Source organism: Indicator indicator, chromosome 9 (genome assembly GCF_027791375.1).
Source record: "Indicator indicator isolate 239-I01 chromosome 9, UM_Iind_1.1, whole genome shotgun sequence".
NCBI classification, from domain to species: domain Eukaryota; kingdom Metazoa; phylum Chordata; class Aves; order Piciformes; family Indicatoridae; genus Indicator; species Indicator indicator.
The window spans coordinates 28,019,717-28,091,805 of NC_072018.1; positions in this window are offsets into that span (position 1 = coordinate 28,019,717).

Below are 72,089 nucleotides of genomic sequence, written 5' to 3' on the forward strand. Positions count from 1 at the left end.
AGGCATGCATGACCTGGAACTCTGTCACAGACAGCGTTGTAAAAGTCTTTAGGGCTCCTTTCCATCATGTTTGGGCACCAGTATTTCTATGAAACCTAAACTTCACTGTTCAGGAACAAACCCCACAAACACCCCTCCCTTTTCTGCTTGTAGCTTAGTCCTTGACAGTTCATGGCCCTCATAGTAACAAGAAAGAAACACTAAAAGAAGAAATATGCCTCATCTCCAGGTGTGTGCATGTCTCCTGGACAGTGCATGTTATTAATTAATATTTTATAAGGAATGGGTATCATGGTTAAACATGTTTGGGGGTTTTCTATGGTACAGCTGTGATTAAAAGCAGTCAGATTTTTATTACTTACTATTAAAGATTTATTTATCGTTCTGGTTTTGCCTATAATGTATGATGAGGTTTATTTCACAGTAAATGTTGTGTACCCAGGGATAAATGCACCCTACTACTCCTGTTAGAGAATTAAAATAACTTGAACATCTGTAAACTGGGATCTCAGGCATTTTTTCAAGAGATGGTATTCAGTTCCCTAGGCTGCTGCAGTTGTACATCTTTCTATGGTCTGTTTTCTAAAGTAAGGGTATTCCTATTTTTCTCCTACACAGCAGACTTCATTTTTCCACAATATGGGATTACATTGTCTGAGGGATTGTCTCTAGCCCTTTAAACATATCAGCCAAGAGATATATTTCTCTCTGTACTTCTAACTTACCCTCTAAGGCAGTCCTTGCACATTGATAAAAAACACACTCTAATCCCTGAATTTTAGGGGAAGTTACAGGTACTCAAAGGACATGTCTGCCAAGAACAGAACATGCTGTGGTGTAGTCTATCAAATTCCTCTAAGATTAATCTACTGGCTTTAATGGACACAAGACATTTTATTGCATTATGGCAAAGGGTTACATTTTCATTTAACACAACCCTGAACAAATCACTAAAAAAAAAAAAGTATGGTATGTTTTGGGGGGGGGTTGTTTGTTTTTGAGTAATTGAGATGGTTTGGAACAACTAAGGACCTGTACTCTCTTAGGCTTTATGTCCCTGGTGAATTTTTGAAATTATCCATATGTGCTTTTGTCTTTCTGGAATTGCCCTCCCTTGCCAAGCTTGCCTTCTGATCCTCCTCCACTGGAAGTTAGTCTTATGAAGTGAGACAGGATAGTACTGTTCAACTTGTCATCTTGTAATCTTGCCCATGTCTGAAAGTCTCTGAATTAGATTTCTTCCTTTCTCCCTGATTCTTTGCACTGGACTTTTCTCATCTTCTTTTTTGAAGAATGATCTTCTTTTTCTTTAATGATCTGAGGCAAGAGCCCATTGGATGATCTGAATGAAGCATTCTGGGGTTTTCTGGAGGTGGAGATGTCACAACAGATCCAAGTTTTCTTCCAAACTGTCTAAATTATGCACTGAAAGGAGTATTCACTATATAAAGTATTCATTATATATGGATCTTGCCAAATTCGTATTTCCTATTTTGTTATACCTTCTTCTTAGAAATAGCATATGACATAGCAACAATTTAAAATTTGACACTTAGACCACTTTTTACATTACTCTTTCCCTCTCTCTTTCTTTCCCTTATTTCCAAAGGAAGAGCCAAGAAACCTTGAAATAGCCTAATCAGTTTCTAGGGAAGACTCCAGTCGAGACTAAGCCCTCAAGCATTTAGACAAGGCTAAATCACAGTTCAAAATGCCCAGCAACTTTTTCTTTCTAAGAATCCATAAGGTACATCTCTCAAGCAATACAAACATATTTGTCTAACACAGCATCTGCACATCTTTGTTAAAAGCATGAAGATACTAAGTAAGTTCTTAAATGTCATAAGTACTGTGTCATTTGGGCAGTAAGTAGCCTTTAGACGTTATGAGGGAGAATGATAAAAACATTGTTTACTTTCTTTTAATCTTCATTTCTTCCCCTTTTCTTCCTGCCAATCCTTCTTTCCAATTTGTGCTGTGTACAATTGCCATCTGGATTTCTTCCAGAATGGGAAAATCAACTAAATGGATGACCTGGGTATATCAGTGAAAAAAAAGAAAAACAAAAATCACAAGACTTGGATTTCCAGAAGAAATTATCTGTTGCCTCCAACAGTAAATATCTACTAAGGAGCTATCTTGCACAGTGCTTTCTTTTGGATTTTAAAGAGATTCACTTTCACTGAATCATAGGAGCATTTGGGCAGAAAGGCCTCTAGTCCAACCTCCTGCTTAAAGGAAGATCAGCTACAGTATCAGACCAGGTTACTCAGGGCTTTATTTAGTCAGGACTTGCTGAGAGCTTTCTTCGTGTTAGATAGTGGTGCTTTTCTTCTGAAATATTGTATTCTGGCTGTTTGAAACAGAATAATCTGCAGACCTAGTTTCTTATAGTCTTATAGCATAAAGCATCAGCCTTCACAAGTGCCCTGGGCATTGCTAGCTTTCAGGTGTGGCAGCCTGAAAGTTCAGACAGAGCACCTCAGTTAATGTTACAGGGTGACAGTATTGCCATTGTAATGGTCAAGGGATGCAGAGAAGAAATGCTTGTAGGTACAACACCTCTGTTTAATGCCTTACTAGACCACATCATACTTTCTAGTTAATTCCTTTTGTCATCTCCACTCAAGGAGCTCAAAAGAAAAAACCTTTTAAAGCAGCATACTTAATATTCAGTAAATAGAGCAGTGTGGACTGCAGGAGGAAAGGCAGCATCACTTCCTTTAGCAGTGGAAAAGTGCTTTGAAATCCTACATGGAAGATACTGGAGAATGCAGGTTCCCTGCAGGATTTCTTAGATACTGTTGACATTTTAAACTCCTTTAATTCTGAGTATCCCCACTGATTCTTCTGTAGAAAGATGAATACTAAAGCACAGTGAAATAAATAAGACATTAGGAAACTGAAAACGTTAGAAGACTGGAAACAGCAAAGAGACACCACAGGAGAGATGGAACTGAGATGATCTGTGTTACCCATTTTGAATTTACAGTGTTTAATAAATGGAAGCTGTGTCAGTTGGGAAAAGAACATGAAATATCATCAATTTATACACAAACAGATCAAACATAGATAAACACAACAAGCTTCAAGATGCAGTAACCCTACCTTTTTTTTTTTTTTTTTTTGGTGAGATATGCAGATCTACTGCCTTAAGTTGAAAACAAAGATAGAACTATGAGAATGGTGACCATTTTTAGCCCTGAAGGTGGCCTTTGTAAACTACTAGCAGAGAACACAAAATTCTTCACACTCTTCAGTGCTTGATTTAGAAGAACATTCCTTTTGCAAATATGTTATAGAGCAACTATAAGTTTGGGTGTCTGGAGGAATTATTGGGTAAAGTTTTGTTTTCAGCTAGGAACATTTTAGCTTAGTCACAGAGGGACGTGACAACTATAATTGTTCTGTGAAAGATTCGTTCGAGCTTAAAATCCACTCAAAAGACCACTCAAGTAGACCTGTTGTGAACATTCCAGCATCACCCATCATTACTAATGGTATTGAGAGGGAGATCTTGCCTATCAGAGGCAGCAAAACCTGGGAGCCAAGCATGATCCAGTGCAAACCCTACTCTCACCCTCAGGCATAGTCCCACAGGAGTTGATAATGATGTCCAACAGCCCCTGACATGGCAAGCAGTGAACCAGGGCCAGAAGCACAAAGAAAGAGGGTCAGAGGCAGGACTGGGAAGAAGCTGCAACATGGCTCCAAACTCCATCCATATGGGTACACCTACAGTATCACTGAGGCAGGGGTCAGTGGCTGAAATGAGGTTAATCAGGTCTAAGTGAGATAGGAATTTTTTGCAGTTGAGCAAAGGAAGACAAAACCATCTTTGTGTCACAACAGTGAAGTGTTCATTTTTGTATGTTATTCCAGTATCAAACAGCCCTCAAAAATAATCCACTAATATTGGGCTTTCCACATAAGGCCACTTGCTTAATCCCATGTAGGCAACGACAAATGGCAAACTGTGTCTGACTCAACCATTTGTCTCACACCACCTCATTATATGCATTTGGAATAAAACTGCTCTATGCCCTGCTGAGTAACCTTTACAAAGCATACTGCTTGTCAAGTAGGGTTCAAGGAAAAACAGAGCAATTCAGGCTTTGCATGAACAGAAGCCAATTTTTAACTGGATTGAATTTCCACAGGAAGACTAATACTTTCTGGTACCAAAAATGCAAGTAATTACTGTTGTAATTGGGGTTTGGCATCCACAGGTGTTCTGGCTCCTTGTCAGACCTGAATGAAAGGACCAGGACTCCTGGTTTTTAAAAGCTCACAATGTTCCTTCTTCTGCAAAGTTCACTGAAAGGCAGTAGGAATAATTTTTATAGGTGCATAAGTCTCTTCATGAAAGACCACAAACTTGATGTTCACTCAGGTGTCTGGGGAAAAGTATTCAAGGTTAAGATTAAATTGCCAGGCAAAGAATATACTTAGTCTATCCTGAATTTAACACAGCCTTTGTGTGCCTCATAGGAACGCAAAACTGATCATACTGGTTGAGAGCAAATATCCACCAAAATTGTCTATAAGTAGATACGTAAGGAAGCATAAAAATGGGATGATTCTTCCTGTGATATTTCTTCCTGCTACCTTATCCCACCTCCACCAACCTCAGCTCAAAGCCTCTGACAGTACTGGCTTCTCTGCTCAGCAACTTCCAAGGGATCTCTCTTTTATGGAATTCCTAATTTTCCCCTTGAAACCACCGTTTACCTGATACTTCCTTTCATTTTCTTTGCTTTTTTTGACTTCTACCAACCTATGAGCTGAGAGTTTTAAGGAAATAGCTGCTCTTTCCCATGGCCTCATTCCCAAGTGGTTATGCTCTGCTGAGAAGCCAACATTTTGTGTGAACCATTTGCCATCTTGTGCAAACCATTTGCCATCTTGTGCATCTTTTCACATGCATCTACATTGCACTGCCTTGTCACTCTTTTTCCTAAGGCACCTCCTGATGCTTCTCTTTGTCCTCACTACTTTGAGCAGCTCTACATCACCAGGAAACCTTTCCAATATTCTGACTTTATGGATATGTGACAGAGTTGGTCTGGAGGGTAGCTTGGTAGGTCTGCTCCTTTTGTTGCTCAGTCAGGTTCTTCCTGCACACAAGGCTGTCTTTCCTTCCAAGTACACTCCCTGCATGAAACACATGCACATTTTAAACCAGGAAATGTCATTGAATTGGGTTTTGATTTTTCTTTTCCCCAGATGGGTTGGTATCTTGGCTTCTCCATGGTTGTTTCTAAATATGACATTCAGTTTTCCCAGCAGGCAAATGGCATTACCTTCACAAAGAATTTTTGGGTTTGTTTTCTTTTTTCTTTGGTTGTTGGGTTTTTTGGGGTTTGAGGCAGGGGGGGAGGTGTGTGTGGGTTGGGTTTTGGTGGGCTTTTTGTTTGTTTTGGCTTGGTTTTGGGGGGTTGTTGTTTGTTTTGGGGGGTGTTGTTTGGTTGGGTTTTTTGTATCTTCATACTTTTCTGTGCATTCTCATATGTGTGTGTATGGAAATACTGAAATTAATGTTTAATGTGAATGCATTTGACTCTAGTCTCAGAAGGCAGCAGTTTTTAAATAATAGCTATATATTTCAGAGGTGTCTAATATCAGAAATATGGGAGAAGAACTAAGCCATCTGTTCACCAGTTTGTCTTTCCCATGATAGTTTGTTCCTTTTCACTTCACAGACAAAAGAGTGACTACAGGGACTGAAAATACAGGCTTTCCCTTTAGGAAGCTACAGAATAATGGACAAAGAAAGCATTAAATTGCTTCTCTTGCATAAACTATAGTTTTAATTTCTAGAAAAGAAAGCATATTGAGAGTCAAATTACTTTATCACTTACCAGTGCATTATTAGATTCAAAACAAGCATCCATTCTGCTCCAAAATGCAATTATCTGTGTATTCCACTTTGTGGCCAGTGCTCAGCAGCATGCAGAAAGAAGTTTTTCTCCATGCAAATAAAAAACAAAACAGATTCACTTTCTTAAGAGCTCCATAAATCCTAAAGCCTGGCAAATATTACTGGTCTCCTAGGTTCAGCTCTGCTGCTTAAGAAGGGAGAAGCCATTATGTCTTTTTTTTCATTTAAAGACTTAAATTAGTCCTACAAAAACAAGTTTATAAGATGCAGTCACACTAATAAATATTAAGTCTGTTGTTATGAGTCATTATGTATTAGGTACAATTCATATCCACACAAGTTTCATGCAAAGTCTATAAATGTCATTATATTAAAAATTCATTTTTACTTATTACCTCACAGAGTTGAAAATATTCCTTCCTAGACTTACTGCATTAAGATTTAAACTACATTAGCATCCACCATGTCTAGCTTGCAAATGGTCTCCCAATATCTCCAACTTCTGAAATCACAGATTTCTACCATGTTCTGACTAACCTTTATTTAGTGGTTTAAAGCATTTGTAAGCTAAAAGTTGCATTAGTAAGCTAGAAGTTTGGAAGCTGTCATGTTTCATCAGAAAATAAAAAAGGGAAAGGTATTTCAAAATGAACAGGGCAGGATCCAGTCCAAAGACTGGAATCACAGAATCCCAGCGTGCTGGAAGTGGAAAGAGACCTCTGGAGATCACCTAGTCCAACCTCCCTGCAAACATTGGTATGTCTAGCTCAGATTGCACAGGAACACAACCAAGCAGTTTTGAAAGTCTCCAGAGAAGAAGATCCCACATATAAATTGCAGACCAAGATTTAAATGCTGTCATACTTCTGTCTGTTCTATGACTCAACATAAGCCAGCAGTGTGCTCATGCAGCCCAGGAGGCAAGTTGTAGCCTGGGCTGCATCAAGACGAATGTGATCAGCAGGTCACAGAGGTGATTCTTCCCCTTTACTCTGCTCTTGTGAGACCCCCACCTTGATTATTACACCCAGTTCTGGTGTCCCCATCATAAGAAGGACACAGAGCTATTGGAGAGAGTCCAAAGGAGGGTCACAAAGATGATCCAAGGGCTGGAACACCTCTGTTATGAGGATAGATTGAGGGAGCTGGGGTCATTCAGTCTAGAGAAGAGAAGACTCCAGGGAGACCTTAGAGCTGTCTCCAGTACCTGAAGGGATCCTGAAGGAAGGCTGGAGAGGGACTTTTCATAAAGGTGTCTAGCAACAGGACAAGGAGGAATGGTTTAAAGCTGAGGGAGAGAAGGTTTTGACTGGACCTTAGGAAAAAGTTCTTCAGTACAAGGGTGGGTAGGCTCTGGAATAGGCTGCAGGAGGTTGTGGATGTGTCCTCCCTGGGGGTGTTCAAAGCCAGGTTGGATGAGGCCTTGTGCAGCTGAGTCTAGTTGAGATGAGAAGTGCCCCTGTCCGTGGTGGGGAGGTTGGAGTAGGTTCTATCCAACCTAAGCTATTCTGTGATTCCTAATATCAGTATTGCAAAAGTATCACAAAAATGGTTTCTCATAGTGTATGTTAATGATTTTATTTAGGAATGACACTGGACTAAAATATGAGAACCTGCCTCAGAAATAACACTTGTGAATATGTGAAGAAAGCAAGCTGATGAGAGTGTTGCATTGAAATTGTGTAATGAGTAAATTTTCTCAAGACACTGCTACTGTCTTTATTTTAGTTAGCTAACCTAAATATATATTTTATCCCAAAGTTATGCTTTACATTTAGCTAGATGCTTGATGATAATGACATAAAATACTCATGCATGTAATTATACACATTATATTGTGCCTTAGTTTTTAACTCTTTAGGATACTTCAGAAGCTCTTGCATGTCACAAGAAGATAACCTGCCTCCAGCCTTTATTCTCTATTTATGTATTTATTGCCTTCTCTATGATTCTATGATTCCCTCCATTAGACAGGCTGAGAGCACCTGCCTGTGGTGAAAGCACCTCAGCAGAGTATCCCTCCACATCTGCTCAGCGACCTGAGGCAGATGATGCTACATCATTTGACATCCAATATCAGCATTGCCAGTAACAATGAACTGGTGTTTAGCTTCTTTCATATGAATCCTGTTCAACCTGGGAGGTGACATGGTTGGTAAATACTCAAGTACAAAACTTTAAGGAGGATGATTCTGCATGCTAGAGCAGATTCTTCCATAGCAGTCAGTGAGTTCAATGAAAGCACACAAATGATAAGTTGTAGGTGAAGAAAGATCAGTTGTGATAAGCAAAAAAATGAATTTGGATGCTATAAATTATATAATATAACATAGATTGTGATAACATAGAGTAGGATTAAGCATGTTGCTCTCCTGCATTCTTAACTATCAATAATTTATGATCAGGTTATTGAAGGATTATGATATTGCTACCTTTTAGCTGGTTTTCATATGGGTCACCATCTAGTACTTTGGGCTGATGTGACCTTTTGCCCTTTGGGGCATTTCTCAGCTTCTGGATGGAACTGACAGCTTCAGACATGGACTTGCTAGTGCTGTCTCTCAATAGGGGAACAGGTACAGTGGTGAGCATCAGACTGGCAGGATGAAAGCATGTGGCAGATTATTTCTCAACAGAATGGCATGTCTCCAGGGCATGTCTTCAGGCAGAAAGGACTCTGAGAAAGGAAAAGAGCAGGCAGAAGGAGAAGTGACTGTGAATTCAAGCTATGGGACTGAACAGACTCTAGTTACTCTGAACTCATCCCAGTTTGGAAATGCCACTGAATCCTTCTCATTTCTGTGCTGAGCTTCCAGAGTCAGACAAGCCTGCCCTTGGGAGTGTCTGAAACCACAGTTGTGGCTTAAAATGGCATTCCGAGACCAAGCAGGGACTGAAAAAAGACTAATAGCCTCCCAGTCATGGCAGTTAGGCTTTCCCTTAAGAAATGGGAGACCCCAGCTGGCCCAGGCACTGTTTGGGTTTGGCAGATCTCTCATACAACTGTGCTTTCTTCCAAAAGGTCAGGAACAAGGTGAGGGAGCTTTTACAGGCTGATGCACGGCTTGGCTTGCAGTGCTGCTTGCTGGAAGTCTGCCTTCCTGTTCCTCTGAGTTCCACAGGCAGCAGACAGAGGGTAGGCATTCCCTGCTGACTCGAGGACTGGCTCCTTACTGTGTGAACCAGGCAGATCAACCAGGCTGCAGATGAATCATAGAATCATAGAATTGTTAGGGTTGCAAGGGAACTCAAAGATCATCTCGTTCCAACCCCCCTGCCATGGACAGGGACACCTCACACTACATCAGGTTGCTCAGAGCCACATCCAGCCTGGCCTTAAAAACCTCCAGGGATGAGGCTTCTACCACCTCCCTGGGCAACCTGTTCCAGTGTCTCACCACCCTCATGGGGAAGAATTTCTTCCTAACATCCACTCTGAATCTACACATTTCTATTTTTTTCCATTCCCCCTAGTCCTATCATTACCTGACACCCTAGAAGGTCCCTCCCCAGCTTTCTTGTAGGCCCCCTTCAAATACTGGAAGGCCACAATAAGGTCTCCTCAGTGCCTTTTCTTCTCCAGACTGAATAGCCCCAACTCTTCCATTCTGTCTGCATACGAGAGTTGAAACCTTGGCCAGGGTGGGAACATGCAAATTGCATCCCAGGTTGCTCCAGGGGTGCAGCCCATTCCCCAGGCTGAGCTTGCTGATCTCTGAGACTTTGCAGAAAAATTGAAAGGGTTTGGTGGCATTTCCATATTGAGTTCAGACATCTAGAGGCTGTTCAGCCTATAGTGTGAAACACTGCAGTTTGCTCTAATTCCTTGGCCATTGTGGCTGGAATTAATAATTTTCTGATGTCACCCTGTAGCCACTGTCAAAAAATAATTAAATGCATCAGAAGCCCTTCAGTTCCCTCTTGCATTGGCTTATCCTTCCATAAGCTGGCTGCTTAAAAACTCCCTTTTTTGTGTCTTTTCTTAGTAAATATTAGAGCAAAAACCTGCATTGTCCCATCTCAGGTCTTTCCAGCTGAAGCACTGTAGTTCTTCAAGAAGGCAGTACAGGTAGCAAGGAGAAACATTGGAGATGGACCAGCTAACGAATTTGAGTTGGCAAAATGAGCTAAAGATAATTGCCAATTTACACTGCAATGCAGTTATTCCTCTGAAAGTTATTTTACCTACAAATGCTGTAAATAGCTTCTGTCTAATACAAATGAAAAAAAATATCTATGGATTCTAAATTTCTTGGCTCTGTCTGCTGCATATTTGTACATGGTCCAGGCAATTCTGGAGTCAGTTTCTCCCATTCTTTCATTTACCTTAAAATGGTTTTTCATAGTATACAAAAAAATCAAATGTAAACATCTGGGGAGCTGCTTAGTATTATTTGTTTCTTCCAAGCTGGCCCAAGAGTCCACTTCAAATTTCAGGCTCCTGTGATGCTAATTGTTGTCAAGTGTGCATGCAAGGAGTGATAAATTGGTTTCTACCCTGAGGAGCTTAGAGCTCGCTTAAAAAAAGAAAAAGATGAGAGGTTGTGCATTTACATATTAGTGATCTGTCAAGTCTCTCAATTTGGAGAGAGGTTCCCACAACTGGCTGTCATCCCACACTTCCCCCTCATTGCCTGTTTGCAGAGCTTCACCTCAGCATCTCCACTGGGATCTGCTGATCACTGGTTAGTGGTGTATGGCACGAGAGATGCAGGAATGAAAGAAATGCAACCAAAATGTGCAGAGACCTGCAGTGTGCTGCTGATAGGGAGACCTGCCCCTAAAGGAAGATGGTGGTTTGAGATGCAGCTCAACAGGATCAGCTACACCATCCTGTTGCCCATGCTGGTATGGAATGATCTGCTGCAGAGGGCTACATGCACAGGATAAAGAAAAAAATCAAGAGATCTCTGTGCAGGAGTATAGGATAGGGTTGTGGGACTTTGAGGACAAACACTTCATGTAAAACCATATCTGTTTGTTGATACTTCAGGGACTGGATGTTAAAATGCAGTACATCATAAGTGGATTACTACTGCTTATCATTACTTGCTTCATTAATGGTTACAAATTCTTTTGAAATTGCCAGAAGACTCCTTTTTTTTTTCCCCTGCAAATTTCTATTTCAGTTAGGTCACACTGGGCTTGCAAGGGCCTAGGAAGGCGTTCACCTACACTTGCCTCAGTGTTATTTGAAGAAAAATCTCTCCAAATTGAAAAGAGGAAGAGTGTGAGGAGATGATCCTCTTGAGGCCACTGGATGAATGGATTTCAAAAGCAGGTCTGGAAATAAAAGGGAAATAGCATCCAGCAGGTAGGTGTGAAAACTGATGTCTGGAGGTGAAAAGGATATCGTTGTTTCTGGCTATCAGGGAGCAGCAAGGACAGGCTGCTCTGCAGGGAAGGGGAGTCAGGATCCTCAGGCAATGTAAGACTGGCAAGGCAGCAGCTTCACTGATCACAGCACCAGAACAATGTGGGCAGACCAGGTCAGACAGGAGTCCAGTGAGCATCCAGAAAGTCCTCAGCAATGAGGCAGGTTCCAGCCAAGCCAGGGAGCCAATGCCACAGGTCCAGATCAGGGAAACAGGAGACTGGAAACAAACATATCTGTGGTGCAGGTGTGGTGTAACTCTGTTGTACACCAAGTGCAAGACCTTCAGCTTGAAAGAAGCCAACAAAAGTGGAGAGATCACCTGCAGACACTTCCCCCAGCTCTTTCATTCAAGGCTATTGGCTGCCCTCTCTCGTCTCATACCTGAGCCCAACCAAATCCAAGACGGCTCTCAGATTAACATCCCAAATCCAAATGACCCAGGGTTTTGCCAAGGCTCAGCAGCAATGCCCAAGGAAACCCTATCTTACTCCTGACAGAGCTGGGTAGGAAACCCAGGCTCCATGGACTAAGTGCAAGATGAAAGGGAGCCAGATGAGGGTAATCACCTCACAAGCTCCTATGGCTTCTTGTTGTTTCAATCATATAACTCGAAAGTGTGATTCAGTTGTGTGATACATGCACAGCTTAAGTCTATTGACCAGATTTTTCATTTGGTGCAAAATATGGCTTCTCCCTGCATTTACTGGAACCACAAGAGGCTATGGAGATCTGATTTATATACTGGTTGCCCTACTGCAGCTGTAGACTTCACAGTATCAAGACTGACCTTTAAAAAATGAAGAGATACCATCCCTGTGAAAAACAAACAAACAAACAAACAGCAATATATTTAAGCAAAGCTTGCTTCAGCTGTACATATCAAAAAATAAATAAATTACTAAATAAAATGAGATGTCAGAAAAGTCAACAGAAGGTTTTTACCCCAAGTGATTTGATGGCATTTTGTGCTGACTGAACGGTGCCCTCTGGGGCTCTAATTCTCTGGGTGGAGAGAAAATGTGGAGCTCTATGGATTACAGCACAGCATCTTCCCCAGTCAGCCCAGCACTGCTGATTCTGACATTTACTGTATTGCTTTTATCTGAAAGAAGCAGCATCTTGGAGCAGCTGCAAACAGGCCTAGTGAAATGCAGAAGATAACACTCCTAAGGTGCAGAATTACTGTTTTGATGTGCACTTTTTAAACCTTTACTTTGGACAGACCTCTGCTTTCAGACTGAGAGTCCAGGCGTACCTTTTGATAAGACAGTTCTCTATCCTACCTTCAGATCTTCAGATCTTCCTAGGCAGCTTTCACAGACTGTTTATGCCCTGTTTCACAGACAGGACATATATTAATTGGGACCTCATCAATAGTAAGGAATCCAACAACATTAGCTGAAAATGTGAGATTTTTTTCCATTTTCTTTGCAATGATACTGAGACACTCCTGCATGTAAGGAGAATGAGTGAAAGCTGACCATTGCTTAAAGGCAACTGGAATCAAGGGAGAGGTGTGGTTGCTCTGCCTCAAGACCTCAATGCAATGCAGCAGGAAATTGCAGGGCTGGCAGGCACGCTGCACCAGGCTGGGGAGTGAAAATCTGGCGTGGAAAAAAAATGTTTTTTCCCTCAGTGTTTCTGGATTCACCACTGCTCTGTAGGACTTCAACAATTCCTTTTCCCTTCTACTCCTTTCTGTCCTTTTTCCCTTTTACATTTCCTTTACAAGCAAGCACAGTTCCTGCCATGTGCTCTGCAGCTGCACAAATGGAATAATTTGTCAGAAAGAGGTGATGAAACCATTAAATATTGTTTTTATCTTAGTGGAACTGTGAAGATAAAACTATATGAGCTCTGTTATCTGGTATTGTATGCACAGATTATGCAAGTGTAATCGTGGTGGACTATAGTTATTTCCTGGAAAGGTTTCAGTGGAAATATTAATGGCTTGAACAGTATAACCAAAAAGAAGGGAGGAAATGCCACAAAGCTGAAAATGGATATTTCATTTTTGTAAGAGAAACTCATCTCTCTGAGCACGATTCTGGAAGCATTTTAATTAAGCCTTATAAGCTTTAATACCTGCCCTTTATTTCACTCCTTTCAGAAAACACAAGGAGACTTATAATTCCACAGGAAACTTCTAAATCTGAAAGATCAAAAGATGTGACATTTCTTATGGAACAAAACATGAAATAAAATCATTTGGAGGAATTTCTATATATATATTCCTGTGGCATGCAATTCTAAGTACTCTGCTGTTTTCTTTCAGGTAAATCTCCTTCTGAAGAAGAATGGAGTGAATACATCTTGGTGAATGTATTATATGCCAGAAACTTGTGACTCTACATTGTTGTTGTATCATGTTTATGTCAATCAATCAGCCAGTGAAAGACCTTAAAATATGCCAATGAATGATTAGATAAAAAACTATTTTTTCAGTTTTTCTTTTTTCTAACTCCCACCCCTTCTGTGGTTTTAAAGATAGAGATTTATTATTATATCTTAAAATGAAAGTTGCAAGCTTAGAAAAATCATTCTTAAATCAAATTCTGCAATAGTCATTCTTAATGCACAGTTAGTCAACAAAGATCTTCTGTAGAGGTAATTTAGGTGTCTTTATTTTTCCTGATGGACTGTACATAATCTTTCTTCTAGGTGTTTGAAGTTTTCCTAGCCCTGTCATTCCTGGGATGAACCTCCAGACATGTTTGTATGAATTCTAATGCCTACATTCAAATGTGTGGTGGGGTACCACTGACAAGACTGCAGTGATTTATGTAGGAACTCTTAATGCTTGACTTTCTAAGAGACCCCAATTTCCAGTGAGTACATTTCTGTCTGGTATTTGCAGGCTTCAGAAATGTCAAAATAGATGTGTCACATTGGTAGATTTTGGGTTATATCTGCCAAGGAACATGAAAGTCCACCTACAGTTTCAATTCAATGCCTCTAATTTTTCACCTGCAATTCTTTTTTTTTTCTCCTGTGATGCAGTTACATCTGAAATGACACTGTGGCATTTTGTGAATGGATACTTTACAAACTGGTATTGTAAATGTGCCATCACTGGCACCAGGACAATAAAAGCCATGTTTGGACTTAAGCGATGACTCAGAGCACACCAATGGTTTTTAATTTGCTAACTAATGACTTGTTCAGTTAACTTTATCTGAAATATATCAAACTTTATCTGAAATCCAACTTCTGTGTCTGGGAGACTTTTGTGCTTCCTGGATGAAACTAAAATTTTAAATGGTGCTTTTCAATTATAAACCTATAAATGTATCTGTTGTGAAAACAGCACTGTACATTCAATAAAATGTCAAGTGTTATCCCCAGCCTGTTTGGCTGTACAGAGGGTGTCAGGGACATTTTTCCCTCCCTCATGCACGGTCTGTGAATAGCAGCAACAGGAACCATCACAGTGATAGAAGAGGAACTCCTATAACATAGGTAGTAAACAAATGCTGTATTGAACTCAAGATAGCATTCACCAATGAAGGATTAAGAAGCAAGGTCAGAGGAAGAAATAATACCAAGACTGAGAGGGGCACAGAACAAAAAGTCTTTTATGTTCTAGGCAGAATTTGGGGATAAAAAAACCTGATTTGGTGTGGTAGCAACTATCTACTGTTACTTTCTCTCTGAGACTTGATTATAATCATGAATGAGAAGATTTATTTTAAGGGCTTTTGATTGACTGGGCTGGGGGTGGGAGGAGGTGCAACCGGTTTTAGAGAGTGAGATACAAAACTGATACAGTTATTAATAAGGATTTGTGGTTGCATAAGCCCCGAGTGGTAACTGCTGGCATGAAGACCACTCCGCGCAAGGCGCCATACAAAGGTACAGGCACCCAAAGCCTCTACTCTGAAGAATTGACCTCAGAAGTGAGCTGTCCCCTTCTGTTCCTCTGTCTCAAGCTTAAGCTGCCCACATCATGCACAGGAACTTTGCCCTAGCAGAGGCTCTGTTTATGATGTTGCTTGCCTCAACTTAGTTTGAAGCCATACAGATGTGGTGTCTTGGCCATTAAGGTTGGTTTGTGCAAGACAAGAAAGATGTTTCCTCCTGCTGCGCAGGTCCTCCCTGTGCATGGAGAAGCAATGTTCCCCAGCAAACCCTCCATACCACCTTTTGCAGAGGACAGTGCACTCTGGTCCCTTTGGAGGGGATGTGCAGAGCAGAAGACTTCTGCTCCTTCCCTGGAAAACACAGCTCCTGCAACCTTGCTGTGTCTAAGGCATGCCAACAGAAAAGACTGATTTTTTAAGACTGGACTCCTGTGAATCTGCTGGGGGAAAAGATACTCTAAAATGAGCTGTTTAACCTTTTCACACTCTTCTTCCTAGCCTTACATCTGTGAAAATAAATCCTAGGGACACAGTACATTATGATATACAACCTCCCCCTCTTCCACTGCAGTGCAGTGCTGGGAAGTCAGATTTTGCTTCCTCATATCTATCTCAAAATCTCCTCTAACTCCCTCTGTCCTTTCTGCGTCAACTTTTCCATATTCCCTCCTTTCGTTTCTTTGCTACTCTCCCAAGTTCTCTTGCCTTTGTTTCTTGCTGTATGCCTGCTTACCAAAGCCTGTGAGTGGTGCTCCTTGCATGAATGATCACTATAACAGCTCTGGCCAGCCTCTACCTCCATAGCCTCCCTTCAGCATCTTCCCAGTTCTTCCAGATAATGGCAGGTCAGATGGATGAGTTATAACACACGATATTACTCTTTATAATAAACTTAGCTTCTAAAAGCCAAGAAAAAAAAATGTAAGTTGACCTGCACAATAGAAGCTACAGAAATTCCTTGAATTAAATGCTTATGTGTCTGACAATACCCTAAAGCAGGTTTTTAGGAGGAAAAAAAAAAAGTGTAATAGGAGAAGCCTGTGTTAGATTTCCTCTGAGAATTTCTAGCCTTCATCTTGCATTGTTAGAAATGTTTTGAGCCTGCTTTGCCTTTATATATTTGTTCTTAATGCATAAAAAATGCTGGTGACTGTGAGGCTAGGGAGAAAACCTTATCTCCTAAACGAATCCCTCCACAGCTTAACTCAGGCATTATGTCTTCCTTTATCTTTCTAAAACAGCTCATGGAGGATGACGAGGGCAGTAGTGAATGCTCTTGGCCATTTCCCATGTGAGGAGAGAAAGCACAGTTTGAATCCCTTGCACTATGCTTCTGTTTCCATGAAGTTGATAGAAATCTGTCTGTGCTACATATGGAAGGCAAATTGTTGCTACCTCTCATCTGTGATACTACCTGGGCTGCCATTGTAATAATTGGGGAACTTTTACTTTATCCAACACAACTGTGAATGATTAGCCAGTCTCCACCTTTTAAATTGCAGCATGGCAGTGTGCCAGATCGCAGAAATTAGGCACTCAGCCCCTAATGCCTCTCATTTCCTTCCTCTCTGGCATCAATTTAGATTCAGTCTTTGCTGGCATTTTACCAGTGGTATCAAAGAAGTGTTAGAATCTAATTTTTAAGTGTTTCCTCCTAAACTTCACGTGTTGTTTTCCACTGAACTTTGTATTTACTAGGAAGAAATACAGGTTTGTTCACCCCAGGACTACTAATTAATTTAATTAACTGTTTTGGTTGGAAAAAAAGTTTTAAAGCAATTAGATTGTCAGTGCTGGAGCCTTGTGCTTCTGACCTTGGCACTACCCATGTATCTTCTCCTCTCCTCATTAGGCACAGAATGACCAGTCACCCAAAATCTACCAGATGTGGGTTCATATTTTCTCTTTGCATCAGCAGGTGCCTTCCTAGGGAGTGGCAAGCATTGTCTTTCTCTCAAATACTGCTTCTGACACAGTCAGTGAATAAGAGATATTGCTTTATAAGTAAGTGAGTACTCCCTGGGTGAAGCATTTAGGTCATCTGCATGGCTCCACACTCCAAGCCTAGATATATCAGTTAGACTAGTTTGCTTGTTGGGCACTTTGACCTCTGTGGTTCTGAGTAGAGCCTACAAAACAGCCCCACCATTCAGCATAATGTCTGTGGGTCTTCTTTTGAGTCTTACTCCTCTGACAGAGGGAAAGTCTCTTAACTGCCAAAGTGTATACATGGCCCATGGATGCCCAACCTTTGCACCTCTGCATACACGTGGGTTTTGTCAGCTCTTCTCTGTTCATCCTCCAGTTGTGCTTGTGCAGTAATTATATTGTTCTAGCCTTCATCATTCTCAGCTAAATAAGCTAAACTGCTAAGCTTCATCTATGAAAACCCCTCCTCTTTAGCCTAGTCATCTCAATGATCCTTTTTTTCATCTCTTTGAATACATGACTGGAATACTACGTGATCTTCAGCATCTTTCATCGCAGGAATCATTTTGTGGTTTTGACCCTAAACAAAACCCTTGGGTTTTATTTCACTTCTAAGTTTTTTTGTTTGTTTTTTTTTGTCTGTTTGTTTTGTTGTTGTTGTTTTTGTTGTTGTTGTTTTGTTTTGTTTGTTATTGGGTATTTTTTGCTGCTCTTTTAAGATTTACATTTCTTTTTAATATGGGTAGACCTCTCCAGCAACCGCTTTTAAGTGTTTTGTTTTGGCACTTGAATTGGTAAAACAATTATTATCCTGCTTGCAAATGTTGCTTGCCTGGTCAGTGCATTTCCAAAATATTTTTAAAACCTTGAAATGCTTTTGCTTTCTGCTGATCTAGCTTTCCCTGCATGCCAAGTGTCAGTTAGACCAGAATCCATGATCTATCAATCTAAATGGGAGAGACACCCCAATACCTATGAAGGTCTAGGCTCTTGTCATGAAGCCAGCTTTATAAAGTCCTTGAAGTGTGTCTAAATGCAATCAGCCTGGGCAACCCTCCTTACACTGGGCTAGGGGATACCATTTAAATTCTCACTCTGAAAACTGTTCTGCAGCAGCTTCTAAAGGGAGGAAAAGCTCTGTCCTCTTACACAGTCCATTCAAAAGCTCTTTGGCTTTCATGCATTAGCAGCTGTTGAAGCTGTCAAAGCCACAGTTCTGACAGCTATCCCCAGCACTGTAGATGTAATTGGGATAATGCAGCTAAGCAGGAAACACCACGAGGAAGAGAGTTCTTCAAACACGTTTTTTTGAATCTTCAGCATTGATTAAGCTTCTGGTCACAGTATTTCTGACATTGCAGGTGCTTGCAGATTTATACACAGGAATGCTTCCTCTTTCATGCCTTTCTTCCTCTGCAGGCATCAGTAATATGAATGCAAACAATCGTTTTCATGGACACTGAAAACCAAGCAATTATGGAATGAAAGCACTTCTGCTTCTGCTGGCAACAGATGAAATGACAGGAACCTTAATTATGCTCGAATTCACAGTAATATAATATTCAGGAAGTGAGAAAATCATCAGGCTATGAAAAAAAAAAGGGGGAGGGATTTCTTTGGGTTTGTGATATTGTGAAATCATTCTGGACATAGACCAAATCCACTTCTATGTGATGCTGATATAAATTAACAAAAACAACCTCAACTTACGTCAGTGCAACAAGAGGATGAGTTTGCCACGTACCCCAAATGGGAAGGTAGTTTTGACTGGCTGTCTAACTGCATGTAAAGCATTTGGACAAAAATTTTACTTCAACAGAACTGTAGTCTTAGTTTTCTGCTAAGAGAGGCTGCAGAGAGGTGCAGTCCCTGCATATCTTTGAAATGCAGGAGTTGAAATCTGTAACCAAATACTGTGACTTGAGTCTCCCTTGGTAAGTACAAGAGGGAATTCAGCAGTCTAAACAGAAAATCAGCCTGAATGTCAAATAAAGCCAAGTGGCCAGTAGCTAAATCAAAATGAAGTAGAGAGGTGTTGATCAGAGAGTTGCATCTATAAAACATACTTTAAACATCTGTTCATTTTTGTCTAATCCATGTACCTCTAGCAGTCATCTTCTAAGTCACCAGAGTTTATCCAAAAACAACACTTTTCTGAAGTGTGAATTGAAATGTACTGGGCAACATTTTCAGCAATGAGTGGCCTGCAAAGTTTGCAGTTGTATTTGTCATCATGTTGTTACTAGGTGGCTTTTGAAAGTGTGGATAACTGACCTCTGAATTGAAAAGGCAAAAAGCAAAACTGAAATGTGGTGGGATGATCAGAGCTGGGATCAGATCCTGGGTCGCTTCAATCTGACGCAAGTACTGGAGATTTTGTAGGTAGTAAGTGCATGAGATCAGTTAACAAGAAAATATATACTGTTATAAAGTATGGTTATGAAATGTTTTAAGTGAAATGGCCTGTGGATGACTAACCTAGGCAAAATAATCCTTATAGTTTTACTTAGAGCTTTACATTACATTCCTGAATTTATGAGCTAAATATCTCACTGAATTACTTTGGAATTACTAAAAAGCCAATTGCTTCAGCAACTGACTGATATTGGAAAAATATAAGTTTTCAATATATCCAATTCTGGTTTTTAATAGGCATAATTTTAATCAGAACTGCATCTAATTTTATGTTTCACAAACTGGAAGCCAACTGGAGATATAAACAATCAAAAGGGAGAATTGAAGATAACAAAGAAAGTCAGAAAAAATCACTTGTCTAACTTGTTACAGTGTCTTTGTTGAGATGCTTAAATAATCTATCAATAATAAAATTTTATTTTTAAGTTGGTTTCCCCAAAGATGTACACTCAAGAGAAATAATGCTGAAATGCTAAATGGTGTAGAACTGAGCCTGTGTTTGGTTACCAGGCAAGAAGGATCTCACTCTTTATGTTTTCCAAGTACTTGTTCTTTTTTTCCATCATTTATTGTGTGGAATAACCCTCTTATAACCTTGAATGAGCAGTGTTTCAATCACACACTGTCAAAAGGTCAGTCTCTGTAAATGTCAGCCAGCTCTTCCTTTTGTATTTATATTTGCTGATTTATCTGCTGAGTTCCCAGCGGATCTGTCATTGGACAACTGGGTTAAAAAAAAAAGGCAGTGAGCTGAAGAGAAGCTAAATAAATGGTAAGTGAGGGTAGAGAACAACTTGGAAAAAGAGTTCCTTTTTCTTGACTCTAGCAGACTGAAATGATGTATTTTAGGTACTTCATTACTGCAGCTTCTGCATAGCTCAGGTCACTAAGTTCCAAGAGCACTATGTCAAACAAGGGAGGTGCTGCTTGCTCCAACTGGCATATGGTTAATGAAGCATAGAAAAAGAGACTCCCCAAACCCACTAAAATAAGAGAAGTCTTCAGGAGGTAGTTATCTCCTTGAGACAGGTCTACCTTTAGAAGATATCTCCATCTATAATGGCTTTCACCTACAGGTCCCTTTGCGGTCAGTGAGAGATCAGGCACCTTCGGGACATGAGTCTGTGTAAATGCCTACCTTAAGAAGTGAGGAAATGAGTCTCAGATGCATCCTGTTCTTCTGAAAATGACCATATAAGGAAGACTGATGACTCACTGAGATGCAGGTGTTTGTATAGGAGCCTGCAGGTGGATTTGCATCATGTCAGACTTTATCTGTTTGGACACGGGAAGGGTCTGGCACTCTGGATTACCAAATTCTGACTCACACCCTGCCTGAAGGACTGCCCTGCCTTTCTTAACAGGTAAACAAACAAAAAAACCCCTCAAAGAAGGGCAGTAATTTGTACTTCTGGATCAAGACAACACCACAAGTTAGAAACACAAGTGCAGTTCTGAGAGTCCAGCATACAGAGACCTGGTGTATGCTGAGTGCACAGCAATGCTGAAGATTCAGTGAAAACTGAGCTGCAAAATTCTATTACCCACAGCAGCAATATGACTAAGAATTGCTCAGAAATACCAACATCACATACAGTATCGAGTCACTAAAAATCAGGTGCACGAATTAAGATTCTGTCCCTTTAGGTACATGAATTATACTCAGGTCTTGGAATCTAACAGAGCACCTTTCCAAAAATGAGTGCCAGAATTCACTTAGAGCTAACAGGGAAAAGTAAGTGCCTTTCAGTGCCTTCCCTCCAGAGGGAAATCCAGTCTGCTGAAATAAAGATGACTGGTTCCCAACCTATGTAAACAGCTGCTATACTCTTTCACAGAATCACAGAATGTTAGGGGTTGGAAGACAGCTCCAGAGATCATTAAGTCCAATTCCCCTGCCAAAGCAGGAGCACCTAGGGCAGGCCACACAGGAGCACATCCAGGCACGTTTTGAAAGTTTCCAGAGAAGGAGACTCCAAAACCTCTCCAGGCAGCCTGTTCCAGTACTCTGACACCCTCACCATAAAGTGTCTCCTTGTGTTGAGGTGGAACCTCCTGTGTTCTATCTTGTACCTGTTGTTCCTGTCCTGTCACTGGGCATCACCAAAAAGAGACTGGCACCTTCATCTTGATACCCACCCCTCAGATATTATAGATGTTGATAGTAAAGTTCAAAGAGGATGGTTCAATTCAGTTGTCTTCACATATCCGTACAGTGAAACTATATCAAGGACACTGTAGAGTGTCCTAGCTAGTGTTCAGTTGCTGCTAGAGAAGAGCATGAGTCTCCCACAGATCCAATGTCTTATCTGCACTATTGCACAAACATCTCTGGTACCCTCTCTGATGGCACTGCATACCTGTGTGTGAGCAATTGTAGCATGTCTAAGAAGGATTCATCTTGACTAGGCTGAGATTTCTGCACAGTGGAGTTCTACATCAGCACTAGTTATTCTCACCTGGCTTTATAGTCCCTGAGAGAAACTGACACTGAAAATGGAATTCATTAACCTATTCCAGAGGTCTACATAAGGGTGCAATAAATTTCACTCTACAAGTGTCCTTTCTGTCCTCCAAATACAAAGGGAGTATAATGTTGCCAGCTCAAATGTATATAATTTAATTAATCCTGTGCTAAATTAGGTAATTCCAAAGCAAATCAATAAGATAAAAATAACAACTGGATTTCTTATCATTAATATCCCAGGTCAATCTGTCTTGACATTTCTGCTGTGTATTGAAAAAACAGCAGAATATGAGTGTGAATTAAACAATCTCAAGCCTTTCTAGAATGATTTTGCCCTAGTTAGTGATAAGAAAATAGTTACAAATATGTTCCTGTACTCCCACTTATTCCTTTTATGTGCAATTGAAATATATCATCCTATTTTTTTCTCCCTTTTATCTTTCAGCATATACTTTCTTTAAAAGTATTAGAAATTCTAGAGTGTGGGAGGGAATGAATTTAAATGGCTGATCTGAAGTTTTACCCACTTTGTCTTTGTTTGCCATTCCAAAGGTTGTTTGGTTCTTGGTACTTTTTTGGGGGTTGTGGGGTTTTTTTTTTGGTTGTTTGGGTTTTTGGATTTGGTTTGGTTTGGTTTGGTTTTTTTCTGAGAACAGTTTTGTTCTCAGTCTTGAACAAGTCATCCCATGAGCTTTTAAGATAGTTTTAAAGGATAGTGACATTACATTTAAACTGAAAAAGGAATAGTAATTTGCAGGCGAGTTTAATATCATAGCTGCAGATTGGATCAAAGGAGGGTTCCCATGGCTCCTTCCACACAGCATACAAGGGTCCTTCACTGTCAGAATTTACAAGGTTCAGTCAATGAGTTCAGTTAATTAAAGATTGCTCTGGATCAGTATGGCTCTTGTATTGGCTCTTTAATTCTTTAACAGGTTTCATTCAGCTCAGAAAACACTTCAACTACACAGAAATTTTCCTGATGTGTTAAGATGGGAAGGCTTAATATATAACCAGTTCAGCCTCAAAATAGTTTGCCTTTTTCCCCCTCCCAGTATCCCCATGGAAAGATTGTTCCTCAGTCTTACTCCTTTAAAGAGTAGGAAATCTCTTCTGACATCCATCTTCAGTTTATTAAAAGACAACTGAACCCAGGTGTTGGATGGTCTGGTACCTACCGAATGACATTAGTGTCCTATCACCTGTGGGTTTGTCCATATTACCTGTGCTAATCTTAGTCAGCAGATGTTGCTGCCCTAAGAAGCCCTTTTCATGTCTGACATTCTGCATGTCTGCTTCTCCAAATGAAAACAAAAAGATCCTGGTTTGCAAGATTTTTTTTTTTTAATGCACTTTTTGTGTACAAGGTTTCAAAGCACTGCAATTTCTTTTAAAGTGGAAATTCCATGCTCTGTTAAGTGTATTCAACAGCTCAATACCAAATATGATGCAGACTAAGACTGAACCACCAAATTAGCTTTGACCATGCCTGTGCTGTGTGTAAACACAGATCTTTATGTGCCCAGAGTTAGCAACCTACACTACTTTTCTTGCATACTAAAGATTCACTTGAAGAGAAAATATTACAGAATAATGAATTGTTCCCACAAACCATGTGTTCTTCTCCTATGCTAACAAAAGAAACCTGAACCCAATACCTTTGTTTTGATTAAAGGCTTCTTTGCAAATTATTGTTTCTGAACTTCAAGAAATGAAGAATGCCTTAATGAAACCCTGGATTGGAAGAGAAATGTAATTCTTCCCCATGTAGTGTTAATAAATGGATGTTAGTTAAGCATGGGCTGTAAAAAAATACAAATCTTTGTATTTTTCTGTAAAACATTAGAACTATTGTTTATATCTGTCCTGACAGGGAGTTCAAGAGAAAGTAAGTAAGAAAATCCCTGGATACAGGGTCTGACATTCATGAGAAGCTTCAGCAGTACTTAAAAATGATACTTCTCTGATTTAGGAAAGAAACATGCTCTTAAAAGACACAGGGTTTGTGCAACACTTCCCAGGCTGTCTCAAAAAGCCTGTCTAATTTTCTCATCTGGGAAACGCTCTGTGCAAGTCTCAAAGTTCACAAAACACAGGACCTAATCCTTCCTTGCTCTTCTGTCCAGGCCTTCTCTGTGCTCTCCCTCCTCAGCCAAGCTCCCCTGCCACCAAAATGTAGTCATCAAAATATTCCCTGCCCCTGTGACTGCAGGGCATAAGAAGAAGGGTAGCCCCACAGTGACACCCTCCCTGATACCAGCTGTGTCACAATGATGCTGGCTGAACCTACCAGAAGACAGCACAGTTCTCTCTGATGGCCACGGTCTGATTTTTAAGACCCAGCCTGAGCCAGGCAACAAATATGGGAACCACATTTCCTTAGTACCTGTCTTCTGTAGTCTACCTTTTCAATACCTCCATGCCAGGGGTCTTGGTATATGTGTTAAATAACATTTCCTGTCAGTTGCACCCCAGAAGCAATGCATCTCTAGGGACTGAGAGTGGCTGACAGAGGAAAACCACTAAGCCAGCAGAGTCCTTGCTATGGCAGGTAAATTTCAGCACCCTTTACAGATTTACCTTCCATCCCTGCTCCTCCTTCACATCATTCATGAGGTGTAGAAAGGACAGCCTGTGTCCTTTGCAGCGTCCTCATTGCTGTTGATGGCATTATTCTTTTATCATGTGCATAGTAGAAACTGGACATGCCACAAGAGAAGGTGTAGGAGTAATATCACAGGATCCTGGGTATCTTGCATCTTGGCCTGTCTGATGAGACCTATGCAGTAGATAATTGCAGAGCATGCTCACAACATCCCAAGACCTGTGAAGGAGAGGAATACTTTCACTTCTAACCTCTGTTTCAACAGCTTTTAGCTATTTCTGTTCAACAACCAGCTGAAAGTGTTAATGTCCTTTGGGCCAGTTATGTGCAAAGTTTCCCCATCTGCTAATTTATAGACTTTTTAAATTTTAAATTGCTGTGATTGCTTGTGTTGATCTGAATTAGGACAAAGGGCTTCAGAATCATGGCATATATGTGTGTGGCAAACTGAGAAAATAAGATCCTTTATGAATGAAGATGAGCTGATAACTTCTACTTCTCTACAGTTACAAGCTGGATGCATTGATTGCAGTAGATTGTATTTTCAATGAGAGTGTTTACCTGGATCCAGTTCTCAAGCATTCCTTGGAATTCCCAGTGGCTCAAACCACAAGGGAAGACATCTCTGCTGAGAACAAGGAAGATTTGCAATTATCAAATAGATGTGGGTTTATGTCTGTGGATTAGTTACCACACTCTTAGTTACCACACTCTGTGAACGTTCCTTAGGGTCAAAAAAGCAGCAAAGACATAGACTTTCTGTAGGGAAAGAACCCATCTGCCCAGTCAGCACCTGTCCAGGGCTCGTGTCCGTGCTCTTTTTTACTGATCATGAACACCTCTGCTCTGGATAAGATCCAAAAATCTTTTGGCCTGTAGTGCCAAATGGGCTCAAGATCACTTAACTTGCATTCAAAGCCTGTCTGTTGCACCAGGGTCTTACTTACAGCCATAGCATAGATTGTTCTCTGTGCACTGAATAGAAGCAATATTTGTATTAGTTGAATTGTCCAAGTCTCCTGAGATGCAAAAGTTCTAAATACTGACCATACAAATTAAAGAAAACACCAACTTCTCTTGAAAAGCTAATGGTATTCTTTTCAGCTTCTAAAAATATACTACTTGCTATGTACTTTGCTGTCAATAGCCAAGTTCTCTATTTTTTCCTCCATGCTTGATCATCAATTTGTTCTTCCTCAGCCCTTTTTATGTTGTCTACATCCTTAGTTCTTTCTACATCACCCATGTACAAAGAGAAAAACAACATCCCAGGTTTTACCCCTAATGAAGCTGTCTTCTGAGTGCTGTTGAGCATAGATCAGGATAATCTCCACTGAACTCAGCAGTGATATATCAGCGAAACCAGTGCTGTGAAGATAAGTTCAGAGGAGAGGGAAACAATACAGGCTGAACCAAAACAGACTCTGAACATTGCTGAGAGCTTAATACCAACATTTTATAAACATCTCCTCTTGGTTAAAGGCTGGATTGCAAGGCTTGGGAAAGTAGGTTTGGAACAAAAACCTCTGGCAGTAAGGCAGACAAGACTGTGTTAGTAAGGCAGACAAGGACTCTAGTCTCCAACAGTGACAGCCAGTGGCACAAACCTCCTTGTCTCCACAAAAATAAAGTCCCTTCTGTCCCAAATGGGACCTCATCTATATAGCATAGAGGGATATATAAGTCCCATATTGTCCAAAAGTATTATCTAGGAGTGTGCTCTGGGCACCAGAATAAACCATCCTAACATGAGCAACATCAATTAAACAATGTGGACCATCTTTGAAATGGGCAGGTTCTTAGACTCTTGTTACAGCACTGTTTAATTTACAAGCCCAGCTGCAACTTCATGAAGCACACAAGTCAATCCCCTGCTCCCAGGACACGAGCATCTCTACCACCTGCCTTCCTAAAAGACTTCTCCTTAACTTTTTCTTTTAAAAAGGTTGTAGTGGGGGCTATACACCTGCTGTGGGCAATTAAGCCCAATGCTATGTGCTCTCATTAATAGAATTTTTTTTCTAAGGTCCCACCTAAGTCTCCCACTCGCTCAGTTTATGCTCATTATTACTCATCCTGTCCACTGAACCTGCAGCTCCAAATATAGACAATCTATGGCACATATATGCCCTGACTCTGGCCCATCACTTGCTTACATTTAAGTGTGGAAATATGATGAAGTAATTCAAATACCATCACGAACACACATTCTCTTACATGCCAAAGAAAAGGAGCAAGCACTGTGCCATTTAATAAAGTCTAGTTCAAAATACTGTCATTTAAACAATTCATCCTAAGATAAACAAACTGTGAATAAAAACTCTCCACAGTCCCACCTAGAAAAAAAGGATCCAGCAGGAATGCTCTCTACTTCTATGAAGTTCAAATGAAACTGGGAATGTTTCTTTTTTGTGACCTTGTTGATTTATAAAGTGCCTATTGCTATAGCAGGTAAATCCTATTAACACACACGTATAAAGAGAAAATATTGCTATCAAAAATGTGTTGTACTAGTTAATGGCTGGTTTTATTCCCATTTCCCAACATGCCACATGTGAAAGCTTTAGCCACTGGGATGGCAAAGACACATTTTCACTTTATTCCTGTCGTTTGCCTTAATTGATATATACAGTCCTGTGGAAGTTTCCACTGCCATTTAGCACTTTAATAGGATAAATATCTATATGAATGTTTTGGAAATATGTTATCTGGACATGTAAAACACTCAGTTCTTGGGATGAAGGACTACATATACTATCAGCACATTCATGGCCTAATTTGGAAGTGTTGTGTTAAGGAGCATAAAAGCACACACCAGTGATCTAGAAGGTCTTCAGGCCAGCATGAGATTAGGCAAGCAAAATATCCCAGAAATATGTCCCCTATCAAAAGCCCTCATGATGCCAGTCCTCTGAAACTGTACCAAAACAGTACAGTGGCAGAAGGTGTTACAGGCAGGGTGTCCTTCATTCTCCAGTTTTATGTGCATCAAACCACCCTGTGAACTCCTTCCCAGGGCCACATTTTTCTGCCAGACCTGGATCTGCCCCACTGCAGTGATGGGAGCACGATCAGGTATAGAAAGTATTTCATATGTAATGATGTGGCTCACCAGCACAGACAGCTCTGGAAAGACAAGCAAACAGCATCTGGCAACAGGAAATGGTGATGAACATAGCATTAAAGCATTTAGGTTGCTGTACATGTGACTCACCTCTTTGACCATTTTTAAAATCAAAATGGTGTTTGGAACACATTTGTCCAAAGCAAAAGTCTTGCAGATCTTCTGTGGAGGCTTTTTCAGGAAGCTAGTATCAGCTTCTGACAAAATCAACATGGAAAGATGTCCCATCTGTTCAGATACAGGACACAGAGATGAAATGCAGCACAGGGCTGAAGACAACGCAGGAAAAGAGGGGAGTGCAACAAGGCAGCAGAGCCCAGGGGGCTGGCAGAGAACATGGCTTAACGTCTGGCAGGTTTTTCAGGTGATAAAAAGATTTCTGTCTTTTTCTGATGGCAGTATAACACTCAAGTCAGCCTCACTCAGCCAGATTGTTTCCATAACTGTGGGGTACCAGTTTGTGATAGTCACTTTTCTTCACAGTGCCACCACCTGAGAACACAGGAGGTAGGCTGAAGCAGAGCCTGAACGCCAAGCTTGGACTCTCAGCTGTGATGTTCTTACCTGTGATTTGCTAATTCAGCATTTAGGGTAGACCACTAATACTTTTTCAGAGCTTTTTTCCCTACAGATAGCTAACCAACAAGGAACCATCATTCTTTGCAATATCCTATCTGATGACTTATCAGTTTATGGTTTTTTCTTTAGTAGCTAGAATTATATCCTGTAGAAACATGTGGTTAGAAAAGGGTTAGAAAAGGGTTAACATGTGGTTAGAAAAGGGTTAGAAAAAGCAATGCCTGCAACAACATCAGGTGTCAGCTGGGAGAACTGGAGTAAGACGCACATTTTAACAACTAGAGACTCATCACCTAATTTGACCAGATGCACATTGTTTGTTTCAAGTGGAAGTGCAAATGAATCAGGTTTGAATCTGATACTTTGGCAGTAGTTTGTCAGAGGAATGTTTTCTGATTCATGAAACAACGTTACTCAGTCTGAATGGTTTTGAGATACACTTCAGTAACAAATTCCAAGAATAAGCAGTTTAAAATAACTAAATGCAGAACTCAGTCTTAGAAGCAGACAGCAATGGGGAAGGTTGGTAGGTTTTGAATCCTTGTATACACAAAAGGGAGAACTTAATTTGTTCTCTGAAGTGACCCCAAATTCCCATAATAAGACTTTGGTATATGCAGTTGGGTTTCAAAAAGTAAAATGCATACTGATGGGGAGCACCAGTTAGCACAGTGCAGGAAGAGTAGAGTGGGGACAACAGTGTCAAACTTCTCTGCAGCAAGAGAGAAACAATCAGTGGAAGGCATAAAAAAATATCCAAAGACCACAGAATATAGGAAAGTAGTTTCTTATTACCTTTGTAAGTCACAGCAGAATTTCCATTATGGGAAAATATCCAAGCATTTTGTTGTCCTCAGGAAGATGTTATCAATGCCATTTGCTGGACTAATCTGCTTCAAAATGCCTTTCTTTGTAATAAGTTTAGTTCCTTACCTGAAGGCTACATCTGTAAATGAAGCAGGATCCTAGTGCAGACCTGATCTCCCAAAGTGACCACAGAGTCCCTGGCACCACTTGGGCCACACGAAGAGATCACCCATCCTCTGGGTTTGTAGTGGGGTTTTGGTAGCAGGGGGGTTACAGGAGTGGATTCTGTCAGAAGCTGCTAGAAGCTTCACCTGTGTCCAACAGAGTTAATGCTAGCTGGATCCAGGATGGACTTGCCACTGGCCAAGATCAAGCCTGTCAGGGATGGTGGTAGCACCTCTGTGCAGAAAAACCTGTGCAACGGCAACTTCATCCAGATAGAGGAGTGAGGACAGGGGAAGAAATATGACTTTGCAGACACCAGGGTCAGTGAAGAGGGAAGGGGAAGAGGTGCTCCAGGAGGCCAAGCAGAGATTCCCCTTCAGTTCATAGTGAAGACCATGATGAGACAATCTGTCCTCATACAGCCCATGCACATTAATGGGGGAGCAGATACTCACCTGCAGGTGAATGCCTAAAGGAGGTTGAGACCTTGTGGGAAGCCTATGCTGGAGCAGACTTCTGGCAGGGCCTGTGGACACATGTGGGCATGTGCTCACGTTAGAGCAATTTGTTCCTGAAAGATTACGTCACATGAAGAGACCCACACTGGAGCAGTTAATGAAGAGCTGTAGTCCATGGGAAGAACTCATGCTGAAGAAGTTCATGGAGAAGCATCTCCTGGGCTCACACACTGGAGCAGAAGAGTGTGAGGAGACCTTCTTCTAAGGAGGAAGGGACAACGTGTGATGAACTGACCACAATCCATATTCAAATTATTTCTGTGCTGTATGGGGAGAGGTGGTAGAGAAAATCAGGAGTGAAATTAAGCCCAAGAAAGGAGGGGTGGGAAGAAGATTTTTTTTAAGATTTGGTTTTATTTCTCATTACCCTGCTCTGACTTTTAATTAGTAATAAATTAAACTAATTTCCCCATGCTAAGTCTATTTTGCCTGTGATGGTAGCAGGAGAGTAATGTCCCTGTCCTTAACTCAACCCATGAGGCTTTTGTTATATTTTTTCTCCACCATCCAGTCCAAGGGGGCAGTGAAACAGCAACTTGGGTGGGCACCTGTCCAGGCACTACTGTGATGGCTCCAAGAGCCTGCAATGTCCCATCATCTTCTACTGTGTAAGAAGCTCCTCTGGGAGCTGGGCTAAGGGCTTTTCCCAGCTAAGGGCTGGGAAATGAATACAGGGATATCAGCAGCAATAAGGCACTGCTTTGGCTGTTGTAAGAAGAAAAATCTTGCTGCACCTCAAGTTGTTTGCTGTTCCTGATTCAGCAGCTCACAGAACTGACACAAGACTGCCAAGGGAGCAGCTGTATTTTCATGTGTAAATACACTGCCTTTGCCCTGTGATAACATTTCTGGGTCACTATCTGCATCCTACCTCACCCCACCTACCAGACCTTTGCCCTGGCCCACTGCATGTTCTGGAGATAAATATCATCCTTGAGGGTTTTCAGCAGCTGCAGATTCAAAATAGCTGATGGATTAAAAAAGATTAAAGTATCAATTTTTTTGATTGGGTTTGTTGTTTTGGGTTTTTTTTCAACTTCTAGATGCATTAGCAGAGCAAATTGCAATGCTGCTGTGAGTTGGTGGCTTATGCAGTGTGGGATACATTCCTCTGCAACCTGTCAAGGAGTTTCTAGAGGAAACCTCAAGGAAAGAGGTATATTCAATGGTTAAGTATTAGTTCTGCAAAGAAAAATAATGAAATACAGAGAAACACTGGGCAAAAAGTCTTGAACTCGACAGTGTTTAAATTTTTAGTTTTTATTAACCTTAAATAAATTGTGGTGAAAGCAAACATATTGTGGAAGACTTGTTCCTGGCTGATTTACCAGTCAGTGTGTTTATAACTGTACAGTTGCATGTAAATGCAAGAAGAACTAGAAAAGCAGTTTAGCCCCAGGCTGAGTGCTGGTTTATAGGCACTTTTGAGGTTTAATGACTGGAGCTATTGCAATGTTTAAACCATTTGTGAGATAAATGGCTGAGATAAAATTCAGATATCACTGTTTCTTACAGCTGTGGGAATACTTGCATGCCTAGACAGAGACTTCTTACAGATAGTTTGTGAAGGGTGTTTGCTTTTGAAAACCCATTTAGGATATCAGATTCTGTCTCTGATCTTGCTCACCCAAAAAGGCAACAGAAGTTTGGTGCCTGGAACAAAACCTTACTCCTGATTCATACCCTCTCAGTTGTGCTAGTTGACTTCTGAAAGAGTTGTTTTTCAGAATACCACAGAGAATGCAATTCATCAAACTTTCCCTCTCATCATACCCCCCTGTAATAAAGGGAAAATGCTGCAATGGAAACTTTCTGTGAGGTATCTTTTGGAAGAAATTATATAACAAGCTAACAGGAGGGTTTGCCTCTTGCAATCTCTGCCTAAGATCAATGCCACCTTAAAGGACATAATGAGATAACAGTAAAGTTTGCCTCTTGCAATCTCTGTCTGAGATCAGTGCTGTCTTTGAAGCTTGCCTTGGAGAGATGTCACAGCAATGGAACAGGCAACTGCTGTTGTACTGTCTGCTTTCAAAGTTATGAGATACAAACGGGGGAGGGAAGTGGGGGGAATTCCTTTATAGCTTTTATCAATTACTTTTCTACAGGAGACCCAAGTCCAAGTCTGTGAATCTCGTGGGATTTTACATGATGGAATTTGCCTGGAGATGATATCTGAGACATAAAGGACTAGAATTGAGGCTAAGCACTGATTATTTAATTAAACTGCTTAATTAAACTATGCTTTGACCCCTGTCCTTGGTCGTGGTTGTTCATATCCACACATGTGTGAGACTGGTCATTGCCATTGGTTCAGCCACATCAGCTAAATCCATCCCAAAATTTTCCCAGTCATGGTGTTCTAAATGCTAATGCACAGTACTCAGGATAAGCTAATTGCATGTGGTGTTTGAAATATGATTCAGATGGGCATCTGCACTGCTTTGTCACTCAAGAGGGCATCCTCTTCCCTGAGGTACTTCTGCAACATGCTTAGAAGATCAGCAGCTCAGAATGGCTTTGAACTGGTGGTGGTAGGAGTGGGGTTTTTCTAAATATTCTTTTTTCCAACTTTTTCCAAAATACTCAAATAGAAGCCCCATCTGGCTAGGACAAAATGTGCAGTTCCTCCAGTGGCTGCAGCTGTAACTCTATTACCCCTTCTATGCTGTACTGTTCTAGCTAAAGAGCTGCTAGTTAAAAATGGAAATGGCTCATGTTCTCTGGCTCTGAAGTTGCATTTGATAAGGATCAAGGGGCTTTGGTGATGAAACTAAATAGGCCAGTTATTAAAAGGCAGCATTCCCGAAATAAAGTGTGCAAATGCTTTCATCTAGAGTTGATGCATTTCAAATGCCACTTGTGTAGGAAAGGAGTGTTAGTGTCAGACCCAGATTCTTGTCAGGAAAGTGATGGGGGACAAAGCTCTTCAAAGAGCTCTGGTGCACTAGGATGGATGAGGTTTAAAACTCTTATGAACTCTTTTCTTACTTTCTTACCTTTGAGAAAGGCAAAAAATAAGTTCTGATAAAAACAGCTTTGGGTACAAGAAATGATCCTCTTCTGGTGGATTATGAGCATTGCAAATCACCCATGGAACATTCTGAAGTTGTTCCAAATAACTATAATTCCTCTGTTGTTTCTTTCAGGCTAGATTTTAAAGCATTTTTGCAGACATTAATTACTTCCACCCACCATGTGGCAGGACAAGAGAAGAGAATGATGCAAGGAAAAGTAAGAACAGTATGAGACAGTCTGCATGACTATGAGAAGACTCCCTAGCTAGGCTGAGGTCTGTCCCTAATGCTTTGTAGCCTCCAGTAAAACAATGCCAACTTTCAATTATATTCAGCTGAATTCCTCAGATGATATCTGCTTCAATGACACTATATACATGAATGAGACAAGCACAGGAAACAGAGAGTTCAGAAGAAAGGTAATGAAGAACAGTTTGTATCTTGGAAAATATATCAGCCTTGGGCCCACTTACTGCCAGTTACTTCACAAACGTTTAAGTGCTTCAGGTGTATAAAGCTGGAAGTGGGGAGATTCAGACTGGACGTGAGGAAGAAGTTCTTCACCATGAGAGTGCTGAGACCCTGGAATGGGTTATCCAGGGAGGTGGTTGAGGCCCCATTCCTGGAGGTGTTTAAGGCCAGGCTGGATGAGGCTCTGGCCAGCCTGATCTAGTGTGAGGTGTCCCTGCCCATGGCAGGGGGGTTGGAACTAGATGATCCTTGTGGTCCCTTCCAACCCTGACTGATTCTATGATTCTATATGGGAATAGGTCTGAGTAGCCCTAATTACTCTTTATTGCCCATGCCTCTGATTATATAATTACCCTTCAAGAGTCGTTTATCTACTAAAGTGTCTTCTCACTTTTAAAACCCCCATGTATTGGTGAGTGAAGGGAGAGAAGGGAATATCCCCCTTTACAAGCCAGAGTTTTGGTACTGAAGGTCTGGAAGTCAAAATTATGTCAAATAAAACTGTCAAGCATCAGAGAAGCTGTTTTAACCTCCTATCAAAACCAGGGTAACACCACGTGCCAGGAGCATTATCCTTGTACAGTTTCTTCCCAATCTCTAGCAATGGGAACTGTGCAAACATCCTGTACAGCCTTCTTCCATACCGCATTAATTTCTCACTCCAGAAAGCTTTCAGCTATTGAAATCCCCCTTGCTGTAGTTAAAGCCCACTGAACTAAGTTTTCTACACTGAACACAGGGGAGAGCATGTTCCCTTATGTGAGTGAGTGCTGGTATCTTTCCCCTCAGGCAATAGCAGGTTTCCTATGACAAGGTACTGGGTTTGTGTAGCAAGGTTTTGGTAGCAGTGGGGACTACAGGAGTGGATTCTGAGAGAAGCTGCTGGAAGCTTCCACTGTGTCTGATAGAATCGATACATCCACCCAGGGTCAACCCACCACAGATGGCAAATCTGGCTAAGTGCAGTTCTACTCTCCTTGTTGTAGGGGAGTTTCCTCTTCCCTTGCTCATGCCTGCCCCTGCCTGCCTGAGGTTCTGCAGGGAGTTCAGCACAGTGGCTGAGAGCTTCTCTGCTTTTCATACAGAGGATTATCTAAAGATAACCTCAGAGCTGGAGCCCTGCCTGGCCACCTTTGAACTATTGATATCAAACTACTGTGGAGAGGCTACTTCCAGTGGCTTTCCACCTGAGAAAAAACACTTCAGTATTGATTCCCTGTCTTCTCCAGCTTTAACAGCCTAGCTGTGGAGTCTTTGCAACTGTGTAATCCTTGAAGCACAGAGCTCAAAGAAGATCATCGTTTGTCAGTCTCCAGAACTCCTTACTGGAATGTAGATTTTTTTTTCCCATGTGTGTTGAAACACAGCATGGCCTTCATCTATCCTAGCATGCCCTTATATATATCTTTGTCTTCCATAAAAGCATTTCACAGTTTGTGACCTACTGTCTTTGAAGATATATATCTTGATTATGTTCTTGTGTTCACCTAAGTGCTCTTGAGTGTATGCAAAGCATAGATGTTTTTCTCGTGTCCTCTGTGCAAGGGGTTTATTTCTGACAGAAATTAAATCCATACACAGTATTACACTATCAAGAAAGAAATGCCCTAAAGAAAGCCTACTTGCTCTTTAGGTAGGTCTCTTAAACATTAACGTCTGTGTGTATGTTCTCGTGGAAACTGACAATGGGGATGTTTTCTGGGGTGGATTTTTGTGGTTGTTTTTGTTGGGTTGGTTTAGGCTGGGTTTGGGTTTTTTTGCTTGTTTGGGTTTTTAGTTGGTTGGGGTTTTTTTAATTTATTTTAGTATGGGGGTAGAGTTTGACTCAGCTTGTTAGACTGTTTAATTATGAAGCACTTAATCAATCAACATCATTCTATGGAGTAAGTGCAGTCCTGTAGAGCCTAATCCTGGAGCTATGAGAAATTTGGAGATAAGTTTGATGCCTCTGGCACAAATCTTCCTCTCCTCTGCCCGTTGGAGCGAATGCTTGAAATGGGGTGGTGTCAGTGGCAGGAGGTACAGCTGCCCTAGGGTGGACAGTGTTGTACAAAAAATAATCCCTCTGAAACCCTTCTGGCCTGTGGCTTACTGTGCTCTTGCATCTTACAGCAAAGCTTGAGAAGGGATCTTCATGTGCTTAGCAAAAGGAAGGGAGCTACTCTGGTAATGTCAGCCTTGCCTTTTGGGGATGTACAATGAAAGAGGAAAACAAAATCAAAAGCTCTCCTGACAGATCTGTCAGCTTACAGTTTTTTCCCAGAAAGAGTTTTGAAAGGTCTGACTGTTTCTTGTGATGCTGATGGCATGGTGCCTTCATACTTCCCCCCCACACACACAGACTGAACTATGTTTGATACTAGCAGAACAATCAATAAACATCCCTTTTTAGAGAAATGGGAAAATCTTGGTTTATTTCTTAGAAGAGATCTACTTTCTGCTTGTCAATTTTAGGAGTCATGAATCCTCTCTCAGTGTGAGTACCTGTGCCTGTCTGCCTTAACAAATAATGCAGAATCACAAAAAGGGCCTTGCTCATATTGTCTGTTGCTGCCAATACTTGAATCACTTCAGGCAGGATTAAGATGTACTTCACTTGTGCTTTTATCATTAGCAAAGGGCTTGTGTGTGCAGGCTGGGATATGAGTAAATTTGAGCTTTTGATTCAGCCCTGTCCTTAAGCTGCAGGTTTACAAAACCTGCTTGTTCTGGAGTATTTGAAATCTGGTACTTAATTGCCTTGCCATATGTACCCTTATACATGTAGGAAGGTAAACAAAAGCTAATGATTTTGGAGTCTTAGTAAAATACCCTGAAACTACAGGGTACTAGTAATTTACCTTGGCCATGAAGAACTAATTCTTCACAGTAGTAATATGGGTATATATGTGTCCATCTATATTTATACTTATATCAAACTGGACGTTTGGTGTTGTCAGGACTGGAGTGGGAAGCTTTCATGTAAAACGTGCTGAACTGCAAATTTTTGATCTGTGGCTAGGGTGCATATTTGGACCTCGGAATCTAGCTTATTGTTTTCATTTTAGTAACACAGACATGACCAGAATAATTCATGCATTCTGTTCAATCCATACTACTAATGTAGCCAAGTATTTAAATAGCTCTACTACTCTTTACACCCTCGTGCAAAAGAACTCTCCTCAGTTCTTGGCATATTAGAAATGCAACAGAGGACCTAATTTCACAATGTAACAGAGGACCTAATTTCACAGCAGTGTTTCCTCTTTGAGCTCCTTCAGCAGTTTCTGACCTTTCACTACTAACCTATAGCAGTCTTCTCCCTGACAGTCCATTAAACCAGAACTGACTTGGATGTATTTTGCATTCTCCAAAGAGCTGAAAGAAGGCAAGACTTTGACAGAAAAGATGTCATCATTCATTAGTGGAAAACAACCTGATTGAGCTTGATACCTTAATTAATTATAACTGTGTACCTCATCTTTGAAGGCTAGTAATATCAAAATAGAGGCTCATAAAAAGTTGTTGCAAATAAAGCTGACAGACTTCAAGAATGAATGTGAAATACAGCAGAGGAAATATTTCTTTTCCTCTTAGAGAAATAACAAGCTGATGGAAGATGATAGCATAAAATTAATGGTTTGGGGTCAAGATGGAATATTTTATGTAATATAAAACATAAAATTTAATTATATTCATTCAGGAAAGGTCTTAAGCACGTTGCTTAATAATCTACTTTATGACCATCTCAAGTTTAAAAACGTGGGGAAAAATAATAGATCCTGATAGGACTTCTCACATGTGTTAACTCTGAATTGTTTTTCTTGGTTAAAGCTCTTTCCCACCTCATTCATAGATCCATGCCCCTAAAATTCCCATGTGCTTCCTGTAAATTACTGATAGATTGGCAAGGTAAATCGAGTTGGAGTTTTCTACCTGTTGGGGTAAATGTGAAGGGCTCATAATACCTTTCTTTAGGAACAGGGCTAAAGTCCCCATCTCATGGATAAGTTGCATTCCTGTTGGTTGCCTGTTTGGCACAGTGATGTGATGAAATGTGATTGTGTTTACTGAAATTACAGTGCTGGTCTCCAGCCCTTTCTGTAAACCCTGGTGCAAGGAAACTTCCAATTACTGCTTCTTGCCAAGTAGTAATGAAATTAGCTCATAATGTAACGCTCTGAAGCAGTTGGCTCCACAAAACCATTAGGCTAATCATTCTAACACAGTAAAAAATTAAAGCTTTTCTATATTTAAAAGTGAATTTGGAAAGCTATTCCCCTGGAGGTAACTACCCACTTATTATAGGTGAACTGAAGTGGAGAACCTGGGGAAAGAAAATTCCCAGGGCATGGGAGGTCTCTTCCTGCTCCCTAAGGGCCAAAAAGGTTTCAATAGGTTTTAAAGTTGAGTGTAATATCCAGCCTGGCTGCTAGCTCCAGTGCTAAGGGCACAGCTTTGACTGAAGTTGCAGGCCTAGAGGAACATACAAAGTGACAGTTGAGGCGAAAGTTTGCCTCTTAAAACCCACAGCTGAAAGTCCACAGGCAGTACATACCTACATACCTACCTGTAGCCTGCAAACTGAGAGAGGCTAAGTGGTTCATAAATTAGTGTTTGACTTGTGTTCCTTGTTTTCACCTGATGTTTTCTTCATCTAAGTTGTTGCATCTCCTGCAGTTCTGTGGATAACTGCAAGGAACTTCTGCCCAGGTCCATGATGCTACATAAAGACTGGGAAAAAACAAAGACTGGGAAAGGACTTATCCCCCATTCAGAACAGTGGAGTCCTCCCTTAAGAGTATATGCTGCGAAAAGGCAAATCAGCTTTGACTCTGTCACCTCACTGTTTTTTTTATCATTTCCAAAATTTGAATATCCCCAAAAGGGCTGTCACTTCATTCTGGGCTTGCCTGAGCTCTGTGGATATTCAGCCCCTCTGCAATAAAATTAAATTAATTTCTTAAGAGTGTAAAGGTCAGTTTCAGAGTCCCACACAACCCAGCTCCTGAAGCAGTGTCTTGAGGCATGTCTACATGCCCTCTCTGAGAATATTGCATGAAATGATTGAAAATGCCATTACTGACTTTTCAATACTACCTTAACCCCCTATAGAGGAACCTTTCTGGGAGATAAGGGAAAAGAACATTGGATCATAATCCCTGCCATCTTTGGAAAACTGAACTATTCTCTGCATTACTGCCTAAAGAAGTTATCTGCCAACAACTCTGGAGTTTATGAAAGTGTTTGCTAAATTCCTTTTTTATTTTTTTTTCTTGTCTTTGCAGCAATGGACTTTACATGACTCATGGCAGGAATGAGGTAATATTCAAGGCAAGGTAATTGTCTCAGCATCCTGTCATAGCTGCTAGTTGAGAATGCCTATTGCTCAAACGCTGCATAAATACTTACCTTGTAAGAAGTATGATATCCAAGGGTGACTTAGCACTTACCAAACATGGCAACATCTCATCATCAGTTGTTTGACAAACTTTGAGCTCCAGGTCAAGTGCTCAGCTCCTTGACAACACTGTCATTAGGCCAGCACCCAACTGGCTATATGAAACCCAGCCATCAGCTATGTCAATAGCCATACTCCCCTACTAAATATCTCCATCATCTTTTTCTGCTGAACAACATTTTCTTCCTTTTCCTTCTGTTTGAGCAGAAGTGAGCAAACCTGTAACTTTCAGGAACAACATGCCTTTCCTACACATAATTCCTTTGAAGGTTCAAGTTCAGAGGATTTCCTGGTCCTCTAAGTCATTTCTGGATCTTAGTTATGCAAAAGATACATTTAAAGTGAAGTTGTATGAGACAATGGCTAGGGCTCTTGTGCCCTGGGTTAATAACTAGGGGTTTGTTATATAGAACTCTTACATTTCTGATGGGAGATCAAGTCTAGATTAAGTCCTCTAAATACAAAATCTCTCAGCTCCCATTAACCTTAACGAAGATTTAGTAAAAGCAATCAATGAATGATTCAGCTGACCAGCCACTAGGAACCCACTTTATGGTGAGCTGAGTTGCTCTTCAGGCTTTAGTGACTGCAATGGCAACTTAGAAACCTAATGCACCCCAAAGTGCCTCAATTTAGGTTCTTGTGTCAAACTGATGCCTGTACCAAATGTTCTTTAATCACTGAAGAGCAATAGGTAATTTTAAAGACTGCTTTGTTTGACCCATTTGAGAAGTCCACCTTAGAGGATGCATTAGGTTCCTCTTATCTAACAGAAAGTAAGGCTATGCCTTTAAGACAGCCATAACATTCAGCAACCCTAAAACTCACCAGTTGATTCAATCCTCGTGTTATCATGAATAGATCCTAAACAATTATATAATTCTTGATATACCTTACCTATTTCTTTTAGAAAATAATTGGGAAACCCCAAAATATTTATATATAGATACTTTCAGGCTCAATCAAGAGCATAAAAAGGTGCCCTTACAGGGGTGTTGCACTTCTGTCCGTAGGATGTTGGCCAAGTGAAAAGTTTAGATCACAGATGGTTGGGGTTCTATGTGTCCTGTACACGAAGAGTTAAAAATGTGTGTCTCAATTCTGTGTTATTAAATGAAGCTGACATGTTTAGTTGTAATATCTCTTCAATTCCTAGTAGGAAGGCAAATCATTACACAAATTGAAGACTACCTGCACAGCTGCCAGAAGATGAGGGGCTAACACGTTCTGTGGCTCTGACTCAATAAGGCAATTCACCTTTAATTGAGAAATATCTTTTATATATATGGGCATAGAACATTCTGACTTCTCAAAATTTTCTATATATATCACTTTCATTAATCCTTTTTGTACAAGTTATCTTCAAGATACCACAAAATGCCAGAATGCTGGCCTCTTTTGTAACTCAAACAATATTCATTCTTCTGAAACCATGAATGCTTGAGCTAAAGACATGATTAATAGGACTGTGTGATGGTTTAAAACTGTCTTTTTAATTTTTCTTCTCAAAGTTCAAGCAGAGAAAGCTAAAGAATGTAAATAAGTCACTATTGGGTATAAGAAAGCAAAATAATGATTGCTCTAAACACTTCCATTGGATAGATAGAAATGTTTAAGAACCACTACTCAAAACAAAGTTGGGGCAGTCGGGGTCTGAGTTCACAGCTTGCTGGGCTGTCTGGTTGCTGTTTCTTATTCTCTTCTGGCTGAAGATAACACACTGACCTTGGTGAGCTAAGTCAACAGCCTCTCTGCTTCTTAATTCTCTGCCTTCTGCCAGAGGGGTCTGGGGGGAGGCAGCCCCTGGGAGAGAGGCCCCTTGGGAAAGGTCCCCTTTGGGGGGAAGCTTTTCTGTTGATTGTATATATTTGTAAATGTTGTGAATAGTGTGTATTTGTACATAATCATTGCATTTCATCATAGATTGTAGATGTGCTTGTAAATACAGCTTTCATTTGCTTCCAGACTGAGCTAGCCTGGTTATTATCAGTGTGGGATGGGGATTTCAGCTCTCACACTGATACAGACTTTTGTAAGGCAGTCAATATAAATGACAGAGTTTGAGATTTAATGTAAAAGCTGTCTATATCAAATGATGCAATGCAAATCAAACATCCTAGAGGTGTAAAAATTGTCTGCAGTACATCTCTGGTGTTCACTCACAGGGTTTCAGTCACTAATGAAATAATGCTGAAATATCCTTTTAAGCGCTAATTATTGACATTCACTTGAGGTTGATTCTTTTTATTGTCTAGTAGATACGTGATTAATTTTACTGCTTGACATTTACTTGTCCTCAAGCGAAAGCACAAAAGTTTACCTGAACTGAGCAAAGTGGATAACTGAGATAGTGATGCTCAGTTATTTCTTAAATTTTCCTGCTCTGACAGAGCTTCTAAAACTGATCAGCTGCAGAAACGCTGCTGTCTAATCTCTGCTGAAGACTGCCTAAGGAAACAGTCAAACTCTGTTCAAGAAGGAAAGTAAGTATTGGCTACCTTCCAAAACCACTGATTTTTACATAATGTCCTTCTGGAGATCATCCTCTGGTTAGATGATTACTAGTGATACGATGTGGACACTTAAATCTTGACTGGTTTAGGAGCTCACCAAGAGCTACAGTGGCACCACTTGTTCTGTCTGCAACTTCATCTTCTGTAAGAGAGGGGAGAAACAACAACATGCACCAATACAGGTTAGGGACTGCCCCGCTGGAAAGCAGCTCCACAGAGAAAGACCTTGGAGTGATGGTGGACAGCAAGTTCTCCATGGAACAACAATGTGCTCTTGTGGCAAAGAGAGCCAATGGGATCCTGGGATGCATCAAGAAAGCTGTGTCCAGCAGGTCTAGAGAAGTTCTGCTACCTCTCTACTCTTCCCTGGTGAGACCACACCTGCAATACTGTGTACAGTTTTGGGCTCCCCAGTTCAAGAGAGACAGAGACCTGCTGGAGAGAATCCAACAGAGAGCCACGAGGATGATTAGGGGACTTGAGCATCTCCCTTGTGAAGAGAGACTGAGATCCCTGGGGCTGTTTAGTCTGGAGAAGAGAAGACTGAGAGGGGATCTGATCAATGTCATGAGGGGTGGGTGTCAAGTGGAGGGGGCCACTTTTGGGTGGTGATAAGACAAGGAACAATGGGTTCAAACTAGAACATAGAAGATTTCACCTCAACATGAAGAGAAACTTCTTTACAGTGAGGGTGACAGAGCCCTGGAACAGGCTGCCCAGGGGGGTTGTGGAGTCTCCTTCTCTGGAGACGTTCAAAACCCACCTGGATGCATTCCTGTGCAGACTACCCTAAGTGATCCTGCTCTGGCAGGGGGGTTGGACCTGATGAGCTCTTGAGGTCCCTTCCAACCTCAGATATACTGTGAGACTGTGATAATACCCTCCTGAATATAGACTCTGACACTTTAAAGTGACACCCTATCTCACATCTGACTTTCATGCCTGTTAGGATCTCTTAAAAATAATAATTTTGGCTTCATGTCAGGAATGGCAGACTTTGTTCTTAGAGAAATACCTCTACAGTTTCACCTATCTTTGTTTTGTCCTAACAAAAAGAAAATGTTGACAAGAGAGTGTACTTTGGTGCTCAGAGTTTTTTTTCTATATCGATCCAATTTCTCAAGACTTGCACATTTGTGTGTTATTCATGGATCTATTCTGATGTGAAAGCAAGTGGCTGATAAACATTTTTTAACACTTGCTTTTAGCTAAGATTCTATTTATACAGCAATGACAATGTGAAGATAAGTCTCAAAGACAAAATGAGACATCCAGCAGATTAGTATCCTTGGAACAGCAGGCAAACCACTCAGTAAGAGGGTGTAAAAGGGTTGTAAACTACAAGCCTGCAAAATAAAATAAAATACCCTCCTCCTGGCTATATTGGTAAGGCAACACACTCCAGTTGCTCATCAGTACTTTGCAGTACCACTACGTATCTTTCTAGTATTATTTCATAGCTCTTCAATCATGCAGGACCTCTTGGATTCCCAAATCTGCCTTAGGAGGAATATGACTGTAGGATCTTTACATACCTGGGTTTGCAATGAGCAGTCTGTGTTATCAGGTAGAGACAGCCTCAGAGCTTATGCTTCTCAGGTGGGCAGTGCTGTCAGCACTGAGCTGCACTGGAACATGTTTTCAGAAGTGGAGAATCCTACCAAGACAAGGTTGTTGATAGAGTATGGGGAGCTCTGTGGCCACACATGTGTTTAGATTTCTTGAACAAATTCAGAATTGGTAAATATGGAAAGAGTAAGCCTATGCATAAGCTTGGATATAATAATGCTGTGTGATGCTCCACTGGCTCATAAAGATTTTTAATTTGAGACTGGAGAACAAGAAAAAGGAACTCAGCTCTGTGTTTTGGCATCATTGTGTGTGCACTGCTGTCAGTGATTACCCAGATAATTGCTCAAGTACTGCAAAATATTTTAGCATAACTCTGCTCTAATTGTTAATAATGATCTTTTGTCTCAGCAAATGTGCCCAGTATCAGAGCCAAGATTTTAGCTTGCAGTCAGTGAACAAGCACTGATTAAATAAATCCTTTTATCTGCTTGCTAAAAAGACCACATGGATTTTTATGATGTGGAAAGGCTGATACTTTATTTATCTGATTATAATCTTACTTCTATCCTAACTTCTACTTTTATAGGCTGGATTTAACAAACCAACTTTTGCTCATGAATAAAATTAGCTTCTCACAAAAGACCAGCTGCCCCAGAAGAAGACACAATGCCTGGTCTCCTTCATATGACATCTTAATAGTCACACATGAAGCAGGAGAGCTGGTGATTATGGGTTTTTTTATACCTGGTAGGAGATATGAGTCTGCTCAGCATCATGGTATTTCAGATACAGAGTGGATGGAAGTAATTCTTCTTAGTGGACTGCTGAGAGTTCTGCAGCTAAACCTTGCAGTGAAAATTATTTCAGTAACTTCATTTTAGGGAAAAAAAAAAAAAAAAGGAGGGGAGAGGGACAGTTATTTTGCAGAATTACATTTTTCTTGCTGCAAGGAACTCTGTATCTAATAATTACTCCAGTCTTTTAATTTCTGAGGTGTGCTACTGTGTGCACACTAGTCTCTGTGTTGAAGCCTAAACTCAAGCCAGTTTTGCTTACGCATAACTTGGAGCAATCCAGTGTGGAAAAACATCCTGCAGCTCTTACTCACATCAATAATGGAACTGAATTCAAAACCACCATCATGCTCAGCTTAGGTGGAACAAGAACCTAAGTACCACCTAGCTGTGACTTCATGTGGCTGCAGTTCTTGACAAATTATTGCCTAGGGATCCTGGAAGGAATGGGGCAGCCTTCCTCATGTGCCACCTCCAAGGGTCCATGTGGCTGTGCAGTCAACTGTGTGGGAGATAGCCCTGTCCCCCTGGTACCACATGATGCTCAGCACCTTGCTTTTGTTTGACCAAACCTCTGCCAGCATTATGTACCGAGTAGAGATGGGGAGATAGGAGGTCACCAATTGCTTCAGGACTGGAGACAGCTCGTGGTTCTTAAAGCAAGTTTTTGAACAGCAGCCTGAGACTGTGGCTCTGAGAAGAGAATTTTTCCCTCTCCAGCTCCCTAAAGGCCACAGTGCAAACAGGGACAGGGAGCAAGGGGGCAGGAGGTGTGTTTTCATGTCTCCAGGGATCTACAACACAACTGGGCTGGCACAGCTGGTGCATTGCCTGGGGATGGGAGCAGATGGGACAAGAACATTGCTGGTGGTGCTGCAGGAAAGGGTAAAATGTGGAGCTGTACCCTAGCTGAGCAGGAACTGCCTGTGGACAAGAAGACATCACTGTTGGCAAGTTCTGCTCCCTTCCACAGACTCTGGAGAGATGATAGATTCAGGGATGTGGACCTGTGTACACCTCTGTGGACCTGCCCAAGCAGCAACACCTAATGAGCATCATCCTGTCCATGAACTCTGGGTTTCTACAAAGTCCTTCCTGTTTTGCAGGAAAGCTGTGCATCAAAAATACTGAAATACCTTTTTGACTGTGGCTTTTGGACCTCCCTGGCAGAGCATGGTGAAGAAGGGCTGCATCTGTGACAAGCACTGGGGCTGCTTTGCCTTTTAATTGGGTTTTTCTTCTTTTCCCCCTCAGACCATCCTTGTCCATAAACATGGCACTATGCATGGCTGTTGCTGCTGGCATTCCCTGCAGCTCAAAGTGTGAAGCAATGTGAAGCTGCTACAGGCTGTGCACACTTTGCTAGATGATGTTCTCTTACCACAAGGCAGAGGGAAAAGCCAGTGAATTCCAGTGAACAGCACATTGCTGTGCCTTGTTTGGGATGGATCCTAAGCCCATTAAAGGCAATGGAAAGATTCAATTTTTCCACTGTCTTTTAGAAACTATTACCCTTTATTTCTGTCAGGAGTCTTGTTTCACAGTAGATGGCACACATTGTCACAAATCAGTCAGGAAAAGCAGCAAGCACTTACTTAGTATAGGGTTCCTAAAAGTGCATATTCTTACATGTCTTATCTGGCCAAAACACAAAAAGCTATTTCTGGACAAAGTTTTCTGCAGACTACTGGTCTATGTTTCTCTCAGCAGTTTACAACCTTTCCTTCTGAAGTCAAAATCTCAGACTCAGGGCTTACTGGCACTCTGAAAAATGTCTGTTGCGCTAAATATGTCTTCTACCAAAATAATGACCAGCATGCTGGAAAAGAATTTGCATTTAAAGGTATTTCAAGGAGGTCACAAACTAATCTAACAAGTTTTGACTCTCAAGTGTGTGAGTTATAATTGTTAGTTAGCTCTCAGCTAACAAAGAACACAAGTGTGTGGGGTTTTAAGTTGAATAAATCTGTCTTGCTACATGTCTGTGATGGCTTTAAGACTGTCTTTTTAATTATTCTTCACAAAGTTTAAGCAGAGAAAGTGAAAGAATGTAAATAAATCACTATTGGGTGTAAGAAGGCAAAATAAAGATTATTCTAAACACTTCCATTGGAGAGATAGAAATGTTTAAGAATCTCTACTCAAAACAAAGTTGGGGAGTTTGGGCAGTTTGGGACTCAGCTTGCTTGCTTGGTTTCTGTTTGCCTGCTTCTTCTTTTCTGGCTGAAGATAACACCCTGACCTTGACAAGCTAAATCTAACAGCCGCTCTGCTTCTTGACTCTCTGCCTTCTGCCAGAGGGGTCTGGGGGGATTCCTTCTGGCTGGGGTGAAGGCCCCTTGGGGGAAGCAAAGGGAGCTTGGTTGTGCTTTTCTGTTGATTGTACATATTTGTAACTGTTGTGAATAGTGTATATTTGTACATATTCATTGCATTTCATCATAGATTGTAGATCTGCTTGTAAATAAAGCTTTCATTTGCTTCCAGACTGAGCTAGCCTGGATATTGTTGGTGTGAGATGAGGATTTCAGCTCTCACACTGTTTCAATGTCTAATCTCCTAAGGGGAGGATGAACCCAACCCTGGGCATGCTGACCAGTTCCCTTCCAGCTAGCCATTAAATGCTCTGTACTATAAAGGCACAAGTACCAGACATAAACATTCTTGTACTTTTGAGTCTTCTCAGGTCACATTGTGTAGGTACTAGAAAACTCCATCTACCTTAAATCCCAACTAATTTGGAATTGAAAGCTAATATTAATCAACCCAATGATTAAAACAATTTTATCTAGAAGAGATTATATAAAGCATGAGCACTAAGAAATGAAGCTGTCCTGGCTGTGTGGTCTCCAGGGGGCTTGTTTGCCATGTGAGTGGAGACAACATCTCTGAATCTTGGTATACACCTCCCAAATTGTCAATTTGCCCAATACTCTGTCTGAGTGTTAATACTCCCTCTTGACAATTGCTCACCTGAAAGACAATGAGGACATCCTCTTCTTCAAGCAAGCAGTGCCACCAGCACTCCCTCAAGGTTGTATCTCTCACTGAGTTTCCATTGGAGTTTCTCTCAGGGAAAAACAATAAAAACAAAACTAAACAAAACAAACCACACACCAAAAACCCCAAATCTCTTAAATGATAATCCTGCTTTGTTTTCTTAAAGATCAGGAAGGACAGCTCTTTTCCACACTCCAGGCAGTCACTTTGCTCCAGGTCAGGATCAAGATTAGCCCATGGGGATGGCTGAGGATACTCCACCAATAGCAGAGAAAAAAAAGTACCTGCTGTTTCAAGCAGTGAGCCCAACCACTAGACTTGGATTACTTTGAGCCCAAAATTGACTTGTTTGGACTCCAGGTGCTGGTATCTGCTGCTGGAGTAAAGACCCAGCTTGCTCCTTAGTTTTACACTGAGTTCCCTGTAGAAAAGAAGATGTTGCTGAAGTAAAATAGTATGTCCTAATGCAGGACCAGATCTGGGCCTGGCATGGAGTGATGGCCACTCAGACTGTATAAAGTGAATTAAGTCTTCTGAGAATCTTCCTCTAAACCTATACATGATACATGATCCTACCTCTTGATCATAAGGGAGACACAGAGTCTTACTCACATAATGAATTCCTACAATCCAGAAAGATATTTTGGAATGATGTAGTTTGATATCTTATTTCATTTCGGGGTTCCTGCAATACAAACAAAGAGGAGATGGCAGCCCTTTGTTACAATCATTGCAATAAATGCAGGTCTTACCTTTTCCTCATGAAACAATGTGCTTTGGAGTTCAGTTTTCCTCATAGTCCCTCTGGCTTTCTTGCATGCATAAAGAATTCTTCCTCCTTACCATTCAGACATAAAATCAGAAGGTCTACATGAGGTCAAGTAGATTAGCTGAATAAATCAAGTTAGGAAATGAGGAATCATCACTCTTCAAAGCAGGCTTGTGGCAGAAGAAAAGCATTTCTCTTCATTATTTTATTTTTATAATCCAATACACTCAAAATGCTAGTCTTGAAAAAAAAATCAATCACCTAGACGTCAAGCTAGGTTTCTGCTGCTATTCTGTTTAATGTAGTTGCATAGGCAGGATACATGTGGCTTTGAGTCTTTACTTAAGTGTATCAGCCACAGTGGTGGTTAGAGGCTGCAGAGACTTGTAGTGGTAACAGCAGGTCTCCAGGGGACAGAGATGCCTTACAAAAGAGTGGTGCACTGGCACAGAGCTCTCCATTTGAACTGGAGGCTGTTTCCATATCTCCATTACTCTGAGAGACATAGCTGATGCCTTTCACAACCCCAGAAGCAAAACAAGTGAGTGGTCAGCTCTGGGATTCACTTAGAAGCAGGAGGAAAGGTCACAGCTCCCAGCCATCCTGATGCAGGAGCTGCAGGGTCTACCCAGCCTGGCTATTGCCCTTCTCTGTAAACCATAGCTGGAGAACTATTTTGACTTGGATAATTACAGTTTTAAATTGACAAGGCAATATTGTCAGGAAACAGAATGAAAACTGTCAGAAAATTCATTTTCGTTCATACCTTGGGCAAATGTTTGGTTCCAGCTTTCTCAGACGTGTGACTGGTTATACAACTTTAATTATTTGGTAAGTCAGAGATACTTCTTGTACCAAGAAGCTTACAATTTAAATTGACAGAATAGAAAATAATAAGAAACCCAGAGAGACTCACTGGTAAAGACATACAGATCATTACTTAGCTGAAACCCAATGTCAAGAAGCTCTGTTCACTGTCACAACTTTAGCTTCTGTGTGCAGAAAGGAGAGTTGAGTGGAAAGAGAGCTGGACTTCTGCTTGCACAGGCATTACATGTGCAGACATTTTGTAGGTGCAAGTAAAATGTCACTGCTCTTGGATTTCAAAATAATCAAGCAATTTTCTCATCTGCTAAAACTCTTGGGGTTGGAAAGCAATAGTAGTGCTGTTTTAAAATCTGGGGGGGTTGTGACCTGTATCATCATACTGCCACAAAATAAAGCTGCTGTGGAATGCTGAACACAAGCAGAAGGCCAAAAAAAAAATGTTTACTTGAAGCAATTTATGTGCATTTCATAAAATAATTTACAAGATACATATTTTTAAACATGATATAAAGCTTTTTCAGATTTAAAACTGAGACACTGCAACAAGAAGCTTTATTTTTAAAAATCTTATTTACCCTCATCCCACCAGAAAACTTGAACTGTATGGGAAGCATCCTTCAAAACCAAGTCCAAAAGCTGAATACTATCAGGGTAAATTTACAAAGTTTCATGCAGTGGGAGAAAGGAAAGTAGCAGTCTTCAGAAGAGGAGGGCTTGCAAGAACCCGTTACATGTGCAGACTTCATTTCCAGTCCAGAGAGATCCTGCATTATTGAGTGATGTCAGTTCAACTGTCATCTGTACAGCTTTTTTGTATGCAAGTCAAAGCTTATTGTAGTATTCACAACCTGGTTCTAAAGCTGGTTAATGAGGAAGCCCATTGATCAGCATCATTTTCTTTTAAGAATTTAAAAGAGAACTCTGTGAATGAAATCATCACTCTAACATGACAGCTTTCTCATCTTCTCTCCCCTGCTTACCCTATCATTCCACTGTTCCTGGATAGTACACTCTGGAGACTGCAAACATGAAGTGGGAGAAGTTCTACTTTTGTCCCCCCTAATTGCAAATATCTGTTTTGTCCTTTCTGTGCATGTGACTTGTTAAGCAAAATTAATTATCTGATAAGTCTGAAAGTTCTTCTTATCTCCTGAAACTAAAATTTGATTTCTCTGTTTCAGTAGAAAATCTTGCCTGTGGGATCCTGGCAGCCTGCAAACTGCTTACAGAAGAATCATTTTCAACCAGCAGTGACTCTCATTGCATTGCAATATGAATCTTTTTGCTAGGCCTATTTCTAATCTTGATAAGACTGAAGAGAGGGAGCTCAGCCCTGCCTGCCTTTGCTGCAGCCTGGGAAGGCTGCAGTCCTCAGCGCTGCTCTCGAACTGCCTTTTGTGAAGGAATGAATGGTACCAAAGAGAGGAGATGCTGCCCTTCAACGACCTAATTACGTACTCTTTATATTGGAGATTTCAACTTAAACATTATTCATTATAAGTAAAGCTGTATTAGAAATATTCACTTCATTGACTGTTCGATAAACAACACTGATTCTTCATTAGAGTTGCAGGAAATGTATCGAGATGTAAAACTGATTACTTCCACTTGACCATTTCTACATTTTTTTATCGTTTACATTTCCAAAACATGGAGACTAAACTTCTCTGCTGCAAGGCCACTGAAATGCAATTGTTTTTCTGTTTTAAGTGATGAGTTTGATTCATGGTTTCTGTGTATGATATGGAGATAAAGTGCACTCATCTTTGTGGTAAAAGAAGAATTGACTACTATATGTAGTTCTGCTCTTTCACTGTGAGCAGAAGTGGGACAGGCAGCCCTGATCACAGTTTTGAAGCAATGTGCATTTTGCTAAATGCCTGAAGTATGAAGATCCTTAGCACTTCAGGAGCTTTTTAGCAATAGGTATGATCTTAACATTCTCCCTAGACAGCACTGCAGACGAACTTCTTCTTTATTTTTATTGGTTTACTGCTAGAAGTCAGTCTTGATCCTCTGTTTTCATCTTCTTTATTCTCATTTCATTCTGAGTAATCAAATTTCAGGGAGTAAAAGTTTTCCCTTTCTCAAATTCTCTGTGCCAGCACTCATGGGAGATTTGGTGCCAGTAGCATGAAGCTGCCAAACCACACAGAAGAGCCATTTCCTCCCAAGCACCCTCAAGCAGTGAAGGTTTGATCTCAGTGATGACAAGTGACATATTGCTCATTAAAGATAATATCTTGCCAGCTCTCATCTCTCACTCACCCTTCTTCTTTCTGCATTTGCAGAACTAGTGGGGGGAAAAAAAGTGAAAGAAGGTTTTTCTGTCAGTCAGTCTTTTCTTTTTCCAATCTGCTTACTCACATATCAAAAGCTTTCAGCGTGCAGTTACTATGCATAAGGGAAGCAGGCCAGTCAGTCATTCCTTCAGTCCTACAAGCTGTGACCATGCTCCATGCTTGCACTTGGGAGACTGGAAAGCATGCAATTCAAATGTTGAGTGCATTCCTTCCTAACAGCTTTGTCATCATGAAGGTGGTTCCCTCATTGGTTTGCAGGTGAGGAATGTGGAGCATCTTTTGTCTCTTCTGTATTAAATGAGACTGCTCCTCCATTTGCAGGGCTATTCACTGCTTCTCTCTGTAGAGTTTAGTTACAATCATACTTTTTATTGGCATGGGACCATTGCTCACCAAAGTGAACAGAGAGACTCCATTGACTGGTGTGTGTTAGACTGACTACAGATCATAGTATGAATAATTTGCTTCATTTACTTTGGGCTGAAGTGACAATGCAACACAAAACCTACTGTAGCCATAATTAAGTATTGGAAAAGTTTACTGGGTATCAGCAGTGATATTTTCATTAGTTCAGCAAAAGCATTTTTTTCAGCATGCCACTTGCAATGGTAATTTTAAAACTACAGCAGAAATATAAACATAATTTTCACTAATTGAATTCTCAAACAGCTAATGTATCAACAATGAGAAATAGATCATGACCTCATGGGAAAAGGAAGGAACTCCACTACGCACTAAGTACAGGAAATAATAAAATAGAGAAAAGGGCATTTGCAGGCCAGGAGGATTAGCAGCAAAGACTTGAGGTTCTTACAGTAGATTGCCGGTTTAAGATGTGTTCTGGGGTCTGTCTGTGGGCTGAAAGAACAAGAAGGTAAAAACTTTGATCCATCCCAAGTCCACTCGTTCTGTGGAACAAGTTTCCACAAGGGATCAGGCTGGAAAGAAAGACTTGTGCCACTATGGGCTTTGTGGGAAGCTCAGCACCAGTCCCTTGCTGATAAGGCAAAAAGCCATGCCCACTTTAAAACCTCTCTGTGCTATGTTTATACATATTGGTTAGACCTTGCCCCTGTGCAAGTCCTGTGTATCAGTCCTCGTATTGGACTTTGTAGTGGTCTCATTTAACATCTTAGTGTCATGGGAAAGAGGGGTCAGTTTGCAATACATGCTAAATAAGGAAAAACTGAGGTCCTTCTGAGGACAGAGTAATAAGGCAAGAGGATGGAGTCAAGTGCTACAGGCAGAAAATCAACTAGAAATACTGCACTTGGAAAATGCAAGTAAATATGTAGGGGAAATGTTTGTATTAAATAGGATAGCAAAACCTATAAACAGTAAATATTTATATATAAGTGTTCAAGCAAAAGCTGAGAAGATGCTAATAATGTAGTGGTGACAAAATTATTGTTGAATTTGTAGTGTGGTAGTGCTGCAAATGCCAAGTTATCTCAGGCTACCTTGCCCTAGCAGGACAGGAGCAAACACGTTTCAGAGACCAGAGGCTAGTGTATAGCCACTGCATCCTGTGCCATACAAAGAGGCATCAGCAAGTCACTTCTCACTCCCCTCTGGAGCCAGATCCAGTGCAGGAGCATTGGTGGGGCTGAGATCTCTCTGTATGGGCACAGCTAAAACCCATTGGGGCTGTGCTATTTCAGGACCTTAGCTGGTATCTGAGCTGCAAGAAGTGCATCCAGAGCAAACCTTGTGAAATCTGCTCTGTTTTCCACTCTGATGTGGTGATGCATTACAGTCACAGCCCACAGAAGCTCAAGCCAAGAGTGCTTGTTTATGTCTATGTGGTGCTAGAATGTGGCTGTTAATGATGTGATGCTCAGATGTGGGTGGAAATTAAAATGGATTTAAAAGATAGAGTAAAGCAGTTTTGAGTGAAAACCGAGCTGTGGTTATGTAGTGTGGAGTGGATGAATCAGGAATGAGGAACAATGGCAACAACATGGTGACAAACACTTAAGAAATTGCAGCAATGGAAAGTCATGGCTTGTGTAGGATGACATTAGGATAGGGTAAGTTTTGTGGAAATATTCCCCATAAATTTGATGAGAACCTCATTATCTGAGTCAGAAAAAAAATTAGAGAGAACAAAGGGCTTCAAGATATTTCTGAGGAAAAACATTGTCCAGATGGAAAGGCGTACTTGATGTACCTGGAGTCGTGACCTTTTTCTTCCATTTCTAGGTACAGCAGCTATAAACCTGCACATTTCAGACAAACACATGGCACACCAGGTTCTTGTCTTTTGGAAATGAAGTGATGTAATTTATAACTAAAAGATATCAAGGATACTTTTGACAATTATATGTTTGGGGCTTGATTAAACAAATGACGCACAAAAATTAGTGAAGACTGGTTAGAAAGAAACCTACAATCATGCAATAGGTGAAAAAAAAAAGGTTTTCAATCCTCATGTGATGATTTTCTGCAAATCTAAGCACAGGCATGATTAGAACTTGTGGCCTTTAAAGTATTTTTTCAGACTGCTAAAACAATTGATTGCAATTGAAATTGAAAGAAAACTTCAAATGAAGCTGTGGGAGACATTACTTCAGTGGTACACATGAGGGAATTTGTTAAGTTGTACCGAAAGGGAAGTGTGCCACTCCAATTACACAGACATCTCCTCTGGCCTGAATTCATTTTAAACTACAGAAAACAAGTCCATGGGGCCAACAAGTCCATGTGTCATGACAAGATCCACCCATGGTTCCTGAGGAAACTGGCAGATGAAGTTGCCAAACCACTGTCTATCATATGCAAAAAGTCATAGCAGTCTGGTGAATCTGGAAAAGGGGAAACATAACCCCCATCTTCAAACAGGGAAAAAAGGAAGACCCTGGAAACTATAGGGCAGTCAGTCTCACCTCTGTGCCTGGCAAAATCATGGAGCAGATCCTCCTGAAAGCCTTGCTAAAGCATACAGAAAATGAAGAAGAGGTGGTGTTAACCAAAGGGCAAATCACATCTGACCAGCTCGGAGGCTTTCTATGACAGAGTTACAGCATCAGTGGATAAGGGAAGAGCAACTGATATAATCTGTCTTGACTTGTGTAAAGCATTTGACAAAAATGTTTAAAAGAACTAAACATCTTTCTGTGGTTTGCATTTACACAGAGAAATGAAGTTCTCAAAATCATATCAGGTGAGGTGAAAGACATGGCAAGAAATTGTGTGGTCTGTTTTAAGAAAGTATGGAAATGTGACTGAAGAGCATGGCTGGAGGGAGAGACCAAAAAGGTTTGATTTGTCATAGGAAAAAGCTAACTTTGGTTTGCTATGACAATTTATCAGCTGCAAAGCATCAGTGAGTGTTCAGGAATATTATTTTGATGAAATCTTTGATTACAGTTTCAGTCTGGTTCAACAGGAGGAATTATTAACCACCTTTTGAACTCAGCAGGATCTTTTCCCACCTTTCCCAGATCCTGCTCTTACTCAAGATCAGGGAACATTTTGGAAATGGGTGTTTAATGAGAGACAGCAATAAGAATGCTAGAGAGAGGCAAAGTCAGAAGAAACGAGTTTCTATTTTTTACTCTGCTGTTGACATTGAAACTTTTGACAGTTCCTTTAATCTGTCTTTCCTGTGTCATGAATAGGTAGACTGGAAAAGTAGAGCTTTTCTCAAGAATACTTTCCATGTGAAATCATTTTTTTTTCCATGAGCCAAGGATGAAAACATGAAAAAGGTCTTTTTCTTTTTCCATACTCACAATCTTTTACTCTCTTCTAGCTTTTGTAGAGCTAAGAAATTGTATGAGTGTGAAGAAGAGAAGGAGAAATTTTTTTCATTATAGGAGCATTCTTTCCATGCTTGCAAGTGATTTCTGAATTCAATACTTCATGTTCAAAAAGTAGCAGGGAGAGTGCACAGCCTCCTCAATTCTGCAACAGAAATCTCTGTCAAAAATCTTCATGACACTTTTCATTTCAATTTCTCTTTTTCTTTCTATTTTTTATAGGTTATGCCTCTTTCTGACAAATAGCCTCTCCTTTAAAACAACTTTTTGTCCAACTATGCTTACAAATGAAGAATATGTTGGGAAAACGTTGGCTGGCTCATTGTAGATGTGATAATGTTCCCCAAGGGCTCTTATAAGAGGCTTATTGCATATAAACAACTCCTTCATCCTGCAGGAGATGAATTAACCTCGGAAGCCAAATAGCCACAGTATCAGAGAGTCAAATTACTGAACCAATGGATAGAGCAAAAGCTTATACTTGGGGTTAGATACAGGATTTCATACATGGGCGCCCAGTGCATCATAGACAGAGCCAAAGTTTACAGGAGCTATCCAGCACCAAGTCCTAAGCACGATTAGACCACAGGAGGCTATTACAAAACAAAACAAAACAAAACAAAACAAAACAAAACAAAACAAAACAAACCAACAAACCAAAACAAACAGCTCCTTTAAACACAAAGTTCCTCAGCTGAGTATGCCCAAAGGTGCCTCTGCCTTGCTTGGTCTGGTTGTATACATGCATATCACCCGCTTCAAACACTGTGTGGTCCACAACCAAAGTTTTTCCATATCTTCATTGCCAAAAGAGGCAGTGTGCTGGGCTGTGCATGGTGTTACTCTGGTCGGAGGATCACTATCTGGTCTGAAGTTCAAAGGAGATATCAACCACCTGATTTTGGTCCTACCATCTCACTAAGTGGCTGAGAAGCAGGGTAAACCCTGCTGCTTTAGGGTAGCAGTGCCTGGCCATTATACTTCCAGTTGGAGCAATGATTCACATTGAAATAAAAAGTATATCCCATCCCTGTGAAGCTAGGACTGTGCATGTGGGTATGTGAACACGTGGGCTGCCCTGTGTCTCCGTGTGGACCTGTGGTTTTCCTGAGTCTGGATGTCTTGTGAAAAGGTTTAATGCCTCAAGAGTCACAAACAGAACTTCTAGAGGAATGTACATTTCCCTTCTCAGCTGTGATCAGTGAGCGGCACCTATCCTGGACATGCCACACAGTGTAATGATTGATAGGTTTCCTCTGTCTTTGGAGGGAGTCTCCTCAGTTTAGATTGAAAACCCTTTAGGCAGGTGGGAAACGAGCTCCTGATTCACAGTGTTTTCTTGATCAGTGAAGAGAAGCCAACTATGTTCTGAGAGTTGTATAAAAGCAGTTTTTATACACACATTTTGGATATATAGATATGAACACCCTCACTCTTTGGTGTGCTCTCATAAACAAGGTAATAAAACATGCATCTAACTTAAATTTCCTTATTGAAGCTAACATGTCACATGTGAGGATAATGCCTGCAAATTCTGCTTTAAAATTCCTACACCATGGAGTGTTTTAGCTGTGCCCAAGTGGCTTGGCTGAATAAGGAACAAAAATGCCTCCTTTTGCTTATCCAGGTAACACAGAGCTGGTAAGTGAATATCTTTCTTCTAGACTGGACTTTACATAATAGTTTCAGTATTCCTCTTTAATAAGCCCCTGTATCTGGATGAATCTTGATTGTTCTTGAGTGAAATACTGTGAATCAAATCATGATGACAGAATCTTGACTATTTAATGAATGTGTTAGCATGTGTCTGTAATGCTTGATTCCTACAAATGACAACAGTAACAACTTGATTTCACTGTGTTGTTCTCAGTGGAAAAGTACATCCTTAAACACTCCATGGTGCTATTTACACCTGCTTAATTGCTTCTAGTTTGAAAATATCTAAATTACTTTGCCATAGAGGAGGATGAGGACCGCAGTCCATGAATAAAATTAACACTTCAGACTTCAAATGCCAGTCTGGTTATGTTCACTTTGTCAGAGGTTATTGTATGAGGAATAATCCAAGGCTATTTGTACACATTCCTGTCTGGGACCCACAGACACCTCAGTTTAGATCAAAATGTTCCTTTTATCTCATGTCAGTAGAGGAAGAGGAATGTTGCTACTAACATTGTTATTATGGTTTACTTATTTAGATAAGGGCTTAATATGAATATATTTTGGACATGGATTTCAGGTTCCTGAGGGACTCCTGCCCATTTAATGGGCCAAACCAAACTGTGGATTTACACTGTTGAGTACCATGCTAGCATCCATTTCACTGCTAAGTTTGTGATCTAGTGGTTCTTCTACCCAGTCCTGATCCCCTCTGTAACAAGTACAAGGATTAGGTCCTATTCATTGCCTATGGAAATTAGAACTCACAGACTCATGACCTTTGAAACAACTTTCTATTAGTTTTAGAGGGTAGCAGTTTTAAATCAGGTGCTTTGCATAATCCATACTTGGTATGTTCTATAAAAGGCAGAATTCACCAGTGGCAGTGGGAAGGAGAGGTAGGATCTGAGAAAATATTTCAGTGAGAAAAATGAAAAGGCTATGTCAGGAAAAACTATGAATGGATTTTTTCATGCAATATACTGACTTGGATGAATATAAGGTTTTGACCAAATACAATGTAGGCTAAAAAATGAAACTATGCATGTACATAGAAAGTAAAAGTTTACTAGTAAATCTCTAAACAATTTACACTTCATTGCCCTGTGAAGTACACCAAATCATCTGCTTCCCTCTTGTTTCTTTTGGTAATTCTCAATAGTTTATCAATACTCTGTTTGTAAGGGTGAATAACATTGAACAAACATGCCTCAATCATCTTGATGGCAACCAGAGAAATTCTTTCAAGTCAGAAGTAGAAGAATATCTCTCCTTTTATGCTCTCTCCTTCGAAATTATGTAATGAAAAGTACAGCTCCTCATCATGGTTTATTAAGAGCAATTATATTCTTTAAATGTATTCCAAGACAAAATTGAACTTCACATATATTTTTGAAAAAAATTGAGACCTAGATAAGAATACTGGTTTATTGATTGACATTCTCACAGGCATGGAAATTGAATTATCACTTTCATTTAATGAACAGACTGAGGGAGTTGGGACTGTTCAGTCTGGAGAGGGGAAGGCTCCAAAGAGACCTTGTTGTGGCCTTCCAGTATCTGAAGGGAACCTACAAGAAAGATGGTGAAGGAATTTTTAGGATGTTGGGTAGTGATAGGACTAGGGGGGAATGGAACAAAACTAGAAGTGAGTAGATTTAGATTGGATGTTATGAAGAAGTTCTTCACCATGAGGGTGGTGAGACACTGGAACAGGTTGTCTGGGGAGGTGGTAGAAGTCCCATCCCTGGAGGTTTTTAAGGCCAGGCTGGATGTGGCTCTAAGCAACCTGATCTAGTGTGAGGTGTCCCTGCCCATGACAGGGGGGGTTGGAACTAGATGATCCTTGAGGTCCCTTCCAATCCTGACTATGAACAGATGATATTCTAAAATAATTTTCTATTTATGATAACAGAATGTGTACAAATGTAATGGAATCACATAAAACATGACATGTAAAATTCATAGCAAAAATCTTGTGTTTTATTAGATTTACCTTTTTTTAGATATTCACTTGGGACCTGAACTGGCTTAGTACCAAACTATTGTATTCCTAATATATCTTCTCAAAGAAATCCCCATAATTGAATCAAAGAATCATAGAATGGTTTGGGTTGGGAGGGAGCTCTAAAGGTCATCTAGTCCAACCCCTAATATGTTGGCTCTGCTCAATACTGATGGCAAACACTATTGCTTTATGCTGTACAGTACTATTTCCAAAAGAAATTCAACAAGATTTTGTTGGCTTTACTGTGCAGCTACTCACCAATTGCACAGTGACCATTTCATCTGTTAGCAGAGTGCATCCATTTCTGGGAGAGAAAACAGGAGCTCACATGATGTACGGCAAAGCAGTTCAAGATAGGAAATAGGCTGTACCAAATTGAAATTATAAAGATATTTAGTCAGGAAGAATGTAATGATCTAAAATGGAATTTGACCAGGAGATGAAAGTTAATCTTATTCTATCTCATTGTTTCTTAACCTTATATCTTTATAAAGAGATATAGAAAGAGACATGAAACCTTTATGGAAAACAGCACATTATGCCCAGCCCTACACAGACACACACAAAATTTACTTTCAATATTAGCATTTGCTTTTCTTTACTTTGCAAAGCTCCTTCGCAAAGTAAGATCAGGAAACCTACAAATATCAAATATGTCATAGATACACCATCAAATACTGTGGAAGCTGAAGAAAGAGCAAAATGCAGGACACTGCAGGATTGTGCTGCAGTCCGGTGGAGCCATCAATCCTGAATCTCCTGCTAGAAAAAAAGAGATTATAGCTCATTTCCACAAAATTTTTTCTGCATCTCCTGACCCCTTGAATTTTCACAGACTCTTTCCCAAGCCACCTAAGTTCACCAGCTTACAACTACTCATTTATGTACAAGATACCACTCGGCAGGAATTGAGATTCCTCTTCTCACCACAGAAGTGGACATCCTTCTGTTAAAGCAGCTGAGGTGCTAGTCCAGCTTTGCTCACATTGAACCTTCATGTATTTCCTTTTGCAACTAAAACACTGTTTTCCACAGCATGCTTTCCCAAATAATACAGAACTTGACCAAATATTTTTCCCCTTCTATAGCACTGAGTCCCTCAGCTTCCTTACAGCGCAGGACAATACATACCTTGACGATAAAGTGCAACTCTAGATATTACCCTTTCATTTTTAAAGTTTTGCTACAACAGAGCTACAAATGAGTTTGCAGAAAATAAGTTCTTTTTGTAATTGTCACATAAATCTGCGTGGGAAAACTCTCATATATAATCACCTCTATCTGTTTCAAAGTTCCTGATTTCACAGCAGCCAGAATTAGGATGAAAAAAAAAGGGCTAGACTACATACAAAGTCATTTCCACCCATGACTAGTACCAGATGTTTTCCACTGATGTAGAGGAAAATTGAAGTACTGAGAGATACAGAAAGAGCCCAAAAATTGAATAACAATTTTTCCTCCATTTTTTACGATTACAATATGCAAGTGTTATACAGTGTTACCTAAGGCAACTGAGTGACTAAGGTGCTTATCATTATTTTAAGTAATCAAAAGTAGCTGCAGTCTTAAAAGACTGGTAGATGAACCCTATTTAAGCATACTTTTTAAAATGGGTGTTCATCAGCTATTTTTTTGTAGGAGGAATTAATTAGCAGAGCCAAATTGTAGCACTGAATAGTACATCAGCAAAAGTAGGTGAAGTGATCAGCAACTGCCATCTTCCCTGGAAAAACAAAGGCAATTTTTAGCATCTTCATGGGCTGCAAGACACAGCAGGGAAAGGAGTGATAAATGTCATTTTCTGTATGTCTTCTAGACTTTTGGTAGTAGTGCAGCAGAATCCAAGTCTGTTGGTAAATTTCAAGTATCCCACTGGTTTTCTTGCTGATTACTGAGTATCACTGTTTTAAAATTTTCTGCAGTGCAGTCACAGAATTGTCAAAGAGCTTTGATGACACAGCAAGCTATATAGTTATCAAGTCAGTAATAAGACTGTCTGATCATGGTGAATTTCAGAGGGACACAAACTCTTTCAGCTGAAGACACGAATTTATAAAGATTGAGGTGATCTGTCAGAGCACCTCACTGTTTCAGTGAGTTTTAGCCTGGTGGTAGGACCCTGCTCTGCTTCCACAATTATCTCCTCTTTGTTGAGAGCAGGTCAATGGGAAGGGTTTCCCACATTAGGCTCCATGGTAATGCAAGGTCAGGTTCAAAAGAAGTCATGAAAAACTAATCCTGACCATCCCACTCCCAAGGCAGAAGCAAATGATGTGCTATTTTTCTCTACTCCTTTAAGTAATGTGGGTTTAAACAGTTCAGATAATAGAATTTATTCACTTCCCCTCTTTGGTTGTACTTTGGGTGTTATTTTCCATAGTTTCCCCTAAATCTGGACTAAAATCCCAATCTTGATGCCCTCTCCTCTCATGACTTCCTACCAATAACCCTCCAAAGCCTTCAGATGTGCTTGGGAGGAGCACTTCCATAAGACCTTCCTTGTTTATTTGTACTAGTACTGCTGCATGGTATTGAGACTTTCACAAAGAGGGAAGAGTATGGCACCTCAGGAACAATCTCATACAGCCAAATAATCACTGCTGCCACAGAGAGTAAGGCACACAGCTGCACCAGCAGCTGCTCTTGACCTCTGATAAACTTTGTGGGAGGACCACACCTGAAATTAGAGTTGCTGGACATGGAGAAGTACCTACAGATGTGCAAGGTGATAAAATGCCCTCATGTCTGCTTGTTATTTATTTGAACCTAGGTATCCATTCTGTGTTTCACTCAGACAGAGCTGAGGAGTAAAGCAGTAGCAGGATAGACCATGTCCTTGTCCTTCAGGCATCTTATTGAAATTCCCAGTGTAGTGAGGGTTAAGTTTGCTCTCATACGGTGCTCAATCTTATTGAAGACCTACTGATAGTCTGCTATCAGTAAGCTAGTGAATTTGAAATGTAAATTTTAGTTTGTTAGCTAATCAAAGTATCAGCTTGTGATTTTCCACGTCGTGCATTAAGAAATTAGTCTTTGATACACAAAAGTGCTGTTGAACTGCAAAGCCATAGCTGAGTAGATTTAGAAAGGCTTAAGTCTTGTTAACAATAATTATGAACTTGGCCCATTTTGCTGAGAAGGTTTGGGCAGTACAGATTCATATGGGCTGCAAACTCCTTAGCAAGTTTTGTAGTGTGTAGTTTGGAAATCTTTTCTCATACACCTATCTGTGTTGTAACAAGAGAATGACAAGCTTGTACCAGCTCTTGCTAGATCCCTAGACATAGACAGACTGCAGGATAGTAGTATATCTAACAACATGATGTTCTCAGCACAGGTCTCTGGATTTAGGGCAATGCTCCACACATTATTATGAGGTGAGCTGCAGGACAGAAATTTATCAGGAGCTAAGCTTGACCCAAGTTACCCATTCAGCAACATGAATCTGTGTGGGCTTTTCCCCACGGTAACGTGAACTAGATTAACTTTGTTTTATTGAAGGGTAAATAATCTCACATTCATTGTGAGAGAAGAATGTAACAAAGGCTTGTATGCCTCATTGTCTAGGTCTGTTGTATTCCCACTGGCAACAGTAATCTGTTTTATTAAAAGCTGATGATAATAGGCTAATGCAAAGATTCCCTTTTATAACTGCTTATCTTGGCACCAAAAATGCTGCCGTGCTAGTACAGACAGCAAAAGATAACTGAGTATTCATACTGTTTTTATTCAGCTAGCTCAAGCAAAATTGATAAAGCACACTTGTGCCAGGAAGATGGCTTTGTTTTCATAAACTACTCACAGAAGCCTTCTTCTGTGAAGGTTGGCTGATCAATTAAAGCTCTCTCTGTTATTTTGTCACATGTGAGCTACCACAATAACCAAAGTATGCTTGCTCTTTGATATTACTGCTTTCTGCACACTCTTTCCCTAAATCTTCCAAAACAATTTAGAATAATAATTGCTCCAACAGCAGTCTTCTTCATAACCAGCTTTGAATATTGTAATTAATTTACTATCAGTTCACGTTAATACAAACAAAAGCCAGCTCTTTTCCCCAACCTCAAAGAAAAAGCCTACAGTTTATGAGACTCATCTCTCCTCCAGGCAAGGGAGCTCTAGACACAGGGAATATCACTGGGCTGTGCATAGGCCTGGAATGTGTAACCACTTGAGAGATGAAGTCAGAGCTGGCGGAGGAGTGTGGAGGGGCATATTCGTAGCACCTTATAAGTCCCTGAGCAGGGCGGTGTGACTAACGCAGCATCTCGGTTCAAGTGAATGCTAAAAAAATTGGGAGGATCTATTCTGACGTTCCAGCTCCTGGCTCCCTGCAGATGCAATGGAAAGAAATGGTTGCAATCCCTAAATCAAGCTGCTGCAGGATCCCTGACAGACTGAGTTGACCACACTCTTTTGATCTCAGACACTGTTGTGGTCACTGTGCCTCAAAGAGCTGGCTGCAGATGGAAAGATGTCTGCTTTTGAGCTGATCTCTGAGAAGCTCTCAAATTCTTTTTTCCGTTTGCTTAAATCCTATTTGTGAACCAGGAGCCTATGATTTTCTGGTGTGAATGGACTGTACTGACACATTTATAGCTCAGTGAAGAATGTTTGAGGTGTCCATACATGGAAACTTGCATGAAGATAACTCCTCAAAATCTTGGAAGGTGACTGACGAACAACAGCCTAAATCATCTTTTATTCTTGACACAGGAGGAAAAACTGATGCATTGGGGACTGCAAATGACAAGCAGATGCAGTGTTCCACTAACTGTCAGCTGGTTCAACCTTTTCTGCTAATGTCTTAACCCAGACATCATAGGAAATACATTTCTGCATAACATGCAATTGGGAATATTTATCTAAATTAATTGATCTAAATTAAATTACATGTCTCCAGCTGAGCTCTTGCTTTTTATTTCTTCTTTATCCTGCACATTTGACAATTTTTTGTATGGGCCTTGCAGATTTTCCAGTGTACTAAATAAGTCCTGTGCTTGTTGAAGGGTAAATATAGGAAGCAGTCTAGTGCTTCTGCCAGCACTCAGAGGCACTCAGCTCTCAATGAGAGACTGTTTCTGAAACATCTAGACTTTGACTCAGCTACTTTTGCCCTTAGCATTTAAAACACCTCAAAGTTGTCGTTGTTTGGCTTTTTTAAACTGGTCCCTCAATGGAGAATTTGTATGATAAGTTGGTGATCCCTTGAACATACCACGGTGTGAAGTCCCAAGGTTCAGTTTGGGCTCAAGGGGTCAAAGGCAACATAAGCAGAACCTGACACAGCAGAGCTCTGGAACAGCATGGTAATAAAGTAGCAGATTTACCATTAACATTAAAATCACTCATTCTGCATGTACATTTGAGGTTCTTCCAGCATTATGTGCACATATTTCAGAAACCTGGGGGGTTAAGACAACAAAATGAATATAGGGAATGAAGGTCTAAAATGGCTAAAAAAGTGTTCAAAACAAAACAGCCAAATAATTTATAGGCAAGTGAATAAAAAGACAGAGCCCATCTCTCCTCTGTTCCTCACTCCCCCCTCCAGAACAGGGTGGGGATAACTTCCTTACAGCTGTGGCAGCAGTTCATAGAGATTCAGTTCCATCCATTGTGTCCCCTAAACTCATTCCTTAATTATCTTCACCAAATTTCCTAGAGATTGTTGACATTGGTCCACTGTTCTCATGAAATTGTGCTCATCCAGATCAATAGACAATCTGCTTTTGTCTCTTAACCTGAGGCTGTATTTACAAAACACCACAACATTTCTTGGTAAAAATGGTTCTTCTGGGCACAAATTGAAATAGCAGGCATGAAGGATAGAAGAAAGTCTAACATAAAAGAGAATGATTGAGAAAGAACTGCTGGTATTGAGGATAATTCTAAACCATACATTTAGTCAGGATTAGTTTCTACTGCAAATTTATGCAGCTCCTTGATCATAGAACTACACTGATAATTACTTATTTGTCTCTTCATAAAAAGAGGAGACAAATAGTATTTGATGAAAGGCTCCAATATGTCATCCTTGCAGAAATAAAAACGAAGTTATTGCTGTTGTATAGAATGGTCATGCAGAGAGTTTGTAGTTTCTTTGAAAACAGGATTTTTATTAACTGGAAGGGATTTTTTAATGAAAAATAAGTGATAAAATATTCTCTCATGCTGGGATCAAACTACACATTATTGCTTTGATATATATATTTTTTAATCAAATGAAAAGGACTTGTTCTCTTTAGGACAGCATTAAAATAGGCATTTCAGAATAGCTAGAAGGGAAATGCTGCTACATTCCTTCAGAATGGTACCCTGGGGTGTATTAGAAGGGGTGTGGTTAGTAGGTTGAGAGAATTCTCCTCCCCCTCTATTCTGCCCTGGTGAGGCCACATCTGGAATATCATGTCTAGTTCTGGCCCCCTCAGGGAACTGCTTGAAGGAGTCCAGCCACAAAGATGCTGAAGGGAGTGGAACATCTCCTTTGTGAGGAAAGGCTGAAGAAGCTGGGTCTCTTTAGCTTGGAGGAGAGGAGGCTGAGGGGTGACCTCTTTAATGTTTATAAATACATGAAGAGCAAGTGTCAGGAGGACAGATCCAGGCTCTGCTCAGTGATGTCCAATGATAGGACAAGGAGCAACAGGTGCAAGCTGGAGTATATGAGCTTCCATGTGAACATAAAGGAAAAGCATTTCACTGTGAGGGTGAAAAAGCATTGGAGTACGCTGCCCAGAGAAGTTGTAAGGTCTCCTTCGCTGGAGACAATCAAAACCCACCTGGACGTGCTCCTGTGTGACCTGTTCTAGGTGATCTTGCTCTGGCAGGGCAGTTGGATTTGAACGATCTTTCGAGGTCCCTTCCAACCCTAACATTCTGCAATACTGTGAATTCCTTTCTTCCTTGCAAATTCCTTCTTTCCTTCCAAATTCCTTCCTTCCTTCCTTCCAAATTCCTTCCTTCCAGGTCAGTTGCCTGCTGTAGTCAATGGGAATGTTTTATTGACTTCTCTGTATTTAAGACTAAACACCTGCATAAAATTAAAAATCACTGAAGGTTTTGTTTTTAAACTGACAGCCTTCAGGTTGACACTGTTGTCTCTGTGCCCTTCTCTTTAAGTGTTTTCTTGCAGATTGTGAGCTTTCTGACATGGGAAATATTGTTTTACATGTACAGTAGTTAATACAATAGATGTTCAACTCAGTTTGTCTCCAGGCGTCTTCTTGCTTTGCCTGTTATTTAATAATGCAGCTGGCCAACCACACAGATTTAATGATTACAAGAGGGAAGGACTCCATTAGGTCTCCTTTCTATACAACTCCATAGGAAAATAAACTTCATTATTTCTGTTAATGGCAGAAAAAAAAATATTTAAATTGACAAATTCCACTGTATAAATCAGGGTAAACAAGTCATATCTAAATTTCCAGCTACTTCTTACAATTTATATTGACCTACTTCAGTACATATGATGGATTATACTATTAGCATGATCCATCTTGAAACACATTTTTGAATTCATGGAGCAGTTGCTGCTGCTGAAAGTACTGGGACTTTCTGGCTTCAGCTAAGATTCAGCTATCTGGAATGCTAGTTTGGAGGTTTTGTACTTGTATCATGCTAGGTGAGCATTGTAAGTGCATGTTGATTAAGTTACAAGGCATAAGCTGGAAAAGACAATTTAACTAAAGTCTCAGTTAAATTAAATATTAATGAACCATGTATGCTAGGGAAATAACTGATACATAAGAACATTATCTACAGAAGATAATTAAACCTCCCCATTAACAAAACAATTCTGTTCTCACATTGTTTGCAGTACACGTGAAATTCTCCTGATTTACACAGGAGAGTAGTATTTATCTTTGCCTCTTGGTAAAGTCCTTGCCTCCAGCTATTGTGAGGGAAAATTAAATTTACCTACCTTTACCTAGCTATTTGGTCATGCTTCCTTTATTTCCATTACAGAGGGCAAGTCATCTCAGTTCACTCTCCAGCCTGAGGTGCCTGGGGGTGCTTGTTAAGGGTCAGCCTACATCTTTTAAAACAGCTGAAGGGAAGGAGAGCAACTTCAGGTTTACTGTATGTTTCCCAGATGCCCTCCACTTGCAGAGCCTGCTGGAAGTTGGTCATGAATCTCTAGGAAATCATAAACTCAGTGCATGTTTTGGGGGACAGGGGAAGATTTCTGCACATTCCTTTGGAAAGCCATTTACTATTTGCAGTGCAGGAATGTCCAGGAGCTGTGACTGGCTGTGTCTATGATACAAGGCATTGATACATAGATGCATTTCACATTCAGCATCAGTGGAATAAAACAAACAAGGCAGGAGGTGAGAGAGGCAATTCCTACAGGCATGTTTTGCATAGCATGTAGTATATAAATGTAATGAGAAATTTGAAGTGGTAGCTGCATTTACTTCCACCCTACTCTTTAATTTTTGCTACAGACTGTGTTTCTGTGAGGCAAAACTGATTTCTAAGGCTTGGTCATGAGCCTTTTATTTAGTCATGTTTTTTTTTTCATTTTCCATTCTTATTTGTGCATGGACCTTTTGAACATGCAATCATGGCACATCTCTTCCCTCTTGTTCCAGGTGAAAGAAAAAAGTCAATTTTGAAATCTTTTTGATAGCTCAGCTGAGCACAACACATTTTCAGCAAACAGTCCTTCCTGTGAAATCTCCCAGTTTAAATTTTCAATCACATATTACTGCTGTTTGTATGTAAAACCTCTAATTACATTGCCCCAAATAATCACCTCCAAATGGAAAGGGTGACAAAAAAAATTGCTGTGCTGCCCTGGACCTTGTAGACCTTGAATCCTCTCCTCAGAGGGAGACAGAATATGAAGCCAGGGGTAAAAAAATATCTTCAAGTAATTTTTGGTAATAGGTCTTGTCAGTTTCAATTCATTTTTTTTTTTAACCAATAATCCTCTGAATAGAGTGGAGAAATGGAACATCTTGTTTGTCAATTAATGTAGAGTGCTTTACAAAATACATCATGACATTTGCCTCACTCTGTCTACATCAACATGACAGTCTCATCAATAGCTCAGTGTGGTTTTTCCTCATGTTTTTACCAGGAGGACACAACAGAGTCACCATTCTTTCTGTGGTATATGCTTCACCTTCTCCCCATGCAACATTGTCTTGCCTCTTGTGATTTATTTCAAAGAGTTAGTCTGGATTTCTGTTTGCTGCAGAGAGTCATGAATATGGATTTCTCTAACTTAGTGTTTACTTAATTAATCCTGTGATCATTACACTGGAAGTGAATCGTTACCTGCTTTTCTGTTTAAAATACAAGCCTTAGTTAGCAACTGGCTTCAAGTCTTTCTTGAAGAGAAATGAACTGAGAATGAACTGGTAAGAGAAAACTACTAGTCAATATTCTCTGCATGTCATACCACCATACATGCAAATGTTCAATATCACTACAATTTTTAGCTAATACCAAGCAAAAAAAAAAAAAAATGCCTTCCCTGCTGCAGAAGAGTTTTCACAGAGGAAGCGACAAACTTCAGAAGAACAGAGAATTCTTCTCCTGTGAATAGCTCTCTGAGACAAATGTTTTGAACAGCAGGAGATATCTGTGTGCACATTGGTAGTTGTAGGAGATGGAAAAGCTGTGCATTGTAGAGGAGACCAGACCTGGTAGGAATTTGTACTATTTAAAAATAACCATAATAATAGCAGATTCCTGGGCACTAGAATGGGAAAGTATATGGATCCTGTTAGGTTTATTCTTAGACAAGATAAATTACATGTCCTACAGAATGAACCTCACCTCCTTTTCAGTACAATAAAACTGAAGCAATAATTCTGCAAAACAATTAACTATCAGAGAGAGGTGGATTTAAGTCTGTGTTTACTGTTCTGTAGCAGAGTGGAGAACACTTAACTTTTCCGATAGGGAGAAAAGGAATTTATAAGCACAAGAAAAAAAAAATTATCAGAGATAAGCTTATGATGCCAACAAAATGATGCAAACCATATTTTAGAGTTGAAAGGACAGTGCTAAGATCAGTACACACTAAACCTCTTTCACTAATATTTTCTTCAGCTGTAGGATTTGCATTTGAGTGTTGAATATGAGACTCAATAGGTTATTGCTTTATTCTCCTCTTTTTATAGAAATTCTTGCCCTCTCATCCTATTCCTGAGGAATTATAGATTTGTTACAGTGCTGCAATGTCCATTGCTAACTGTGCCTTCAAGTATTTCTCTTTCCCATAGACACCCCAAAACTTGGCAGTGAATGGAGCCATTCCCAGCTCCTCCTGCTGTTAAAGAAGTTGGTCTGACAAAGGCTTTCCTCTCCGTTTGCCCCATGTAGCACCTGGCATGTGAACTGCAAAAGATGCATGAGACTATAGCCTGAGTTTCTCCTCATCACTGCTTAAAAGAGAAAGTTTGCCAACTCCAGATTTACCAGGGCACCTAAAAGAGCTGTTAGAGGGTGCAGCCCCTGCCACCTTGTACAAAGTGGCACTGAAGACAGATTCATGATGCTTTTAGGGAGGCAGAGGCTCTGAGCAACTCTCAGCCATCTACAGCTGGTCTTTAATCTTCTTGTTGGCATCACCCTTGTTTCCAGATAAGGTAAGCAGGAAAACAGCAATAGAAAATATAGAAACATAGATAATTATTTTTTAGTACATCCTCTCTGCCTTTACATTGACGTTAAGGCAACACAAATTTGAATGAAGTGTTTGACAACTAAAGAAGAGAGAAACAAGAACAGATCTTTGTGATTCCATGGGAAAACCTGTGCCTATGTTTGCTTGCTCTCACCAAGAGATTAATTGGTGTCTGCAAAGCATGCAGCAGCAATGAAGATAAAGAAAATGCACATTTTTCAGACAGGCCATGGCAGATGGTTAAATCCAAAATCAACTCCCTTATGAAATACCTTGATATTACTAAGTAGTGGATCTGAATGTGAACACTGAATTTGGTGCTTCTGTCTCCATTGGTGCAAACGGAACTCTGTCTCTTCTGAGCTATACAAGGACTTCCAGCTTGCCTGACTGAGAATGGAGTCATGTAAAAGGCTTGGGATTTACATGATTAACCAAGTGTGTTAAGGAAGGGTCTGAATTCACAGGTCACTTCCCCAGAGCTTATAAAACACTGATGGCCTTTAAGGTGGTCTGGTGATTTCAAGCCCTTTTTAAGAGACAAAAGCTCACTGTGAGGCTGATTTTCTGACACATTGAGGTCTCCACAGACGGTTCACACCCAGGGAGGAAGTAACATCTTGGTCTTACTTGGGAGATCACTGAATACTGCAGCTTTGGGTTCTCCTAGCTGTCTCTAGTACAGCTCCGTAAGCACAGCCATAAGCAGTTGTATTGCTCAAAGGCTGAAATGGTCCCAGCCTGGGGATTTTTCCACACTGAACATATATTTAAATTAATGTAATTTTCACAAACACTAGTTGAACTAATTTCATGCTCTCTTACAGCCTTCTTTGGGGTGCAGCATAGCAGTCCATGATGTCTGCTGTGACTGTCTCCTCATCAGACATACAGTGGAAAAGAAAATAATTCTAAAATCAAAGTCAGCCTAGTGGAAATAGCAATTCTTTTGAGAATTCTGAAAGGAGAAGCCAAATTTTTCTTGCATTTCTGCATTGCTTTTCCACGTGCAGCTTTAGACTGTGAGGATTATAAAGGAGAGAATTTTTTTCCTTCCACAGCACAATATTTGAGGAGGACATAACTATGCCACACTGAAATTATCTCAGGGAAAAAAGAAGAAAAAAAAAAAGGAAAAAAGAAGCAACTTTTACCTAAAACATTAAATAATAATTAGAAGGTAATGATGTTCCCTGTCAGAAGGAACAATTTAGCTTGCCTTCCCTGTATGTGGACTGATAGTGCTAGAATCATGCTAGAATCATACTAGAATCTCTTGAAGTCAGTTCTACCCATCTTCTCCTTCACCAAGTGTAATGTATCAACACTTAGCAGGTTACTTGGACCTCTTAAGATTTTGAAGTCTTCTAAGCTTTTAAAACTTGGATGTGAATGTATCTCATTTCTTTGTCAGATATCCTTTTCAGAGGGACAGGAAAGTGTTGTATATATCCTAAAGTATGAGGTTGTGTTCATTCCATCATTTGGGCACAAATATGACTCGAAATGCTTCTCCCTAACCCAGTAAAACAGCAAGAAGACAGAAAGGACTTGTGCTGATTCTGTAGACATTCGAATCGTGAACTTTGTTACTGAATGTGAGGCTACCTTTGAGGATGTCTCTGCTTTGAGTTGACTCTTTAGCTTAACTCCAAAGGTATGCAATTATAACTAAAATCTTCATTATATCCAGCCTCAGATATATGTATTTCTTGGTTGATAGGTGTGATAGAAGTCATATTCTTTTATCTGTGTTGGGAAACTCTACAAGCTTTGCTGCATGCTGTCTCACAACATCCTTTGCCTTTCTACATCCATAGCAAAGCTTCTGCAATGTTGGCTTACTTCCAAAAAACATTCTTTGTGACAGTTAAAAGAGAGAATTCAGAACACTGTATAATAAAAGCAAGCAAAATGCAGGAGAAATATTTTCAAATATTTTCAGCTCAGACTGAAAACAAATAAAGACCAAATGCTACTTACAAAACTTTCTTTGCAATGTGCACAGAGCAGATTTTTTTTTTATTAAAATGTTGGTTCTATTATTCTTGCAAGCACGACATAAAAGCATTGCTTATGTGGTACAAATCCATATGCCAGCTGCAAAAGAAGAAAAGAAAAAGCAATTAGGAATATTATAAATCAGGTTTGTTGCCCTGGGCTAGAAAGATCCAGTTAAGCATGTTGTGAATCTGAACAGAGAAGAATAGGAGATAAGACAAGAAAACATTTCTCTGGATATTATCACCTGACCTGCTTCCCCTGCCTTACCCACCTCCCTCAGACAAGGATATATCTGTAGCCAAACCACCCCTGGTTCTCAAAGCTAGAATAAGGTACTCCATGTATAAATCTACATTTGTCAGGATGTGTGGGCTAATTACTAGCCTAGACACCTTACTCTTCCAGACTGACCCTGTGACAGAGGAACATCCATCTGTTCACCTCAGTGAGGACACCAGGTCCTGATTCCTAAAGCAAGGAAGTAGGTGGCCACTTCATCTTGCCTTCCTCCTGCTCTCATGTCCTCCCTAACCCAAATTTGCTTGATGTGTGAAACTGAGGCAGCAAAAATAATTCTTGCCATATGCAGATGGTAAGAAACTTGAACTTTCTTCAGGAAGAGGGCACAGGATTAGGATTCTTACAAGTGACTTTGTGCACTTTCATGTTTGTCACATGTAGTTTAACCAGCACTGACTTTGCATTTAGGCACAACACTGGCAAAGAACTGCTTCTACTAGTTCTTAACAGTTGTTTTGGCAGTCTCAGTATCCTTTCTTGGTGAGTCTGCACAACACTCTTCTGGTAGGCACCTAAAACAGTAATAGGAAACAAGTTACTTTGAAATTAATCTAGCCCACATCACTCTTCAGTAAGCACATTAGGCAGCTGGTAGAGGTCCAGCCAGACACAGTTCCCATGAAACTAAGCCTTATCTTTATATTTCACTGTAATCTGAAGGAAATAGAGCCCTAATGCTATGTCTGGTTTACAACTTCTATCCTTGAAAACCAAGGATGTAGAATAGACCATTTCTAAGTTTTTTCCTGGATCCTTTGTTCCCAGAGCTACTGTGACCTGTTGCCCAGTGTGCACCTGTGAAGCATATACTCATAAACCTGTTACTGCTACCTTAAAATCATTGCTAAGCCTTGTGCACATCACCCCTGAGCCTGCATTAGATCTGCTAAAGCCACAGTTATTTTTGTAAGCAGCATCACTTGTTTTTCCATTCCCTTCACATTTCACACCTGCTTGATGTGCAGCCAAGTTGTGTCCTGCCAGTAGCTCACACATGGTCAGCTGTCCTATGCCAGGGAAGCAGATCAGCCACATCTGCCAGACTGGCAGCAGGCACAATCATCCCACTGATGGGTGACAGTTGTGGACAGAAGCAAAGTGATCACTTCTTTGTTTTTAGAGAGCTTGGATCTCTGGAATAACACCAGGCCTTGCTGTGGGCTTGCTGATGGTTTCATAGCTGGATCCTGGGACCTATCAAGGACTGGCTGTTAAGTCATACTTTTTTACAAACTGAGGTTGAAATAGTCTTTCTTTTTTACACAGTCATGTACATTG